At 38.4% G+C, this 72,089-nt stretch overlaps 1 protein-coding gene and 2 long non-coding RNA genes across 4 annotated transcripts; 2 read left to right on the forward strand and 1 right to left on the reverse strand.

The window, feature by feature from the left end:
* The first annotated feature begins 1,326 nt into the window (after nt 1-1,326).
* LOC113317807 lies at nt 1,327-5,538 on the forward strand. Of its 2 annotated transcripts, none has more exons than XR_003344030.1 (6): nt 1,327-1,856; nt 2,327-2,366; nt 2,454-2,517; nt 2,872-2,957; nt 3,911-4,385; nt 5,265-5,538. It is a non-coding gene; the product is annotated as an uncharacterized LOC113317807 (long non-coding RNA). The 2 variants fall into 2 exon arrangements; XR_003344031.1 differs by having other exon boundaries at nt 1,327-1,752.
* Nucleotides 5,539-6,389: 851 nt separating this feature from the next.
* LOC113317193 (pentatricopeptide repeat-containing protein At1g03540-like) lies at nt 6,390-9,071 on the reverse strand. Its single transcript, XM_026565327.1, has one exon. The coding sequence runs from the start codon at nt 8,949-8,951 to the stop codon at nt 7,065-7,067; it is 1,887 nt and encodes a 628-aa protein (XP_026421112.1). The 5' UTR covers nt 8,952-9,071; the 3' UTR covers nt 6,390-7,064.
* A 40,211-nt stretch (nt 9,072-49,282) lies between these two features.
* Nucleotides 49,283-52,666, forward strand: LOC113318626. The gene is made up of 3 exons (XR_003344716.1): nt 49,283-50,754; nt 51,366-51,450; nt 52,445-52,666. It is a non-coding gene; the product is annotated as an uncharacterized LOC113318626 (long non-coding RNA).
* The last annotated feature ends 19,423 nt before the right edge of the window (nt 52,667-72,089 follow it).

Genomic DNA, 72,089 nt, shown 5'->3' on the forward strand with positions numbered 1-72,089 from the left:
AACCTGATAAATAGGTGGTTCAGTCTTCACATACCTTTTGTTGATGAAGTTCTCCAAAAGCTTCGGTTGATCTTCACCTTCAAACGGTAGAACGCAATGATGACTGCCGTGATCCACTGTTTCTCAACTACATTTCTATCCTAGTCGGAGACTTAACTAATTGTAGACTAGAAATCAAGATATAGTTTTGACAATTAAATTTGACAACAAGCTTGAGATAACAACACTTGTGAGTTCGACCGAGCAATGCTCTAAAACAAACTAAATAGGAGGTTTGGGTTTTCGAGGTATGCACAATTAGGTTATCTGTTTTGGTTATCTTTGATATCTTTGTTGCTTATATTACAATATCTTTAATGAAAATCGTGACTATTAGTGGGATTAATGGATCCTGTTATAACATTGTCATATGTGTTACAATACTAATGAAAACCGTTGGAAAATGGTTGGATCTTTGGATCCTTCCAATTCTACCATATGTAGATTTGTTAATTGGTTTGGAAGCAACCTTAGTCCAAACTAGTCCATTTATACATATCATGTTACTTAACGCTAGGAAATAGTTAGAGTTGTCCTCAAATCATATTGTGTAAATGTGGTTTTAGTCCAGCATCTGAAAATTCATATTGTTTGGTTCAGTATTCTGAGTTTACTAAAACATACCGACTCAGTATTGTATCCTGCAACAACATTCTTTTTTGAAAATAATTTGTATTAATATACGATGTTTGCCTCCACTGCGGAAAAAAAAGTAGAAAAAAAAATGCGTGACTAAACATTTTTACCACCGCACTTTGATTTAATACTACTAGTACTCGTGAAATTTAGGAAGCAATTCAAGATGAAGCTTTAATTTAGTCAATAATATTCTGGATTGATTTGTTAGGGAGAATCCGACTTACAGCTGCAATTAAATGAATTAGATTAGATGCCTCTTTTGGTTGGAAACCGGATCAGTATCTGAATTAATCAATATATCAAGGAAAGCAATTGAAAGCAATCGCCATTACACACAAGGAATCTAAAGTTGCTTAATGTTTACTGTATGTTTATGCATAATAAAAGCCTAATAGACACGTGATTTTGATACTAACAAGGAGAGTGAGTGAGCTTTTTCATCAATTATTGTGGTTATTAGGTTACCTTGAGTCTTTAACATACTAGCATTTTCGGTTGTTTCTCTCATGTAACGAGTATGATTTGGCTCAATCTTGATGAAGAAGCTCTACTATATCTTATCTATTCAATCATATTCGTCACCTAATTCTGCATTTCTTTTGTATTAAAAACTCGTCGTTTTATGAGTTAATGAGCTGTACGGCAGGTTTAAATTGACGAGTCTTAGTGGGAAGAGAATGATTACACATCATTATGATAATCGGCGCAAAGACCACATGGGCGAGAAAGACAATGGCAATTGCCAATTTGCCATACTTTATTCAAAAGAACAAACGTCAATAGCTTTATCTTCCACATATATAAACTCGAGAAAACTCGCCTTTTCTTCATCCGCAACAACAACAGAAGCAGCAGCAACACCAACTGTCTACTCAATCCATAAAACCATAAAACAAAAGCTTCATAATTTTGATCAGCTTGAAAGCCTTTGAAGAAGTAACAAAAGCAATTTCAAAGAAGAAGATATGGCAGGAGGAAGGAGATCATTGTCACTGATGAGCAGTGTTGACTCAACAAGATTCTCTAGCCGTCCCATACCTAAGAGAGGACAAGTTAAAGCTTGGATTGTAATTGGTATAGCTCACTCTTTCTCTTCTCTCTTCTCCACCAGTGCTCGACGTTCCGCCAATCATTTTACCCGTCAGCACAGTTAAACACCAGTTTTGATTTTTCGACATGTAAGTTAGACTTGTTTGTGGCCATACATGATGAAATCCGAATTAGCCACTAATTAAAGTAACGAGCTTGAGTTTATTGTACAGTATGAGTAGGGGTGCACATATCCTATCCATACCCGCCAATCCTACCCTACCCGTCAGTGTTGTAACCTTATCCTATCCTACCCATTATTTGGCGGGTAGGGTGCCGGGTAGAGATTTTTTTACCCGCCGTTAAATGGGTAGGATGACGGGTAAAGCACGAAATTACCCTACCCTACCCGCCTACCCGTCTAATACTGAAAAGACAAAGTAACCCTTGTATTGTTTTCTCCTCCTGCCTATTTTTTTGTTATTTTAAAACATATTAGGGGTAAAAGACAAAGTAACCCTTGAATGGATTTTACTTTCTATCGAACCATTTCATCTATTTTTCATTCGAACCATTTCTCTCTTTTCATTCGAACCATTTCATATCCTCGTCTCTGCAGTAGCGAAATGAAGTCTGGGTTTCGATCTGAAGCTGAAGATGTAAGTGATTTGTGTGTTCGATTTGTGTATCGTTATGTGTTTGAATCTATTTTTTGCTCATCTCAATCCACTTTCTTATCTCTGCAGAAGAGAATTTAGGGTTTCAGGCTGCAAGTGCAGTTTGAGGTTTTGTGGGTTTCGATCTGAAGATGTAAGTGTTTAAAGCTTTCAATTTGTGTTTTGATTTGGGTTTCGATTTGTTCTTTCGGATTAGGCTTTCATTAAGGTGTTGATGTGTTAATTATATTTTCTATTTTATATTAGTAACTGATTTTGAAATTTTTATGAAAAACCCTATACTACTGAAATAGAACGTGGGAATTAGGATTTCTCTGTATTCTTTTGCTTGGGTTTGTTTGCTTTGTTATATAAAACCCTCTTTGCTTCATCTATTTGATTATACTTGGTTTTCCATAATGTAAGTGTTTTGAATTAGATTGCTATGTGGCTGCCCTGATTTATTGTGTATTAACTCTTTGCTTCATCTATTTGATTATGCATACAGATATTTCTTAAGAGAAACGATGCTGGTGACCATTTTCCCTCACTTGCAATCTGCTTAGGCTTTGAACTGTTAAGTACCGTTATCAGGTTTGGTTCCCTCCCTTATAGACACATTTCTTGGTTTGTATCTTTGATAATTTTAGATGAATTTTCGTGTCTTTGCTTCTAGTTGTCCGTTGTTTAACATGTATGATATATGGTCAACTGTTGTTCAAGTAAATCAACTGACTTAAGTGTAGCTTATGGAACCTTTTGTCTTATAAAACAATTCTTAACATAGCTCAATAAATGAATTTAGAGAACAAAAAGTAGGTTTGTTCTATTACAGATTGTTTCAGGGAGCAGAGCTTATACCTTGTTACAAAACCTATACATCCCACATATGATGAGCATGATTAGACACTCATACCCCTTAAGAGTTCTTATTCTCATCCAGGGAGAGATGAGAGTCAACGAAAGAGATTACTGCTTGTGACATGTCCTTCCACATTGTGGAGAATCTGGTGGTTTTTTGAAAACATATATGTTTTTTAAAGAACCTTTTCCATGTATAGATTTTCTACTTTGTGAATCCAAATTTTTAGAGAAGCAATATGAAGTAGATACCTTTGTATTTCGCAATTAATGACTGCATTGGTAGGAACTGCATTGGTTGATAACTTTCACCTTAGGTGTTGTTGATATACTGGTGTTACTGTCAGTTAGTATTTTCCAGTTTGGGTGTAGTTATCATGAATGAACTCAAATGGATTAAGTTTTGTGTTGAAGTTTGCTAGTAGAAAGTATTGCGAGCGTAAAGAGTACTTTTATGTAGTCTTTGAAGGTTATGTTAAGAGTGATGTTTCTATTTCATTGTTGGAATGTGGAGATCTTTGTTATGTTATATTAGTGTGGTTAGAAGCCATAGTGTATCAAGCACCCTGTGTAAAAAGCTAAAAATCCCAATATAGACATCAAATATTTCTCATGTACAAAGTAGTATGTTATAGTTAGCAACTGGTACTTATACCTGACTTAGCTCCTTTGTGACTGTTTTACAGGGACTGTCGTAAAGCTTTATCACCCTGATTGTGTTGGAAAGGTTCCTCAATTTGCGAGACTGTGGAGCCCTGGATTTGTAGTAAGCATATCACCACCTCTCTTTTGTTATGTTTTTGTTCATGTTTTGTACATACACATACAGATATGTAGCATGGTACTTACAGATTTACTCACCAACAAAAGACAACAAAAATGGTTCGAAGTTTGATATACTCACTTGGTGGAAAAGCAATGCTGCAAGATTTGATATTCTATCACTTATAGCAAGAGATATACTTGTTATTCCCGTCTCTTCAGTTGCAAGTGAATCTGCTTTCAGTACTGGAAAGCGAATACTTGGTCATTTCCGAAGTTCTTTAAAACCCCGAACTGTGGAAGCATTGATTCTCCTACAAAACTGGTTAAGGACACCAATTGATATGGATTCATCTACATTTGGAGCTGAAGAGAAGGAGGATGACGTCTTAGAGTCAGGTATACAACTTTCCTACATTGATTCTCCTACATTTGTCAAGTCTCTGCTGTTTTCAGTTTCTTACAATATAGTATAACCATATGTATATTTCCATCAGTAAGTATACTGAGACCTCTTAATCAACATTTGTTGGTTCTCCTTCGGTGCAAGGATTTCTATTTTATCATGTTGTTGTAATCAAGTACCATGTAGCTTGAAGTCAGAATTGCTTTACAGTTCGCAGTGCCTAAATCAGATCTTTTGATGACTGTAAAGGATGATTCAAGCATATAAATGCATTGTATTGTATTAGGTGTTGTAGAACTACCTGGCATGTATCTCATTAGGAAACCGTGAAGTTGCAGATATAGCTTTGGTGTCTTTTTATTGATGTAGTGGTGATATATGCAAAGAGATGTGAACTCAGAAAACAAAAAATACGCAAAGGATGACGGGTACTTGAACATGATTAGAGTTAGGTCTCTGTCGTTATTCCTGTGTATGCTTGCACATGGTTTTGTTTGGCCATAATATGTTAAGGTTATAAGATAATGTCCTGCTTATTCAGCACTTGTAGATTTAGGATAACATTATTTCATGTCTGGGTTTCTGCCTTTTCTGAAATATACTGCCTTTTCTGAATACAGTGCTCTGAGTTGCATGTTAGTTCTAAACCTATCAAAGGAGCAGTTTCTTCTTCTTATTTTTCTGTACTTTTTTTGAAGTATAGTTACTATCTCGAACTCATAGAATTTAGCAATTTCCTAGCCTCTTATTTTGTCTTTCAAACATTAACAGATACAGAACTTGTTGTGATATTACTTGATGTTGGTATTATGAGACTTTATCAAATCATTCACTATTATGACTGAATCTAACAAGAGATAACTTGTATGCAGATTTATTTGGTGATCTTAGTACTTATTCCATCATCGTAGATGATGATTGAAGAAGAAGGTCAATATGAAGAGCTTTTGGTGATGATACTGTTATATGAAGAACAAGGTCACGTGAAGAACATGGAATTGGGCTGGGATTCATCGTCTATTTCAAAAAGAATACAACTCTTTTCTTGAGAATACTTTTGTTTGTACATTTTTTATGGTTATGCTTTTGTTTCTAAATTCATTGTTGGTCTACTAGCACAACATGCACGGTCCCTTTTCTTGTTCAGAGTCTGAAATTCAAACTTCAGAAAGTCATGGAGAAGGGGGGAAAAACGGTTATACCCGCCACCCTACCCTACCCGACCCGCCAGAGAATGGGTTGGGTAGAATCTTACCCGTTTAATGGCGGGTAGGGTGGCGGGTAAAAAATTTCTTAACCGCCAGTAAACAGGTAGGGTGACGGGTATAGGCCATGTCCTACCCATCCTACCCGTTGTGCAGCCCTAAGTACGAGTGAGCGAGTGAATGAATGAATGATTGATGCAGAAATTAATCATAGACATATCTTATTAGCATTCGATCAGTCCCATTTTGTCTATTCTTTTTTGGTTTCTACTCGAGGACTTCGCAATATGACTCAATAATTTGCTAATTTAATCTTGAGGAAACTAGAGCTAGCACAAATAAAACTTTGAGAACCGACTGGCCAAATGCATACCTAGAAAAGAAAGAGAATATGATGTTCAAAATTTCCTTCAGCATCGGTACAAAAAGGATCCAAAATTAACATTTTTCAGAATATAGCTTGCTTGAATTTCCTCAGTCCAGATTGCAAACAAAATCTGAAAACCCTGAGACTAGCTCGAAATACGTAGTTCTGAGTTTCGCATCAGCTTTTCCTTTCGAACCCGAACCTCTATTTCCGGTGGATATAACAGATAAGCATCTCATTTTTCAATCCTACCCTTCTTGGATCAGTACCTCATCGGACACTTTACATAAAAGTCTGAGATAACAAATGCAATCAAGGCTAAATGAGAGCTCTGCGTTATGTAATTGTTCTTTGCACAGAGTCAATACATCAGTTTCTTTAACCCTGTCTCTATATTCTATGCAATGTTATACTAGAACATGATATTTGGTAGAATAACTTCCACAATCTGTGGAGATAGCCGTCTTATTTATACTAAAAAGATTCTGCAGAACAGTTACAGATTTGTTACACAGTTTGAATAGATTCAAAAGACTGACTAACAACTCTTAAACAGAAGGGTAAATATAGCCTAAAGACTAGCTATTTACTTGCTCTGTTGACTGACTGACTGACTTAGTTGAGAGTCTCTAGGAACGATAATTGTGTTATCCTTAACAGTTATGTTGTGACTGTGAGGTCTCTTAACCTTTCTTGAGTTTCTTGCTCATGTTCTTCACGTAACATTCAAACCGACACTATTTCCAAATAGTACACGGGCATGTAGCACAGGAGAGATCTTTGTCTTTCCAGAGGAGTAGAATTATCTACCGAGCTTTCAATTTTCCTCTGACAGCCAAATGAAACGAACTAGTAACCAGGTTTCTTGCCTTTCAGTATGTAATGGGTGAATCCAGCTCCTCATATGGTACATTGGTGAATCTGCAAAAATTCACCACTAACGTTCTCTTCGGTGGGTCGTGCTTGAAACCACGACTGGAAAAGATAACAACTGGGAAGCAAACATGAAAATTTTACTCAAGATTATTGTTAGCCAAATTCACTGTTTTTGCAGTTGACCCCAATAAATCTCGTCATCTCAAAGCTTACGTTCCCATTTTCTAGAAAAATTCCTTTTGTTGTAAACCAGCATTAGCTAGATTTGTAGGATTAAGAACCTGACTCCTACTGATCTCAATCCAACTCTTACCAGGCATTTTCTTTACACCTCGTTCCTTCATCAAGCTCCTAAGTTTTGTAGCATCGTCCCACTTGCCAGCCGCTCTATACACATTTCCTAATAGGATGTAGCTCAAATGGTAATCTGGTTTAAGTTCAATCATTTTCTTCGCAACACGTGTAGCCATAACCAAATCTGATTGGGCTGTGCAAGCACCAAGAAGAGTTTCCCAAACAGACATATCACTTTCGAAAACTGACTTTACAATCAAGTCTTCAGCTTCTTCAAGTAATCCAGCTCGACCAAGAAGATCAACCATACAATTATAATGCTCTACGCCAGGATCGATTTTGTACTCTTCATTCATCAATTTGAAATATTTTCGTCCCTGTTCAACCAAACCTGTATGGCTAAAACCAAAAAGTACCCCAATGAAACTAATATAGTCAGGCTTGATCCCTTCGTTAATCATCTCATTAAACATCCTAAGAGCTTCTTCAACTTTACCATTTTGAGCATACCCACAAATCATCGAATTCCAAGTTATCGAATTTCTAACAGGAACCTCTTTAAATACTCTGTGAGCATAATCGATTAACCCACATTTAGCGTAAAGATCAACAAGAGCAGATTCCACAACAACATCCCTCCATCCCCTTTTCTTCAAGTATTGACAGTGGACTTCTTTCCCTTGTCTCACAACTGCTAAACCTGCGCAAGCACGAAGAACAGTCCCAAAACTGTATAAATCGTCCGTCTTTTCCATCTCTCTGAATATCCCAATAACGGATCCAAAGTCACCATTTTGACAATAAGCCCCTAGAAGTGCACACCAAGAAACTGAATTTTTCTTGGGCATTCTATCAAAAACTTGACGAGAACAACTCACTAATCCACATTTTCCATACATATCTACAAGGCTACTCTCAACAATGACATTCCCACAAATTCCAGCAGTAACAACCTTGGCATGAACTTCTTTACCTTGTTTTACTCTGCCTAGATTTCCACAAGCTGTCAAAACAGTTCCAACCGTAAATTCATCTGCAAATGAATTATACTTACTTTGCATTAAATAATAAAATTCTAAAGCCTTTTCATACCGATCATTCCTCGTAAATGCTGAAATCACCGTAGTCCAACAAACAAAATCTGGTTCAGTCATTTCTTCGAATACTCCATGAGCGTCATCCGGGGAAGCATTTTTCCCATACATATCAATTAAGGCACTAGAAATTACATGATTCTTATCGAAACCTCTCACAAAAACGACAGCATGAAAGCAAATTCCGAGCCTTAGATCACCAAGGCCCGAACAAGCTTTAATCATTGCAGAGAGTGTGAATGCATTAGATTCAATCCCAACCTCCAACATTTTACAATAAATTTCCAGTGATTGCTTGGGTTTTCCAGCACGCACATAACCTGATACCATTGATGTCCAGGAGATTACATCTTTTACAAGTAAGTTGTTAAACACCTTTTCACTTTCAGAAAAATCAGAGCAAAGTTTGAAATAAAGAGAGAGTAAACTGTTTCCGACAAAGCGATCAGCTTCGAGGCCGGATTTAATAATGTGGGATTGAATTTGAAGTCCATGGTTGAACGAATTTGCTTTGACAGATGTTTGTAAGAGAGAAGCATAAATAACTGGTTTGGTATAGATTTCTTTAGGATCTGTTAAATTAAGGAGATTGATAGCGTCTAAAAGATATCCTGATTTGCAGAGATTAAGGATTTCTGGGACCCGCGATTGTGTATGACGGTTTAGATTAAGATTGAGAGGGAATCTGGAGTAGCTGTAATGGCGTTTGCAAAACAGCTTCATCAACCTAAGAATTGTACAGAGACGAAGAGACAGTTGGAACCTGAAACCTAACGGCAAGAACTGAGTTCCGTGGATACCGGACAAGTTTGCTCACCTAAAGAACTCGGATTGCTATCAAACGAATCGGTGAAGTTTACTCCCCTAAAAAACTCGTATCATTATTGTCCAAAATTTAGGTAAAAGAATTATTATAATACACCATTCGTTTGACAAGGTCATTTCATAAAACACATGAGAATAGAAAGAAAGATGACTTTGTAATTGTGAAGACAAGATCTGATATTTCAAAGTGGAGAAAGGATGTTTGCAAAGTATTCAAATGGGAAATGATCCTAATGGTATGAAGGAGAAAACCGCTCCGGCGAAACCATCTGCCAGTGACTCACACAACTTCTATCCATTTTATATTTTGCAAAGTTATAACTCAACCATTTTTGTCCACGTTTTTTACGAAAATCAATGCAAGATGAGGATCGATTACTAGTTGAAAATGCGAAGAGAGGATTTTTCAGGATGCTAGGTAGCCTTGATTGCATGAATTGGGTGTGTCATGTATGTCTTTATTATTGGCAAGGCAGTATAAGGGCCACTACTCAAGGCCAATTGTTGTTATGGAAGCGGTAGGTTCTTATCATTGTTGGATATAACGTGCTTTTTTGGACTCCTGGTTCAAATAATGACACCAATCCTTTTCAGAATTCGCATTTGTTTGAAGAACTGAAGTATGAAAATGCTCCAGCTGTAAATTTCACCGTGAACCGCAATAACTATAAGATGGGGTATGTTTTGCCAGATGGAATTTAACCAGTATGGTCAACTTTGGTTCAAGCTTACAGTGAGTTACCTGAAGTCGAGGATCACCGTGCTAGGAGACATTTTTACCCAAAACAGATGGCTTGTAGGAAAAATTTTGAACGAACATTTGAAATTTTGAAAAGAAAGTTCCATATAATTTGTGGACCGTATCGCTCATTTAAACCAATAAAAATGAATAAGGTTATGTTCACATGCATCATTTTGCATAATATGGTAATTGAAAAAACTCGGCGGAGTTAAATCATCTCCAATGAGAGATTTGTACCCTTATTTAGGGAAAATACCATCTCTTATGGGGATGAGAATTCCCTGAAACCTTTATTCTCTACCCCATATATAAGGAATTTGACAAGGGATTATGGGTGAGGAAAGTAGGGTGAGATGTTCACCGATAGCTGAATCGTAGGACAAGTAAACTTCGAACGGTAAAATGTTTACCGATTTCAACTGTCGTCACTATATTGTTCACCGACCGATATTAGGTTCAATGATGGAGTGGACAATTGAACTATTCTGAACCATTAAACGTTTAAGTTAAATGCCTAGACTCACTACAAAACAGATAGTATTGTAAGATAATGGGATAGAATAATTGTATAAAACAAAAGTTACAAGAAAACGTGAGTTAAATAGAAGGATGCTTGTCTACTAACAAATCACCGATCGGTGAACATTGCGCTTTGCAGAAACTGAGTATTAGTAAATTTATTTGTGTGACCTTTTTTCGTTTACACTCTCACACCCGATCTTAACCATTCATCATTCACAATGACTATATATTCTCCATCGTAGGATATCAACGGTCATTTTTCCAAAAAATCTCTATAAATCACTCTAAACCAATTGATTTCTTATTTCTATTCTTCTTACTATATTTCTTTGATTTTTATCTTTATCTTCTACTACTCAAGTTCGTATATTTTTGTTTGATTCGGAATGGTTAATAATTTTGTACAACGGGAAGAAATTGATCTTACTACTGCATATATTTATGTGAATTGTGATGAATTTATGGGTGCGCAACAAAAACATATTTGTTTTGGATTCGCATTTACCAAATTTTCGTCGAACGCAACGGCAATCCTGATGGAAGGGATTGGGGTGCCTTAAAAACCAAGATGAAGGAAATAAAAAAAAAAGATGTGAGAGAGTTTGTGTCGATTCTTAACGCTATATATCAGCAAACTAAAAGCGTTGCGTCACATGAAGATTTGGTAAGTTCTGTTAGAGCACTGCTCGGTCAAACTCGCATGCGTTGCTATCTTAAGCATGTTTGTCAATGTTAGTGATCAAAACGATATGTCTTGATTTCTAGTCTACTTATAGATGTCTCGGACTAGGATACAGATTGTGTACTTGAGCATTAGACTTCACGACGTTCATCATTTGAAGACGAAGAACTACTAAGGAGAGCTTGTGGAACTTCATCAACAAAAGGTATGTGGAAACTGAAACTCATATATCACTTGGAAATTCTATTTCTACTCTATCTCCTATATTGATACATAAGTCGTAGTGTTGTATAGTTTTCTACTATGCACATTTGATATTTCGAGCTGAGTTTAACTCGCTTACATATTTCTTGAAATATGTGTTGGTAAGCTTTTGCTTCGATCAAGTTCATCTTATATTCTTATAGATGAGGCAAAACGAGTTGTTGGTTTTTACGGGATTGAGGAGACGACCGTGCAGAGGAAACTCCTTGAACCGAGCGAACTGTCAAACCTCACACAGATGCACTGCAAGAAGGGAGTGCTTTGAATTCGAGAGATCAATCCGTAAGACTCCGGCCTAAACCAAGACAATGTCCATTCCAAAGTCAATTCAGTCACAAGAGAGGATGGGTCGATCTGTAGGAGGGAAGCTGACAAATATGTGAGATCAATGGTGATCGAAGATTGTTGGTGTGTTGTGTATTCTACGTGAAGAAATAATATAAGCTCCGATTGATTGAATTTGCTATGTTGAAAGTAATTGCTCAGACATTGAGTTGTTAATCTCTTGTTGTCTGTTTGACGTAAGATTGTCCTGTCTTCATTCATGATTCAGAGGCTTATTTATATTGCTGGAATTGTAAACACCATGATCCCATGAAGTGTGAAAGTTACTGGAGTCCAAGAGTGGAGAAGTGGAAATCATGTCAAAACCAGTTGCTCATTGTGCGGAGACTTGGTCGATTTTCCATCCACTACTTCGCTAACTCCTCCAACTGATTGCACGACTTGTTCACATTCTCATCGTGTGTATGAACACACGTGCCGTAGACCTCCAAACTAAAACCCTAGTTAATATCCCCCTATGTAACACGATTGATGTCTCGTGATTGTGGAGTCTGCAAGGCAGACGTGTATTTAGTTAGTCAGTTGCTGACTTTATGGGACGATGATTCCTTGTATTGCTGAGTCAAACGTGATTTGAAAATGTTCTAAGACTCATGAATTGAACGTGTCTGTTGAGACAGAGTATAATTCTCAAGTAAGTGTTGATAGTTAAGGCGAGCAAATATTGCTCATTCGATGAATTGTTGAATATTTATAGTTGAACCAATATTCCTTGGTTTGAGCAAATATTGCTCGTCATATGAATTATCGGTAGCATGACCGAGATTAAAATACTGGCAACTGAACCGAGTATAATTAATAAAAATGTTTATCACGGGATCAACGTAAAATTAATAGCGTTTGAATATGGAATTATGAACCTTGAATTCGAAAACCCTAATTTCGATCAATTGCTGATCAATTGATGATTTATTGAAAATCAACCACGGAGTGAAGGAGGGACCGGCTTTATGGGATGATGACTCTACCATGAAGCTCCCAGATGCTCAAGTGAGCAAATACCAGAGTCTCTTGAAGTCCAGTTGATGAAAGGATGATTAAATGTTGGTTTAATCATTTTTCAAAATAATGCTCGTCTGAGCGTTAGGTAATAAAACCTAATTATGAAGAGATGAGGGACCGACAAAGGGATCATGAAAACCGGCCCTGGTTGGTCACGAGATCGATTGACGATCATTTTATGAAAATTCCAAGTCGTTTGAAAGAGTTCTGGACCTAATACGTGTAATTGCGCAAATTAGGTCAAATTGTGAAAATGCATGGGACCAGCTCCTTGCAAGCCAAAGAGACAACCTTGGTCAGTCAAGGTAACATGCTCACATCGCCGAAGTGTCTGTGTCTCAGTCCTGAGAATTTTGATATTTTCTGATGTGCGTTTGAGCAACATTTTGAGAAAATATGAAGAAATCAAGGATTTTGCTGAAACTGAGGAAACTTCATAAGATGAAGGAAATAATAATAATAATAATAAAATGAAGGAATCATGAAGTGTGGGACCCGCTATGGACAAGGCATGTCCGGCCGGCCAAAGAGCCCGGTCCCATGGCACTTTTCCTAATTTTATATTATTTTCATGATTTTAGGGAAATGTCATGAAATCAAGGAGTTTGTTGAAATCAAGGAGTTTCCTTGAAGTGAAGAAGTTTCCATGAGATGAGGGAAAGAAATAATAATAATAAAATAAGGGCATGTGGGACCGGCTTGGACATGGTCGGCCGGCTAGGGCCCGTTCCCACGAGTTTCCCTAATTTTATGCCTTTTCCTTGATGTGAAGGAAATATCATGAAATCAAGGAATTTCATGGGATGAAGGAAATAATAAAATAATAAGGAGCGCAAGGTGTAGGACCGGCCACAACTAGGGCATGACCGGCCGGCTAGTAGGCTTGGTACCATGACACATTTCCTAATTATTTATTACTTACGGAGGAAACACCATGAAACTGAGGAGTTTTCTGAAAATGAAAGATATTTGTTCAAATGAAGGGATTTTCATGAGATCAAGGAAAATAATAAAAATATGATAAAATATAGAATTGGGCATGGGACTGGCCACGACGTGACTGCCGGCCGGTGGGCCCAGTCCCCTAGCGTCGTGGCTAATATTTTATTATTTATTATTTTCTTCCTATTTTGCATAGGTTCATCGTTCCTTCGTATTTTGGAATGCTCGTTCGTGCATTCAGGGTCTCGTTAGTGTGTTATTGCTGAATACACTTGCACCATTTTGGTCGGGGCTTACTCGATAGCGGCTCCGATGCCCGTACGTTGAATATTTATCACTAACCCATGGGATTCTGCTGGGAAGAACCACGAATTGAAGTAATGAAATATTATGAAGAATGTAGAATATTTTTGAATATTCATTTAATGAATTTAAGGATTAAAGATAATTAATTGATGGCTGTATAGTAGAAGACATGATGTCTAGGAGCATTAATTATCTGAGAGTCGAGTAATATGAGCTTGTAAAAGTGTCATATTTCTTTTATATAGTCAGGGAAAACATTGTTACATCCTGAAGACGTTATTGCTCTATACTAGCAGGCAAGCTGTGTAGGAGCCGTCCAATCGCTCGATTTTATATAGAAGTAATTACTGAAATTGCTCAGTATTCATGAGATATGTCGTTGCCTCAGCTGAGAGACTACACATCTACATATACTCTGAGAGACAGTATTCTCAGTCAGAGGTTCTTGTGGCATGAGATTTCATGCTTCAATGAGAGACATGAGCCTCAATATTCGTCTGATTGATGGATCCGGAATATGTATTATTATGGTTTTACGATTTTAGCCTTTGTCGAAAATCCACCATCTACATTAAGTCCCATGTTTAGTGAGGGACAGTCATGTTCCTCGGTCAGCACTGGATGTTGATTTTTTAGACGAAATAAGTAATTGAACTTAGTCGTAAGATAGAATGTTACCGGATTTTCGATTGTACGAGCGAACCTGGCTTGAACAAAGATCCCAGTAGCATGATAGAGCATTGTCTAACGAGCGTACACTGGTGTAACGCCGCTTCTTTTTTTTTTTCTTTTCAGAAGTTGATAACTTGTTCATGATTTGTTCATGTTAAAAGTATATATATACATATGCATATATATGCGTGAGTTTTGTAGAAAACCCTTGTTTTAGGAACGGACTTTCGTTCGATCGTTAATTTAAGAAACTAACAATAATCCCTAACGCATGAGAGATTATTTTTTTTTTGAAATAGACCTGTGCCCAGTGATAAAATTTTGTCTATGAGCTTTCATGAAAACCAAAACTTTATCTTAAAAGGTGTGAATTTTCACAAAATCGAAATAAACCCTCGTTTCAAAGACGGACGATCGTACGAGGGAATTTTTTTTTAATACGTGAATATTCACGAAAAATATATCATATATATATTTTTTATTTACGTGAGTTTGCTCACGTTTAAAATTTTTTTTGAAAATTTTACGTGAGTAATTCACGTTTTATTATTTTGTTAGAACCAAAAATTGATTTTGAGTAATCTTTAAAAGTAGACAATTATTTGTGATAAAATATTGTGTTGGTGTGAGTTTTTTCATAACTCAGTGATGAATGTTCACACCGTGGAAATTGTGCTCATGATTTTATGAAAAATCAGGTTTCGATTTTGAAAATCAAAGTTTTGCTCATTTTTTTGCAGGTTTCAAAGAAGCGAGCAAGTTTTGAAGTGTTAACTCTTTTATCACAATCACTACTGTTAATGGAATCATAAAGAAGTAAGAGTTAAGAATTACCATTTTTGATGCGCGTTGTTACCATGTGTTTGACTCCACACTTTTCGTAACAGATAATGGTAGCCCTTGATTATAGCCGTGTCTCTGCTTCTTCTGGGAAACAATCTGGAAACACCAAGCCAAAGATGGCGCTTTTGCAGATGTTCATGTCAAGGTGAATCGTCCTGATACGAGGGAGTTGATTCGTGGTACGTCTCTCGACCCGCTGAGGAAGAAGAGAGCCGAAGATGAAAAGATGGATGCTTATCGACAGAAACAACGTCTGACTCAGGGATCAAGACTAGCAGCTGAGGACGAGCCATGATCATTCGTCGATGGTGTAGATCCTATTCGGATGAAGTAGAACCTGCCTAGGAATCCATTAGTCGTAGAGTTGAGCCTTATCCACCCGGTATGGAGGTTGAACGTTTATTCAAGATCGATTTCCAGAATGTAAGGAAAGTGATCATTTGGATGCAGTCTATGATGATCCTGAATTTCATCTCGAATAGATTTCTGAGGAAAACTCTGAATATGATGAGCTTGAAGAAGATTCTGATCGCGAGGATGATGACGAATCTGATGATCAATTACTGTAGTAGTTGAACATCCTTTTGATTTTTGTAGGTGTAGATGTTCCCTTGATTATTTCAGAATTTTTTCTTCATGAATATCAGAAACCTTTCTTGTCTCTTTGACTCTAATTGAATGAAGTGGACGAACGTCCATATGCGTGGAAGATCACGATTCTGCTTCAGAATATTTTAGTTGGTTCATCCAATTACTGTGAATTTTGGATATGTTGTAATGGACATCTGTATGGAGAGAATGACCTGCCTTTAGATTCTTCATCAATTGCTCCAAGATGCCGCTTTGCGCAAGACAATGTAAAATTTCAATAGACGAGCTTGCCGCAAAAAATCCATTTGCTTGCGTCTTCGAATCTTATGGAGCCATCATGGAGGGACGTGTAGTATTATAGTAGCAGACTATCAGTCCCCAGTATTGGTGGGATCTTCTCTTTATTATTTCTTATTTATATAAAGGTGGAGCTATCGAGGTTTAAAGACTTTATGGAAATACCTAGGGGGACACTCGACTGTGAGTGTTATGAATCCCGTCTAGAAATTTCTGCTTGCATGTCATCCGCTCTGGAAGTTGCTGAAACTTCATACGATATCGGAATTTGATGATTGACCCCAACTTTCGAAGCTAAGAGACTGAGGAATCATATGAAAAAAGAATCCTTCAGTTTGGAGATGTCTAGAGCATTCAACGGCGCGTGCACATTCATAACTTGTAATCCTGTGCAAATATTCAAATTTCATAAACCTGAGTGTGGAAGCCATATCTTTATGCTCGTATGTCTGATTGATGCGCCCTTTTGGTATGTTGTAGTAGAGACATAGAAGAACATCTTTTTTCAAGGAAGTATTATCTCATTCCTCACTCACTGGTACGTTTTTGTAAACCCATGGCCTGAAGTGTGTTGTATCTCATTTGCAGAGGTGATGAGAACATCTTGTAGAAGACTTTGGCTTGTGTCCGTCCGTCCGTCGTGCAAGCTTTGGGAAGACTTTGATGTTAACATGTTTTCATGTCTAGACGTATTGATATGAGTGACTAATGCTTTGAGAAGTATGATCTACCGAGTAACACTTCCATACTTAGGTTGTAGAGAACGAACAGTTGATGGAGCGGAATGTTGCTCGTAAGACTGTTGTAAATGCTGAGATCAGAATGATTACGCTCCAGAGATCCTTGTTGATGCTGAGACCATGGATGGAGTTCCTCTAGAGATCAGTCTTGATGTTGATACCATGGTTAAAGTTGCTCAAGAGACCGAAAAGTTAGAACCATGATTATCCTCCATCCGGTGAGCCTTTGAAATCACGAACTGGTGAGTTGAGCATTCCTAGGATAAAGGTGTACTAAGAGTTCAACCCAAATTCTCTTGAACAATATGACTTTTCTGTGAAGTGGATTTGTCAGGGAATTGATGTTGTTGCGGCAGATATCAATGGTATTATCCACTGTGGATGTGATTGGGAGAAGAAGTTCCTTAGTCGTGCAAGGTTTGTGATGTAGAGATCCGTTGACGACGTTTCATGGCATCACATCAGGTTACAATAACTTGTTATATGGAACACATTTATTGAATGATCTGAATTGATCTTTTCAACAAGATCAAGTCCCCAAGTGCATCCCAAAGGTGTTCACACTTTGACCGTTTGACATTGAATCATCGTGTCATCGTCGAGATATTTGTGTCGAAACTAGAGGCGCTTATTATCGAAGGTGTACTCTTTGATTGGGAGTACAATTTGAAGGCTTCTTAGATGCTTGTTCGTTGAAGCGTCACATCCCTTAAGCATCGAATGTCTTTCACCTGATCGTCTTGGCCCTGAGTATCTTCTGTTGGTTCAGAACTCCTCGTGCGGTTTTGGGATTCAACACTTGTGCAGACATCAGAGCTTTTTTATTTTTTGGCACACATGGACACTCCTTCAAGGCTATGGAGAATCGCTCAAAGTGTTCTTTGCCATGCTTGGACATCATCTCAGTAATGAACGTCTCGGTGAAATGCTCGATTCAGAGAGGTGTCAGATTTAGCCACTTGGTAGAATATTAATGTGATGAATATACCCACTCATAAGGTCTTGCAGAGTTGCTGAGTCCGAAACCTCTTGACGAATGTCTATGCATCTTTTGCAGGTTCTTGTTTCAACTTCATCAAAGTTCGAAATTCCACCAAGTGCTCTGATAATGGAATGTCCGCTAAATCTTCTGGATCATAACTTTCTCCGTTGGAGAGATGTGTAACCAAAGGCGCTTTGTCAGTAGTCATCTTTTCAGCGTGGATCCACGCTCGTCTGAAGAACATTCCATATTCGGGATCTTCCTGATTATGTGAAACTTGGTTTCTATCCTTGAACTTATGTTCACTCTGAGAGTGATGTAGCCATAAGTATTTCCGAGCTTTCCTTCAAGGTTTCTGATTGAGATGGGATCACGAGTAGCTTCTTGTCCCTGCGGCTTTGAGGGTTTTCAATGTTGATGGCGGTGTCAGCATCGATCGACATTATTCCGAATTAATTTACTCTGAGATGGACTGTGGTAAGCAGTCCCCAGTCGTGCATTTCCTCGTCTTATTGGGAGAGGATTCTTGGGTACTCCTTCAGTCCCCAGTTGAAGTTACTGTGGATCAACCTTCTTTTTGAAGATGTGCTTCAAAATATTGCAGTTACTTGTTGGATGATTGATGAATCTATGAAGGTGACGGTACCTGGGATTCTCCATTTGTTCTTCAGTTAGCTCTCTCCTAATGAACGACAATTTGATTGCACCATCTTGAACCCAAACTTCCAGTAACTCGATCACTCCTTCATGAGAAGAGAGAAGTTTGAGTCTGTCTGATCATTTCCCCGTTCGTTGATGCCGGGTCGAGTTTTGTGCATTTCAGGATTGGTTATCTTTTCTTTGCGCCTTCAGAGGATCCTGGGATATTGGATAAGCGCTCTGATGTTGTGTCTCTACTTTTCGTTTGCTTCCTTCTGTAACAAAATTTGTGGAAGGTTGGAGGTTGTACTGTTTGTTAATTAAACGTATGCTACCACGAGTTTCTCATGGTTCTTCAGCCTTTGTAGTCTTATCTTTCTCCAATAAAGCAGGTGCAGTAGATGCTGATCTCTTAGCCGCTTCATGAAGTTCTGAGAAAGTCTGGAACCTGAGTAAAGGCGGATTTTCTCTGATTTCTTCAGGAGATCGACCAAATAGTGGATTGTTGATGGCGCTAGTGCCGTCACTTGCAGGGGTGATCACCGGAGCACCAGTGTTTGGAGGAGTAGCAGTGGCATGTTGCGCCGGAGGAGTGGTAGTGGCAGGTTGTGCCGAAGGAGTGGTGTTGGCAGTACCACTAGAGCTTGCGATATTAGGGTCGGGTGTTGAACTCGAATTAGTAACTAACCCAGACCTAAGACCAGCCATCTTTCGGAAAATTTGAGACTGCAACCGAGAGAATGATCTCCCACTGTGGTCGCCAATCTGTAGATGGGGCAAAACGAGTTGCTGGTTTTTACGGGATTGAGGAGACGACCGTGCGGAGGAAACTCCTTGAACCGAGCGAACTGTCAAACCTCACACAGATGCACTGCAAGAAGGGAGTGCTTTGAATTCGAGAGATCAATCCGTAGGACTCCGGCTTAAACCAAGACAATGTCCGTTCCAAAGTCAATTCGGTCACAAGAGAGGATGGGTCGATCTGTAGGAGGGAAGCTGACAAATGTGTGAGATCAATGGTGATCAAATATAGTTGGTGTGTTGTGTATTCTGCGTGAAGAAATAAGTTAAGATCTGATTGATTGAATTTTCTCTGTTGAAAGTAATTGCTCAGACGTTGAGTTGTTAATCTCTTGTTGTTTGTTTGGTGTAAGATTGTCCTGTCTTCAATCATGATTCAGAGACTTATTTATATTGATGGAATTGTAAACACCATGATCCCATGAAATGTGACAGTTACTGGAGTCCAAGAGTGGAGAAGTGGAAATCATGTTAAAACCAGTTGCTCATCGTGCGGAGACTTGATCGATTTTCCATCAACTAATTCGCTAACTCCTCCAACTGATTGCACGAATTTCTCACATTCTCATCGTGTGTATGAACACACGTGATGTAGACCGCCAGACTTAATATCCCCCCATGTAACACGATTGATGTCTCGTGATTGTGGAGTCTGCAAGGTAGATGTGTATTTAGTTAGTCAGTTGTTGACTTTATGGGACGATGAGTCCTTGTATTGCTGAGTCGAACGTGATTTGCAAATGTTCTAAGACTCATGAATTGAACGTGTCTGTTGAGACAGAGTATAATTCTCAAGTAAGTGTTGATAGTTAAGGCGAGAAAATATTGCTCATTCGATGAATTGTTGAATATTTATAGTTGAACCAATATTCCTTGGTTTGAGCAAATATTGCTCGTCTGATGAATTATCGGTAGCATGACCGAAATTAAAATACTGGAAACTGACCCGAGTATAATTAATAAAAATGTTGATCACGGGATCAACGTAAAATTAGTAGCGTTTGAATCTGGAATTATGAACCTTGAATTCGAAAACCCTAATTTCGATCAATTGCTGATCAATTGATGATTTATTGAAAATCAACCACGGAGTGAAGGAGGGACCATCTTTATGGGATGATGACTCGACCATGAAGCTCCCAGATGCTCAAGTGAGCAAATACCAGAGTCTCTTGAAGGCCAGTTGATGAAAGGATGATTAAATGTTGGTTTAATCATTTTTCAAAATAATGCTCGTCAGAGTGTTAGGTAATAAAACCTAATTATGAAGAGATGAGGGATCGACCAAGGGATCATGAAAACCGGCCCTGGTTGGTCACGGGATTTACTGGCGATCATTTTATGAAAATTCCAAGTCGTTTGGAAGAGTTCTGGACCTAATACGTGCAATTGCGCAAATTAGGTCAAATTGTGAAAATGCGTGGGACCGACTCCTTGCAAGCCAAAGAGCCAACCTTGGTTGGTCAAGGTAACATGCTCACGTCACCAAAGTGTCCGTGTCTCATTCCTGAGAATTTTGATATTTTCTGATGTGCGTTTGAGCAACATTTTGAGAAAATATGAAGAAATCAAGGATTTTGCTGAAACTGAGGAAACTTCATAAGATGAAGGAAATAATAATAATAAAATGAAGGAATCATGAAGTGTGGGACCGTCTATGGCCAAGGCATGGCCGAACGGCAAATGAGCCAGGTCCTATGGCATTTTCCTAATTTTATATTAATTTCATGATTTTAGGGAAATATCATGAAATCAACGAGTTTATTGAAACCAAGGAGTTTGTTTAAATCAAGGAGTTTCCTTGAAGTGAAAGAGTTTCCATGAGATGAGGGAAACAAATAATAATAATAAAATAAAGGCGTGTGGGACCGGCTTGGGCATGGTCGGCCGACTAGGGCCCGGTCCCACGAGTTTCCCTAATTTTATGTCTTTTCCTTGATGTGAAGGAAATATCATGAAATCAAGGAATTTCATGGGATGAATGAAATAATAAAACAATAAGGTGTGCAAGGTGTGGGACCGGCCACAACTAGGGCATGACCGGACGGCTAGTAGGCTTGGTCCCACGACACCTTTCCTAATTATTTATTACTTCTTTGATACGGAGGAAACACCATGAAACTGAGGAGTTTCCTAAAAATGAAAGATATTTGTTCAAATGAAGGGATTTTCATGAGATCAAGGAAAATAATAAAAATATGATAAAATATAGAATTGGGCGTGGGACTGGCCACGATGTGATTTCCGTCCGGTGGGACCAGTCCCCTAGCGCCTTAGCTGATATTTTTTTATTTATTATTTTCTTCCTATTTTGCATAGGTTCATCGTTCCTTCGTATTTTGAAATGCTCGTTCGTGCATTCAGGTGCTTGTTAGTGTGTTATTGCTGAATACACTTGCACCATTTTGGTCGGGGCTTACTCGATAGCGGCTCTGATGCCCGTACGTTGAATATTTATCACTAACCCATAGAATTCTGCTGGGAAGAACCACGAATTTAAGTAATTAAATATTATGAAGAACGTAGAATATTTCCAAATATTCAGTTAATGAATTTAAGGATTAGAGATAATTAATTGATGGCTCTATAGTAGCAGGCATGCTGTCTAGGAGCATTAATTATCTGAGAGTCGAGTAACATGAGCTTGTTGAAGCGTCATATTTCTTTTATATTGTAGGATCCAAATATCGCAGAATAATAAGATCTCGCGAGAATGTAGGGAAGCTTGCGAGAGAACGTAGCATGTGTGCAAATTAAGATCCAATGTGAGCCTGCGAGAACATCGCACGGTGATTCCGAAATTAGGGAAAATGTTAGATGTATCCCACCACATATGAGTTGTCATCCACTATGTAAATATCTATATAAAGAGAAAGGTAGGAGAGAGAAAAGGGACTGGTATTATTATTATTATCTTCTTATTCTTCCCCAAAAACCAGAGAGAGAGCTCCAAATACTCATTAATGGAGTTTCAATGTAATTCATATGTAATTCAATGATCATAATGAAACCTAACCCCGTGGATGTAGATCAAATTGATCGAACCACGTAAATCTTGTATCTTATTTTCTATTTTCATTATCTTTATCTTTATTTTCATATCAAATAAGTTTAGATCTAGAAATCATAGTCATGATAATACAAGGTGTGTGTTGTAGGATTTCCTGTAACTACATAATGGCGCTAGAAACAGGGACGAGTAAAGGATTTATCCTTCCTGTAAGTTGTTGATTTAAGAAATTTTCATGAAGCTTAGCTATTGTTCATATTTTTCTAGATATACAAAATTTAGGTTCAAAAATGGAAATTTTATGGAAGAAATCACATTTTCAGGGAGTAAACATCATCAACAATTCAAAGACATGAAAAGAGTGAGAGAAAAAATTAGTTGTTGTGGTGAAATTTGAGGAGAAAATGGAAGTTTTAGTGGAAGATTTCCATGTTCAGGAGAAGAAGGCAAATGTGAAAGAAGTTAAGGAAGGACGAAGAAAAGATAAGAGGCAGATGTTGCAATTTCTATCACAAACATAAATTCGCACAGATGGTTTGAGCTGAAGCGAGTAAGCGATATGTCACGGGTTCGAATTTCGCAGAGACACATATTTTTCATTTTCTTCTCATTTTCATGGGAGAATAATTGAATAAGAGAAAAGTATTGTGCGTTTATTTCGCAAAGAGATTCTTGAACAGTTGGTCAAGAGAACAATATGTACGTTCGTGGTCGCAAGTTCGAACTTCCCTGCGAGCATAGTTTTCTTCTTTTTACAGATAGCGAAAAAATGAATAATTTCACAATATTGTTTCATTAGTTCGCAAACAAGAGGTAGCACATTTTTGAAATCCTAAAGGCGAAGAAATGGAATAAAGTATAGTATTGTGTGTTTCTTTCGCAAGCAACAAGTAGCGCAGATGGTCAGAGAAGGAGTATGCAAACTAGAGGACATGGGTTCGATTCTCCCTTCAACCAAATGATTTTTGATTCTCAAATGTTCATTTCGCAGAGTTGATATTTGATTACTTCGCACAGTCTTTGATTATTTCGCAAGAGAGGGTTAGCACAGTTGGTCAGGAGGCATGAATGCAAGCAGCAGGTCGCGGGATCAATTCTTGCTTCTCGCATGTTTATTTTTATTATGCGAAATTTATACAGAATTGCCTCTTACACAGTTGGAATTTGATTACTTCGCAAGAACTTTGATTATTTCGCAAAAGAGGCTTAGCACAGTTGGTATGGTGCGAGAAAATCTAAGAAGCAGATCAAGGGTTCAAGTTTCACTTCTCACACTTCTTTTTGCTGCGCGAAATTCATACATTTCAAGGCATTTATTCACTTCTTTGACAACAACAGCGACTCACATGAAAGATAAGTACCACTTCCTTGAACATTTTACTTTATACTAAGAACGAATAAAAAGATTTTTGATTTGATTTACAAAAAAGCGATTCAATCGCACGATTACAAAGATTTCAAGATTTCAAAGATTATAAAGATTACTAAGATTTCAAGATTACAAAGACTTCAAAATTACAAAGATTGCGAGATTTCAAAATTACAGAAAACTGAGAAAATTTAATTTATATGTTTCTCTAGAATATTTCTTTTACAGAGAATAAAAAGATTTTTGATTTGATTTACAAAATGCGAAACAATCGCAGAATTACAAAGATTTCACAATTACAAAGATTTCAGAATTATAATGTATTAGAATTTCTCTTGAATATTTACTTTGCTTAAAATGATATGATATTATGAGAATGAAAGAATGGATGAAAGAAATGACAGAAATGAAAGAATGAATGAAAGAGTAAAGAAACGCGAACATTTTGCAGAAACAAAAAGACGCGAAAATTTCGCAGAAACGCGAATAAAATTTCGCAGATAGGGGCGAACCTTTATGGCGTACACCCTAGTTCGCGAATAAAATTTCGCAAGAGGAAAATGTAAGACCTAAAGTACGTCATATAAGGGGGTACCTGTTGCATAGCTCAGGGAAAGGTTACACCTCCCCCGGAACCTGAGTCATGGAGATTTGGGGTCAATAAAGCCCATCCGGGAGAGGCACCTTGGATTCTCAGCTTAAGCATATGACTTAGGTTGGGAGACTAAGGTAATAAGGACTCTCCCAAGGAGTGCAGAATCTGATCAAGGCGCCGAGGTACACGGTTGAGTCAAGAGTTCCAGGAGCGTTTGAAGCGTCCTTGCCATTCTTGACAAGTCTTGGCTTATACTGCACTCGGCCTGAAGAAAACCCCACTTAGGGTTAGTCTCGTAACCATAATCCCTATAGGTAAAAGAGATAAGAGGCTGCGAAAACAACTGGTTGTTGTTAAGACCGGATGGGAGGAGCTAACCTTGTATATTATAATTACGCCTCCATGAAGGGGCAACCAGGATGTTGGAGTTGCTGTTACAGAGGAGGATTCTGAATGGAACGTTTGTTGTCCGAAAGATTGTTGGGGAAAGTGCTTGAAAGGGATCTGACAGAGGCGTTGGCGATCCGGGCGTCTGCTTTGGATGACCAGTTTCCCTTTTTTGTCGATTCTCTTTGGCGTGTAGCCGCTTTGATGTTTCACAGACTCATTTTTATCTTCTTTGTATTCATGGAGAAGTTAGGGTTTTGCCAAATAACATCCCGCTTATTTAGCTTCTTTGAATAAAATTCTTTTTCCAAAGGATCCAAAACCTTCATCAAAATAAGTTGTTTGATATTCCATACCTTTCCTGTCGTCTGATGATTCCTTGTATATTCTTCCCTTCAAAGTTTCGAGTAAAGTATTGTTTGCAGGGTTTCGGATTTTCTGGTCGTGATTTGATGGGTAATGGTTACATGAAGTTTCGGGATTTATTTATTTTTTTATTTATTTCGTTTTTTTTTTTGAAATCCAGAAAACTCGTTTGAAAGGAAAAGTATGCTTCAAATAGAAATCGGAAATCTAATTAAGAATGCAAGCGGTGCATTCATCTTGGAGGGAATAAAAATATTGAGTGTAAAGGGAAATCACTGAAGAAAATACTAAAGGAAGAACTCTGGAGGAGGAAGTAGCACCGTGCTTTAGGTATTAAAGGGCTTGAGCCATCGCGAGTGAACTGTTATGCCTTCCAACTTGTCAGTGTTGATGAGTTTGCAGTAACCTCCCAAAAGAACATCTGCCACCAAATATGGCTCGTCTTCTCTTTCTTCGGGTGGATCAGTCCGAATAGCTATCTTCACCATTATATTTCCGACTTGAAATGAGGTTGCCTTGACTACCATGTCTCCAATTTGAAACTTTGGGCGTCGTGTAACCGCTTGACTCTTAGTCTCGTAATCTTCGATTGCAGCTTCCAAATTCTTTGTGAAGCGCTTGAAAGGCCCATCATCCCATTCACATCTCTTAACAATGTCCGTACTGATAATCGGACCAAGTCCCCATGACAGGCTAAGATAAGAAGTGACTGGTTGTAGAGAAGGTTGTTTGACCAGACTTACTTGTGTTTGGAATCTATGACCGAGCGCCAGTGGGCTTTCTCCGGGTGATCGAGTTCCATTGGTAAGTTGTTGATACGACAGCAGGCTGGACGGCTTGTTGGATACTCTTTCGGGTGTCGACACTGGCAGAGTGGATGCTCCCAATTTGGCTTCGTTGTCAAATACCCACGAGCGTCCCAGGATCATGTCATAACCTAGTTCTTTGACAATGTGGAATTTTCTATGTGTTATAACGTCTCCCACCTTTATCTCGAGGTTAATGTATCCGTATGCGTTCATTGCTTCTCTTTCCAAATTATTGACCATGGTTGGGGAGTGGTTAGCCTCTTGCTTCAAAATTCCTGCAGCTCTCAAAGTCTTGATGGTAACGACATTGAAATCAGAGGTCGTGTCGATCAGTGCGTTGTCGAGCTCAGCGCCTCTTAGATAGGCCGTGATCAGCAGTCCCCAGTTTTGTTTTTTGGCATCGTTCACTGAAAGAGCTTGGGGTTCTGGTGTGGCTTCCGTAACAGAAAAAAGTCGTTAGCCTGACAAAATACGATTGAGGGCTGTAAAGATATCTTGACGTTGTGCCTTGGAAAGATAGATAATTTCGCATACATGCTGCATCATGGATTGTACAGTCTCGTGTACGGATTCCCCAAAGATCTCGCAATTCCTGACTGGAAGTGGATCTCTATGTACTCCTTCGTTTCCCAACTGAAGTTCACCTGATTCGACTTTCTCCTTGAAGATATGCTTTAGTATGTTGCAGTCACTGGTCGGATGGTGAACAAACCTGTGGTAGCGGCAGTATTTGGGGTTTTCCATCTCGGCTTCGGTCGTTGGCGCCTGGGAGGTGGTAGTCTGATGACGTCATACTGGACCCATGCCTCTAAGAGTTCAATCACCTCCTCGATCGGGAACGGGAAATCCAGGACATATTCTTCAGCTTCGTGATGACGCATGGGAGATTTGGCGGCGGCCCTCCGTGGCGGAGCCGCCCGTCGTGCTGGTGTCGTGCGCTTAGGCTGTTGGTCTGCCGCTGGGGCCTTCCTCTTTCCTCCTTCGTCTACTATGCTCACAAAGGAGGGACCGGCGTTGTATTGCTTGTTGAAGATACGCATACTTCCTCGAGTTTCGTGTGCATCTTTGCCTCTGGATGGCCTGGTTCTTTCTAACAATGCTGGTGCTGTCGTGGACGATCGTTTGGCTTCATCATGGAGTTCATAGAATGTCTGGAACCGTAGGTTCTCTAGTAAGGCACGATAGATGGGAGCCATACTGTTGATGCAAGTATTCACCAATTGTTGTTCGGTCACGTTTGGGTCGTGACAGTCTAGCGCTTGAACCCTGAGTCTCTTGACAAAATCATTTGGATGTCCGTTATCTCTTTGGAACATTCTTCCTAGATCCGAGAAGGTAACTTGCTCAGACACCAAGAAGTACTTCTTGTAGAAAGCCGTAACCATGTCAACCCAGTTGGGGATGCTGTTTGGTGTCATGTTGTTGTACCACGTGTATGCTCTTCCGGTAAGTGACTTCGAAAACTCCCTCGGACGAAGAACGTGATTGTATTCATGTTCGCTTAGGGACTCTAGGAATCGAGAGATATGTTCACGTGCATTCCCTGTGTTTTCGTATAAAGTGAATTGAGGAGAAGAGTATCCTCTTGGAAGAGGAATTATTTGTATTTCAGGCGGGTAAGGGGGTTGATGCTGATGCAAGTCTATATCAACGCTTTTCACTCGAAGGAGTTGCTCCAAATCTTCTCGTGTGACAAAATTGGACGGTTGATTTCTTTCCAACGGGTTCCGGTGCGAGTCTCTTCGTCTGTAAAGGTACACCCTGCTGAGGTGTTGGCGCCAGGGTTATTGGAGGTGTGCCTCATCGACTCTGGATGACGCAACTCGTGTGGTAGCCGCTCCGTTAGGGTCTTGAGAAAGACAAGTACCTCTTTCTGAGTCGAAGCCATGTACGTCTGGGCTCTAGCAAGAACTTACTGCTCCTCCGGTTTCTCGTCCTAACGGCGGAGTATCTGTAGTCCTAGTGACGGGTGGTGTAACACCTGAAGGAGCGCTTTCCGCGTTACTGGGATTGATAGGCGGCGTAGAAGCGTTAGGGGCGACATCAGCTCTGGCCCTGGTGATTGGCGGTGTAACACCTGAAGGAGCGCTTTTCGTGCTGCTGGGATTAGTAGGTGGCGTATTAAGTCCGCTGGAAGGAGTGTTAGTAACAGGGACAGATTCCGCGTTGGTGTTGTCAGGGTTTGTTGCTGACCCGGATCTGAGCTCTACCATATTGAGTTTGGAATTGAAAGATGAAATTGAAAATTGGAAATTGATATTGCAACCAAGAGATTGATCTCCCATTGTGGTCGCCAATTGTTTTAGGGTGAAAACAGTTTCTACTGATTTTGGTAATTTCGAGTGTGTGGGTGAGAAACGAGTCTAAACCCTAAATAATGTACTGCAAGGGAGTACTTTGATTCGAGAGATAAATCTGTACAAATACGGCCTAAACCAAGAAATGGCCTTTCCAGACTTGCTTCGGTCACAAAGTGAAGGAGAAGGGTTGGTCTATGGAGGGAGGCGAAGAGAGTGTTGAGACCAGAATAGTTGATTCGGGAAGAGTAGTTGTTTGCCGACTTGTTCAGAAAGTGGAAAGCTAACAGATGGGAAAGCTAACAAGTGATTTCTGAGTGTTGTATTCTCCTGACCAAAAACTTGTTTTTTGGTGGAAATATGTGAAACCTATTTATACAAGTCGCAACAAAACGTACCCTGGCCTCGTAAGAAGCGGAAACGGTTGAGTAATGGAAGAGAATGGTAACGGGTAACGCCTGGAATTGATGTTTCCATAATGAAGGATACGTTTCACAATTATTTCATGTCATTACTAACCGCCTTACTCTTATAAAACTTAATTGCAACGGGCATATTGCAAGCTGCACGCTGTAAACCGCCAGACCAACACCCTGATGAGCATCCCCAGTTTGTGACATGTCTTTATGTCTTGAGTGTTTTCGTGGAAAACGTGTAGCGTGTTGCTAATGTTTGGCAAGTTAAAATTGAGAGGCTTTTCGGTTCGGTGGCGACCTTCGACGGCCGAGATTTTGCATCTTGAGAGGAAGGGTATCCGTGACCAAAGAGTTGGCAGCGTAGCCCAAAAGTTGCCACAAGTCGTTTGGTTTGGTGGAAAGCTTGTACGGCTGAGATCTATGTCTCAGGAGGAGGGGTAGCCGTTGATTGTTGCAACCCTCCGTTTGACAGCCAGCGGCATGGCCGGCATGGCCGGCATGGCTCGTGCATGCTCTTGACGCGGCCAAATTAGGGTTTGGCACAAGCTGCGAAATTTTGGCACAGCATCCAAGAGGTTGCCACAAATCGTTCGGTTAGGTGGCAAGCTTGTGTGGCTGAGATTTGCATCTAACAAGGAGGGGTAGCCGTTGATTGTCGCAACCCTCCGTTTGGCAGCCAGCGGCATGGAGGCATCGCCGGCATGGCTTTGGCATGTTTTAGGCGCGACTAAATTAGGTTTGGCATAAACCGTGGAATTTTGCATTGGGCCAGAAGTTGCCACGCGTTTGGTGGCGAACTTGTACGGCTGAGATATGCATCTCAAGAGGAGGGGTAGCCGTTGATTGTTGCAACCCTCCGTTTAGCAGCCAGCGGCATAAAGGCATGGCCGTGGCTTTGGAATGTTTTAGGCGCGGACAAATTAGGGTTTGGCATAAACCGTGGAATTTGGCATTGGGCAAGAAGTTTCCACGCGTTTGGTGGCGAACTTGTACAGCTGAGATCAGCATCTCAGGATGAGGGGTAGCCGTTGATTGTTGCAACCCTCCGTTTGGCAGCCAGCGGCATGGAGGCATGGCTTTGGCATGGTTTAGGCGCGGCCAAGCTAGGATTTTGGCATAGTTTTAGTCGCGGCCAAAATTAGGGTTTTGGCATAGTTTAGGCGCGGCCAAAATTAGGGCTCGGCGTTGGCCAGAAGTTGCCACGCGTTTAGTGGCGAACTTTTAAGACTGAGATCTGCATCTCAGGAGGATGGGTAGCCATTGATTGTTGCAACCCTCTGTTTGGCAGCAAGCGACATGGAGGCATGGCTTTGGCATGGTTTAGGCGCGGCTAAGCTAGGATTTTGGCATAGTTTTAGGCGCGACCAAAATTAGGGTTTTGGCATAGTTTAGGCGCGGCCAAAATTAGGGATTGGCATTGTCCAGAAGTTGCCACACGTTTGGTGGCGAACTTGTACGGCTGAGATATGCATCTCAGGAGGAGGGGTAGCCGTTGATTGTTTCAACCCTCCGTTTGGAAGCCAGCGGCATGGAGGCATGGCCGTCACGGCTTTGGTGCGGAGGTGTGGCTGGCATGGCATGCCATTGGCACTATGGTGTGGCTGGCATGGTTGGCATGCCTTTGGCGCGGAGATATGGCTGGCATGGCATGCCATTGGCACGGTGGTGCGGCTGGCATGTTTGGCATGCCTTTGGCGCGGAGATGTGGCTGGCATGGCATGCCATTGGCATGGTGGTGCGGCTGGCATGGTTGGCATGCCTTTGGCTCGTAGATACGGCTATTAGGGTTTAGCGTGTCGAAACCCTAGTTTAAAATATGGCACGCGTGATTGGCACGTTTGGCTAGCATGCGCGACTGGCATGTGCAGAGATGATTCCAATCAGTACCGAGGGCTCTTCCATGGAGCATGGCATATTAAAAAGGTACCCCGGTAATTTTACGCAGACATGTTGAATGGTTCAATAAATGTGCTAGTGGCGACATTATTACTCAAGTGTGACGTCAATGTCTGACTAAGGTTTTACAATTTTAACCCTAAGCTAAAAACCACCATCAATATTAAGTCTTCTGCTTAGCTCGGAACAGGGGTATTGTTGCGAGGTAAGCATAAGATGGTGACAGACAAGGAAAAAATTGAAATGGCAAGTCATGAAAAGATGGTCAGGAAGATCCGTCAAACCTTCTCGAGAGATAAGGAGAATTCGTGATTCTTGTTTTGGTGGCTTTGCGTAGATTCTGCTCGTGGTGCTGCTAGCTAGGCCACGGAGTGGTAGTTGTGGTTGCTGTCCGGGATGCAAAAAGTTGGCGTCAGCTTGGCTAGGCTGGGGAACGCGGAGTTGTTGGCGTTGCTGGCTTGGCTTGGCAAGCCGTTGGCATGGATCGGCTTGGGATGAGCGCTGGATTGGCACGGTGCTGGCTTGGAGTGGCGCGGGCTGTTGGCTTTGCGTGGCGCGGACTGTTGGCTCGCTTGCAGGCCCGGTTGCCTCTTTCCATGTGTGGCTCAGATAGGAAATCCTTTTCTTATTCATATCCAAAGTATCACGTCTATATGAAAGGTGTTAGCTCTCCTCCTCATGTTATACTGCCGGTTTCGCTTCCAAGTTCCGGGGCTGGCAGTAGAGCAGAAGCGCTAACGCAGGCCAGCGTGTTCCAAACACGTACTTCTACGGGTTTTTTTTAAAACTAATTGACTCGCATAGACAAATATCTTTTCCAGCCGACATCACTCCTTAATTCACGACTAGTGGATAGTTTTCCTTTTTCGGATTTCATCGCTCTGCTGAATATAAGAGGCGATCTTGAATTCTTTTTTCGTACAGATCGTCTTGAAATCACGTCTATCCTCTTTACAGGATCGTCTCGTGCTTTCTCCTGGTTCCTCACTCTGTTTTCTTGTTCATGTAGACTGCTGGTGCAAATAGGGCGAAAACTTATCCCATCTTTTGATTTTGTAGTACATAATGGGATCTTCCAGTGACAACTGTACCTCTGACTCTTCGGAGAGAAGCTTTAGGATCGACGAAAACTGGTTTTCTTCTCATGAGGAGGCATTGGAAAGAACTAATTCTCTGTTTCGTGATGCTGGCAAAATAATTCAGGACATGCCCTCCACTTATTTATGTGGAGTATGGATGCATGCTCAGGATTTCATGACTCTGGTGGACATGGAGGAAAAGAGGGGAGATTGTGAAGCATCCCAGCGCGTTGAGATATCTCAGGGAAACAAAACTTTTTCACATCCCAGTGCTAGGACTGAAAGACTCGCCTCTCGGTTGAAACGGCGGAAGACTGAGTCTGTGAAACTTCTAGGGGAGAGCCAGCTTAATTTCCTTGCCCGAGATGGTGTTATAATCCTTGATTCTGGTGCGGATGAACCGGGACATCCTCGAAAGCCCGCTGAAAAAGCTTTCGAGGAAGACGCTGTTGTGGTTGAAGAAACTGAAGTAGCTTTTGGAGGGGATGCCGAAACTGCTGTCAGGGACGTTGGGGAAGCTGTGGTGGCGTATGCTGAGACGGTTGTCGAAGTGGGTGTTGGACGGGAGGCGGAAACTATTGCTGTTGAGGCGGTTTCCGGGTGGGATGTTGGAGTTGCTGTTACGGAGGCGGCTTCTGAATGGAACGTTTGTTGTCCGAAAAATTATTGGGGAAAGTGCTTGAAAAGGCTCTGACAGAGGTGTTGGCGATCCGGGCGTCTGCTTTCGATGACCAGTTTCCCTTTTTTGCCGTTTCTCTTTGGCGTGTAGCCGCTTTGATGTTTCACATAATCATTTTTATCTTCTTTGTATTCATGGCGAAGTTAGGGTTTCGCCAAATAACATCCCGCTTATTTAGCTTCTTTGAATAAAACCTCTTTTTCGAAAGGATCCAAAACCTTCATAAAAATAAGTTGTTTGATATTCCATACCTTTCCTTTCGTCTGATGATTCCTTGGATATTCTTCCATTCAAAGTTTCGAGTAAAGTATTGTTTGCAGGGTTTCGGCTTTTCTGGTCGTGATTTGATGGGTAATGGTTTCACGATGTTTCAGGATTTATTTTTTTTTTTTTTTTTGAGATCCAGAAAATCGTTTGAAAGGAAAAGTATGCTTCAAATAGAAATCGCAAATCTAACTAAGAATGCAAGCGGTGCATTCATCTTGGAGGGAATACAAATATTGAGTGGAAAGAGAAATCGCTGAAGAAAATACTAAAGGAAGAACGCTGGAGGAGGAGTAGCACCGTGCTTTAGGTATTGAAGGGCTTGAGCCATCGCGAGTGAACTGTTATGCCTTCCAACTTGTCAGTGTTGATGAGTTTGGAGTAACCGCCCAAAAGAACATCTTCCACCAGATATGGCTCGTCTTCCTTTTCTCGGGTGGATCAGTCCGAACAGCTATCTTCACCGTTATATTTCCGACTTGAAATGAGGTTTCCTTGACTACCATGTCTCCAATTTGAAACTTTGGGCTCGTGTAACTGCTTAACTCTTGGTCTCGTCATCTTCGATTGCAGCTTCCAAATTCTAAGTGAAGCGCTTGAAAGGCCCAGCATCCCATTCACATCTCTTAACAATGTCCGTACTGATAATCGGCCCAAGTCCCCATGACGGGCTAAGATAAGAAGTGACTGGTTGTATAGAAATTTGTTTGACTAGACTTACTTGTGTTTGGAATCTATGAGCGAGCGCCAGAGGGCTTTCTCCGAGTGATCGAGTTCCATTGGTAAGTTGTTGATACGACATCAGGTTGGACGGCTTGTTGGAAACTCTTTCGGGTGTCGACACTGGCAGAGGGGATGCTCCCAATTTTTCTTCGTTGTCAAATACCCAGAGCGCCCCAGGATCATGTCATAACCTAGTTCTTTTACAATGTGGAATTTTCTATGTGTTATAACGTCTCCCACCTTAATCTCGAGGTTAATGTAGCCGTATGCGTTCATTGCTTCTCCTTCCGAATTATTGACCATGGTTGGGGAGTGGGTAGCCTCTTGCTTCAAAATTCCTGTAGCTCTCAGAGTCTTGATGGTAACGACATTGAAGTCAGACATCGTGTCGATTAGTGCATTGTCGAGCTCAGCGCCTCTTAGATAGACCGTGATCAGCAGTCCCCAGTTGTGTTTTTTGGCATCATTACCTGAAAGAGCTTGGGCTCCTGGTGTGGCTTCCGTGACAGAAAAAAGTCGTTTGCCCGACACAACACGATTAAGGGCTGTAAAGATATCTTGACGCTGTGCCCTGGAAAGGTACAGAATTTCGCATACATGCTGCATCATGGATTGTACAGTCTAGTGTACGGAGTCCCCATAGATCCCGCAATTCCTGACTGGAAGTGGATCTCTATGTACTCCTTCGTTTCCCAACTGAAGTTCCCCTGCTTCGACTTTCTCCTTGAAGATATGCTTCAGTCTGTTGCATTCACTAGTCGGATGGTGAACAAACCTGTGGTAGTGGCAGTATATTTCCAAAAGAAGCGATCGTATTTACAGATGTGGATATCTATTACCCAGGGGAGCAACTCAGACCTTTGTATCTAACCGTGCACATCAACAAGCAGCCACCAAAAAGAGCCTTTTTTGAAGGAGACGCGTCTCTGAATCTGATTTCCCAGCACACGTTTGATATCCTAGGGGTACAACGATCAACGATTAGGGCACAGACTACTACAGTAAGAGGATTCATCGGAAATTCCCAGAAAACCATAGGGATCGTTAACTTAGCCATGAGGGTCAGTCCTATCAGAACACTTACACTATTCTACGTCCTGGAAGATGACACCACTTTACACGTACTATTGGGAAGGGGGTGGCTGTTCAACCATAAGGTAGTGGATTTGACGTACCATCAGTGTGTAAAAACCAACATCAGAGGCAAGCAATACCTAATTCCCGCAACAAGCAACCATTTCGACCCATAGGAAGCGTACATGGAGGATGCAATTTTATACAATGTACACGAGGAGTCAGACGAAGTACCCGAGGTACAGCTTACCCCGCTCCCTAAATGGGAGGAAGAAGAAAAGCCAGAGCGCGCTAAGTCTGTATTCATCCCCTCCAGGATGGTATTCCCTGCAGAAAGAAAGAGGAAGCAAGAAGGGGATCCCAGATTCCAGCGCTTCTCGAAACCAGATGGAGGGCACGTATACCGATTATAACAACTAGCCGAAGGAACACTCGCAGAAACGCAGGACCACGTCGTAGCATCAGTAAGCGAAAAAGCGGAGGTTCCTTCAGAAAATACCAGTAAGGATTTGATCGAATTACCCTATAGCACGATCAACGACGAGGAGTTTCGAAACCAGCTTGCAAAGGCAACGCCCACATCCGCAGAAGAGTGAACACCAGGGGACCTCACTATGGACGATATATAAGAAGTCAACATCGGAACACAAGAAGATAAGTGCCACGTTATGATCAGCAAAAGCTTGGACGAAGAGGAGTAAGAAGCACTGATTTTGCTACTCAAAGAATACAAGGATGTCTTTGCCTTCGATTACGACGATATGCCGGGACTAGATAGCCACCTTGTAGCCCATAACCTCGGAGTATCACCCGAGTTTAAGCCTGTGAAACAAAGGAGTCGCGAATTCCACAGATATACGGCTCTCGCAATAAAAGAAGAGGTAGAGCGGCTACTGAAAGCCAAATTCATCAAGCCCACCCAACACCCGACCTGGCTGGCCAACATCGTACCCGTGGTGAAAAAAAATGGAAAAATCAGGTGTTGCGTGGACTACAGAGACCTGAATCGGGCGTGCCCAAAGGATGAATTTCCATTACCTAATATAGACCTGACACTAGATGCGACGAGGGGTAAGAACCGTTTCTCCTTCATGGATTGCTTCAGCAGGTACAACGAGATAAAGATGGTCGCGTCAGATGCAAAAAAGACGGCTTTCCAAACTCCATATGGAAACTTTTACTACGTAGTAATACTTTTCGGGTTGAAGAATGCAGGCGCCACATATCAACGCGCGATGACATCCATATTTCACGACTTGTTTATCAGTCAGTAGAGGTATACGTTGATGACATCGTGGTCAAGTCACAAACCCCTGAGAGTCACATCTCCCATTTGAAGATGGTATTCGAGAGACGTAGGAAATTTGAGCTCAAGATGAACCCCTCAAGTGCGCCTTCGGGTTAACGTCAGAAAAATTCCTGGGTTTCGTGGTAACCAACAAGGGAATCCGAATAGGCCCAAGCAAGGTCGAGGAAATCACAACGATGACACCACCAACCAATGCGAGAGAGCTACAAACGTTTGTCGGAAGGGTATCGTATATACAGCGCTTCGTCCCCGGGCTAGCCCAACTAATGGTGGCGTTCTTACCCCTACTAAAAAAAGGGATTGCTTTCATGTGGGGCGAAGAGCAGTGCGCGACGTTTGAGAAACTGAAGAAATGCCTCATCAGCCCGCAAGTCCTCAGGCCGCTAATAAGAGGGGTTCCCCTTTAGCTCTACACAACGTTCACCAGCGTGGCAATAAGAGCTGTGCTCGCGCAAGATATGGGTGGAAACGAACTGTCACCTATCTATTACGTAAGTCGAGTCTTATGAGAGGCAGAGCTGAGATACCCACATGTGGAACAAGCATCCCTAGCTCTCATATATGCAACACAGAAACTACACCCTTATCTTTTGACGCACGAAACCATAGTGATAGCCGCGGCAAACCCTAAAGCATACTTAGCATCCAAGCCTGTTCTGACGGGAAGAACTGCTCGGTGCAGTTGTTGGAATTCGAGATTAAATATCATCGACCAAATGGAGTGCGCAGGAAAGCAATAACCATGTTCCCTAGGGAATGTGACGATGAGGTGCATGAGTACATACCGGGAGAAGTAGCAGCTGCAGAGATCGACAAATCCTGGACTATGTTCTTCGACGGTTCATCATACGGTACCGGCGGAGGAGCTGGAATAGTATTCGAAGCCCCACAAGGCGACATATTGTCGTACTAATTCAAGTTAGATTTCCCGTGCAGTAATAACTTTGCTGGTATGAAGCACTAATCCTAGGGCTCAGAATGGCAAAGGAACTCAGTCTGGGAAGTATAGAGATAAAGGGTGACCCGAGGTTAGTAAAGAACCAAGTGAACGACGACTTCCATGTTAAGGAACCACACTTGGAACCCTATCCAGCAGAGGCTCAAAGCTTGATCCACCAGACTGGGTCATTTTTGGATCATACTGGCAGAAGCGGGAATCGACATGCTGACGCCCTAGCAACATTAGCGAGCAAGATGCAATTGAACGACGAATAAGAAGGCACGGTAACAGTAAAAACAAGGGAGCTACCCAGCGCCTGGAAAGAAGACCTGGCTTTCGAAGAAGCAGACGACTGGAGGAAAGTATACATCGAAGACTTAACCCGGACAGAGGATGACCGCGTAATGCCGACCGTAACCTTAAAACAATTCGTGATGATCCAAGGGGATTTGTACTACCGAGCTATCGGAGGATCCCTCACAAGGTGCATAAATAAAAGGGAGGCAGCGAAAATACTCCAGGAACTTCATGCGGAGACATGCAGGCAGACCGGCGCTGTCCACCTCTATAGGAAGCTTCAAAGGCTGGGAGTATACTGGCCGAGCATGTCAGCATAGGCAGCAGCCCTCCAAGATAGTTGCGCCGACTGCCAATCCCCGCCTCAACCCGCAGAGGTCTATACAGCCGAGGGAGTTTCATCTAGCATGGCAAACTTCCCAACGAAAGATAGACGACTCTAAAAATTCAAAAAAGACTGCACACTTTTTCATGAACGAGAATGCGCTCTACCGAAGGAGCTGTAGTGACGCGATATTACAGTGCTTATCTGACCAAGAGGCAACCGAAGTAATGACCCAATCTCACAATGCTGAACACCAAGGGATGCAGAAGTTAATCCTGCAGATTTACAAAGCCATATTCTATTGCCCGACTATCGAAAGCGATACTGCCGAACATGTCAGAAGGTGCTTAAAATGCCAAATGCATGGGACCTTGATCAGAGCGTTTCACACTCAACTACATAGTATATGGCCATTTCATAGCTGGGGACTGAATCTTATAGGACCGATCAACCCAATGTCTTCGAAGCGTCACAAGTACATTATAACTGCTACGGAATATGCATCAAAATGTGTAGAGGCAATACCCCTCAAAGATTACTCTGGAGCAACCGTGGCTGCATTCATCAAGGAATACATCATCTGCAGGTTCGGCGTGTCTATGATAATTAGGGCAGACAATTCCAAATAGTTCGTAAACAAAGACGTAATAGATCTACTCCGCCAATACAACACGAGGTTGCATACATCGACCCCCTATTATCCACAGGGGAATGGGAAAGCCGAAGCATCTAACAAAACGCTCCTCCGGATCCTGAACCGCACAATGCATGATCATCACAGGGAATGGCACGAGCAGCTAACACTCGTGGTATGGGTATATAGGATTTCGAAGCGCAGCTCCACGGGGGCATCACCCTATTCGCTAGTCTATGGAGAAGACACAATACTACCGGCATAAATAACAGTCCCGTCAGCAAGGGTGGCGATGTACAGCCATACCACGCCAGACGAAGTAAGCCGTTTCGCACACCTAGATACAATAGAAGAAAGAAGAGTGCGAGCAGCGCGGTTAGCAGAAGCTTACAGGAAGCGCACGGCTAATTATTATAACCAAAGCGTGAAGTAGAGAACCTTCAAGGTAGAAGACTTGGACCTAAAAATCACCCCCACGTACAAAGGAACGCTAGTGCAAAAAAAATTTCCGCGAATTGGGATGGTCCATTCAAGATAAGGAAGGTGGCAGAAAGTGGATATTATAAACTTAGAAGGATGGACGGCTCCAAGGTCAAATCACCCATCAACGACAAATGGCTAAAGAGTTTTCATGCATGAATCGCTCGATGTAATGACATTTTGAATAATAAAGGCTAAGTTGTCGAAATTACTGTAGGAATTCACAAAAGGCCACGAGAATGCCAAAGACGCCCGGTTGGCTGACAAATCTACAAAAGGCTACGGGAATGCCAAAGACTCCCGGTCGGCCGACAAACTTACAGAAAAATCTACGGGAATACCAAAGGCGCCTGGTCGGCTGACAAATTTACAAAAAAAAGCTACGGGAATGCCAAAGGCACCCGGTCGGCTGACAAATTTACAGAAAAAGCTACGGGAATGCCAAAGGCGCTCGGTCGGCTGACGAATTTACAGAAAAGGCTACGGGAATGCCAGAGGCGCCTAGTCGGCTGACGAATTTACAGAAAGTCCTATGGGAATGCCAGAGGCGCCTAGTCGGATGACAAATTTACAGAAAAATCTACGGGAATGCCAAAGGCGTCCGTTCGGCTGCCAAATTTACAGAAAAGGCTACGAGAATGCCAAAGGCGCCCAATCGGCTGATAAATTAACAGAAAAAGATACGGGAATGCCAAAGGCGCCCGGTCGGCTAACAAGTTTACAGAAAAGACTACGGGAATCCAAAGGCCCCAACAGATTTACAGAAAAGACTACGGAAATGCCAAAGGCGCCCGATCGGCCGATAAAGAGAGGGGGAGCAGGCGTGTTTAACAACACCCTCCCCACTCAAACGAAAAGAAAGAGGAAAGTAGACGTGTTTAACCAACGTCCTATTCATGTGAAAAAAGAAGGGGGGATTAGGCACATTTAACCAACGCCCTACACCATCCCGCCCTACCCATCTGAAAAAGAAAGAAGAGGTAGGCGCGTTTAACCAACGCCCTACACCATCCCGCCCTACCCATCTGAAAAAGAAGTGGGGGAGTAGGCGCGTTTAACCAACGCCCTACACCATCCCGCCCTACCCATATGAAAAAATAAAGAGGACGGTAGGCGCGTCTAAGCAACGCCATACACCATCCCGCGCTACTCATCCAAAAAATAAGTAGGGAGTAGGCGCGTTTAACCAATGCCCTTTTTTTGCTCAATCAATTTAAATTTTATTTAACAACGATCAATACAAAAGAGTTACAAAAAACCATTGAAGGTTATTTTACAAAAAATGAATAAACTAACAGAATCTATAGTAGGTTTGAGATGGGGTTTCTAGGTTGAAAGAATTACAATTTGTGTAATGTTTTACACTTCCCATACTCAATCCACTACCTTTTTTTGCCATTTGATCAGCAGAGAAGTTTATTTCTCTGTAACAATGTGTAAACTCTATGCTCCTGTGTTGTCACATATTGTATTCCATCTAGCAATGATAAACCATGGTAATTTATTCTGTTGAAAAGCAAGAATAACAGCTTTTGAATCAGACAGAAAAACTACCTCCATGTGATGGTTTTGCAGAGCCCATTCACCAACACAGATAATAGCCATCAGTTCTGCAAAGTAATTAGTTGCAACACCAAGGCCTCCAACAACTACAATCAAAAATTCACCTTTCCCTCAATTTCTTGCTACAAAGCCATATCCAGCTAAACCTGAATTTCCTTTACTAGCACCATCACAGCGTATACGTATTTCCTTCACTATTATATCTTCTTCATTAATCTCTTTCTATTAACATACTAAAAAGACGAGGGTACCCAAATATACCTCAATCTAAAACTTTTCCACCTATAAGTCCTTTCTCCGAAAGTGATTGTCTATAGACCGAGTCGAGACAATACAACTAACCGGTTCACACTTCGTGTGATCGTCTATGGATACGAGATCGAGTAAATACGACAACAAGATAACTTGTGTGATTGACTATGGATACAAGATCGAGACAATACAACAAAGAAGTATGTTTACTTGATAAATGGTTCAGACTTAACCAAACACAAAAGGATTACTATCAAGTAAATAGGAATTGACGTTTGTGTATTTTAATTCTAATTATAATAAAACAATTATAATTGCGGAAATAGAAAAGTAAAAGACACAACAAGATTTTGTTAACGAAGAAACCGCAAATGCAGAAAAACCGCGGGACCTTGTCCAGAATTGAATACTCTCAGGATTAAGCCGCTATACAAAATCAAACCAACTTCGTATAGTTGATACCAAGCAACTAAACCTATATTTCACCTAGTTCCGTCTGTATTCCCATGCCTCCAACTTGTAATAAGTCACGTACTTGGAACAATTCCTTTGGTTCGTATTCCAAACAGTAAAGGAACACCAAATATGTTCGGTAACAACTCTTTTCAACCAAGTGATATGAGTTCGACAAAAGGCTCTTCCGTTTATCCCAATAAACTCCTTTGTCAGGTCCTTAGATCTATCCAATAACAACTACCAAAGTAATTATCAAGATTTTGCAATCAATACTTTTAATCACAAAGAATTGTATTGATGCCAATCTACTCAACTAATCAATCAAATCTACCACAAGAATAAACCGATTATAGTTGGATCCTCTTTACCCGAAACAAGTATTGTGCACACCAAAGATTATGAACCCAAATCAGAAATCTTCTTCGTCTTCAAATCTTCTTAGATCTTCAATAAACACCGGAACACAATCAACTTGAATCTCTTGTGATCAATCACACACCAAATGGAGTCTGTTAACAATGGATTATCACAAGACATATTTAGATCTACAAACAGTCTAAAGATCCCCGTCGAAACTTCGATCTAATTTGAGTGAATCTTATATCAGAAGAAAAGATTCTCAAGCATAAACAAACTAGGTGCAATCAAAGTTTAACAACCGTTAGTCAATAAAATCAATCGAAAATACAAGATAAACCGCAATTATCTAGTTTCCCACCAACGGTACTAATAGAGATTCTCAATCCCAAAGAAGTCTTTAAACTGAGCGGTCGTAAGAGATTTCGCCTAATTAGGTTACTTTTCTCTCCGAATAGGCGGCTCCACCAGTAACAACTCAACTAGGTAGTTTTGCTGGCTCTGAGGATTAGTTTTCTCGAAATACAAACTTTGATATTTATAGACCAAGGAAGTTTGGACACCAAGGAATTTCCAAAACTGAAAATATTCTCAAGATATGCAACCAATTCCAAATTCGGTTTCCATAATTCCTGGAAATGCTTTATCCAAATATTGACTGAAATCTCTTGGAAAATCTCCAATTAGTAAATGCACATTACTAATTTTTATTTTACAAATATAAAATTAAAAACCTTAATTAAAAGATTCTCAATTTATTTTCGATCTGGGATTCTCCTTTAGCTATTAAGGAATATCCTTGAACAATAAAAGATAAGCTTTACTGCACATGTTCAAAGTCTGTCAACATCTTTACTTTGTAAGTCCTTTTTCATACTTACAATCTTGGAATCGATTTGCCACACTTCCAAACAAGTTTAGAATTGGTTCGTCTGACTTCCAAGAACTATGTGATTGACTATCCTATCAAATCACCGAACATGGGTTTCACGGTTCTACCAAAACAAGTTTCGGTTCTACCTCCATGTGGATATTAGAATTAGTCGCGCTAGTTACCAAAACTTGGTTGACTAGGTACTAGGATCGGTTCCCACATATATATGGTATCTATCTTGTATTTGTTGCACATATCCATAAGATCGGTTCCCAATATCTAAAAACGTGTTGCACATGTTCATAGGATCGGTTCCAAATAACTAGATACTTGCTGCACCTCATACAAGGATTGATTCCCCTCTTGTGATCGGTTGCACCTCTTACTAGGATCAGTTCCCCTTTGCCTAGAGTTGGTCATACCAATAACAGTAAATTGATCATACCATCTCAAGTGATTACTTAAGATTGGTTTCACTAATAAAAGTCATACCAATACAAAAGTCAGGCCTTGTGAATAGTTTTACCAAGAACATAAGCAAGTCATGAGCGGTTATACTAATCACACATATTGGTAGTTCAAAAGATATGCAATGAATAACAATACCAATAAGCCTAGCGATTTCCCTTTCGATTCACAAAACAAGTTCATGAATTTACTTCCTTTAAACTAATGTAAAACATTGTTTCCTAGGATGAAATCTTCACCTCATAGCCATACATAATCACAACAGGATTCAAACGATTATGTCGATGTCTTATATACGAAGTTCAAAAGATAAGCGTTATACTTCGTATTGTATTCCTTAATACTACGTCTAACTAGAGTATAATCATTCATAGCTTCACAGTTTTGTTTTCAATATGCGCGACTTGAAAGATACGTTAGGGAATGAAACAGTTCAAGTCAAATATTACTAACCTCAAGTGGAAGTATGATGTCAACCGAAACCTCCACTTTGATAAGTCTAACTAAGATCAGAATTAACTTAGTTTCTCTTATCCGGATCCGAATTGGACTAAACGATTCATCCCGAAAAACTCTTTTGTTAAGCCATAAACAATTCATACAAACCAAATAAATCAACTTGCATAATTATTTACCTCAACCGGAAGCAATTGAAACAACATAGACATTAAAGTACCGCAATTGCACCGAAATTTTGTAAGCCTAAACGATTGATACCAAACAATAAATCAAGATAACAATAGTTTTTCTTTACCGGAAACAATTGAATCACACACACATCCATACACAAATAATGGAATAAAACATCAATTGTACCGAAATTTTGTTAAGCCAAAGCAATAAATATATGCAATAAACTCAGGCTTTTCTTAAACAGGAAAACGATTAACTAACAAAGTCGTTACCTCAAATTTTGCATCCTCTTCTCCAATAATGTTTGCATCTTCTTTCCAGGGAGAATTGATACCGAAATATCATTATGTTGTCATCCTTATGCAAGACAAAAGAATAACAACAACCAACCTTTACCAGAGAAAGGTTGAAAACCGGTTTTAACTATTGCAAGCAAAAGTTGAAACCCCCGAAACACATATGCTTTTATGATAAACCAAACGATTCAACATATTGTGACTTTTTCACATATTGTTTCAAACAGAACCCCTCATGATCCTTTGATAAAGCCTACCAACATGGGATAAAACTTAATCCTGCTAAACCAAAAAGTCACCCAAACCATAAGGGTTCACAACAATGGGATCAAATATTAAGGTTATGAAAACCGAAATCAAAACATCCCATAACATACATAGCAATAAGATAAAGCATTCAAGCACATGCTATCTAATCAAAAACTATCACAAGAAAAACTATAAACTAATAATTTTATTCATAATAAAATATAGTTTTATTCATAATAGACCTTACATAATTATTGAAAGAAATCAAAAACTGATGTCTATTTTCTTTGATTAAGTATTACAACAAATAACTTAATCTCTAGTGGTGCTCTTGTTGTTCACTGAGGTTTCTTTGGTGCTCAAACTTTTAAAGCATGTCTCAAGAGACTTGTCTGCAACCACTTATTGTTTTTCGAGACCTGTAATTTGAAGCTTTAAGTCTCCAAGTTCACTTTTCATCTCAGTTATTTTAACTTTTAGTTCACCTCGATCTTGAACCAAAGTAAAGAGATTTCCTATGAGTTCTTCAAACTCATGCATAACTTCACGCATACCATATGTGGGAAACCACTTGGTAAGATCTGAATCATTGAGAGCAAAAATACATGACTCATCTTGAGATTGATCAGAGTTAGGATCAGAACTGATTCTTGAGACAATCTTCCTGATTCTTCGTTTTGAAACAAAACCTTGACAGTTTCTCACCTTTCGTGCTTCCCTTTTATTACTCCTTGTAACACTGCGAGTTATAGGAGACATACTTTCAAAAAGTTTTTACTAAGGGAAGGCAATATACTTAAGAGAAGTTTTTTCTTAATTTGATAAGAATATATGTATATATAGTTTTTTAGAAAAACAGGGTTTCTGAAACTTCACGACATATTTTCGAACTTCTCTTTTTATTGAAAGGAAGATATTCTCTAAATATCTCTTATTACTGAAAATAGAAGCTACACGTGCCCTTGATTTTATGTGCTTTTCTCATCCAATAATTATGAGCACGGGAGAGGATGAGAGTGCACAGTATTGATACAACTAAGTTGTATCGGGGTAAGCTTTTTCTAGATTACAGCAGGCATCATAAACATAGTTCATGTTTCTCCTTGGGAAATTCTACCCAAAATATTTTCTTCCAGAATAATGATCTTTCCTAACTCTCGAGATACGATCATGTGGAGAAGATGTACTGATGTGTGAATTTTCAGAGATGGATAAATCTCTCTTAATTCTATCAATGAGATTTTTATAAGATTTTCTTTTTCTAAGGATTTCCTTATGGTGCACATCAACATGATTATCTGAAACAATTATCGGAAATTCCTGATTGTTTCTTTTGCCATAGATTCTATCTTTCCCTTTCTTCTGGATTCGTTCTTCATCAAAAAAAGACTTGTTTCGATATGGGTGAGGACGAACCTTTTTCCAGAAGCGATTATCAACTCTTTCCTCTGATTCTTTTGAGTTGATCTTATCGGGTAGTGGCATAATCTGTCTTTCTACCGAGGAATGGTCTTTCAGTTTTTTAAGACAAGAAACTTCCTTCAATATTTTTACCACCGTATTTTGAAGAAGTATAAGTTTCATGTCAAGTGACTGAAAGTTGTATTCCTTAAGATTATGTTCACGGAACTGGTTCAAAGTTTCCTTTGGAAAAGATTTCGTCTGATCATCAGTAAATATAAAAGATTTTTCTTATCCTCTTCTGACTTGTTGTAGTTAGGAAAACTACCATGATCTTGATCTGTTTCAGATTTGACTAAACCAGTTTTATCACAATCTGTAAAAGTCGAGCAAGGACTTTTAGTTTCCTCAGCATCAGAAGAAATCACAACAACATTATTAGTCAGAGTCATAGGACGTGTCTCTTTATCTTGAGTAAGAGATTTACCAAGAGCTTCTAATTTGACAGTGAGTTCCATATTCTCTTTGGCTAGAATATTCAGTTGAATGTCTTTATCTCTAATCTCATTCTTAAGAAGATTTGACTGTCTTTAGTATCAACACTTTAGTAGACAGAGATTTTATAGGCTTTAGGAGTTTTACCAACTCTTTATCAGTATCTTCTTTTCCATCAGAGGGCGACACAGATGTTTTCGCAACTCCTGGATCATGAGTTAACGAAGTGTTAACATCTTCAACTTTTGAGTATTCATACTCTTTCATAATGTTAACTGAATCAGACATGGATTCAATTTCTTATAGGTTTGATCGCACCAAACACAGACTGTTAGATCTTTTCGTGTTTGCCTGCTGTGATACCAATTGAAAAGACGAGGGTACCCAAATATACCTCAATATAAAACTTTTCCACCTATAAGTACTTTCTCCGAAAGTGATTGTCTATAGACCGAGTCGGACAATACAACTAATCGGTTCACACTTCGTGTGATCGTCTATAAATACGAGATCGAGACAATACAACAACAAGATAACTTGTGTGATTGACTATGGATACAAGATCGAGACAATACAACAACCAAGTATGTTTACTTGATAAATGGTTCGGACTTAACCAAACACAATAGGATTACTATCAAGTAAATAGGAATTGACGTTTGTGTATTTTACTTCTAATTATAATAAAACAATTATAATTGTGGAAATAGAAAAGTAAAATACACAACAAGATTTTGTTAACGAGGAAACCGAAAATGTAGAAAAACCCCAGAACCTTGTCCAGAACTGAATACTCTCAGGATTAAGCCGCTATACAAAATCAAACCAACTTTGTATAGTTGAGACCAAGCAACTAAACCTATAGTTCACCTAGTTCCGTCTGTATTCCCATGCGTCCAACTTGTAATAAGTCACGTACTTGGAAAAATTCCTTTGGTTCGTATTCCAAACAGTAAAGGGACAACAAATCTGTTCGGTAACAACTCTTTTCAACCAAGTGATATGAGTTCGACAAAAAGATCTTTCGTTTATCCCAATAAACTCATTTGTCAGGTCCTTAGATATATCCAATAAAAACTACCAAACTAATTGTCAAGATTTTGCAATCAATACTTTTAATCAAAAAAAATTGTATTGATTTCGATCTACTCAACTAACCAATCAAATCTACTACAAGGATAAACTTATAGTTGGATTCTCTTTAACCGAAAAAAGTATTGTGCACACCAAAGATTATGAACCCAAATCAGAAATCTTCTTCGTCTTCAAATCTTCTTAGATCTTCAATAAACACCTGCACACAATCAACTTCAATCTCTTGTGATCAATCACACACAGAACGAAGTCTGTTAATAATGGATTATCACAAGACGTCTTTAGATCTACAAACAGTCTAAAGATCCCCGTCGAAACTTCGATCTAGTTTGAGTGAATCTTATATCAGAAGAGAAGATTCTCAAGCATAAACAAACTAGGTGCAATCAAAGTTCAACAACCGTTAGTTAATCAAATCAACCGAAAACACAAGATAAACCGCAATTATCTAGTTTCCCACCAACGGTACTAATAGAGCTTCTCAATCCCAAAGAAGTCTTTAAACCGAGCGGTCGTAAGAGATTTCGACTTATTAGGTTACTTTCCTCTCCGAATAGGCGGCTCCGCCAGTAACAACACAACTAGGTAGTTTTGCTGGCTCTGAGGATTAGTTTGCTCGAAATGCAAACTTTGATTATTATAGACCAAGGAAGTTTGAAGACCGAGGAATTTCCAAAATCGAAAATATTCTCAAGATATGCAATAAATTTCAAATTCGGTTTCCATAATTCCTGGAAATGCTTTGTCCAAATATTGACCGAAGCCTCTTAGAAAATCTCCAATTAGTAAATGCACATTACTAATTTTTATTTTCCGAATATAACATTAAAAACCTTAATTAAAAGATTCTCAATTTATTTTCGACCTGGGATTCTCCTTTAGCTATTAAGGAATATCTTTGAACAATAAAAGATAAGCTTTACTGCACATGTTCAAAGTATGTCGACATCTTTACTTTGTAAGTCCTTTTTCATACTTACAATCTCGGAATTGATTTTCCACACTTCCAAACAAGTTTAGAATTGGTTCGTCTGACTTCCAAGAACTATGTGATTGATTATCCTATCAAATCACCAAACATGGGTTTCACGGTTCTACCAAGTTTCGGTTTTACCTCCATGTGGGTACTATAATTAGTCACGCTAGTTACCAATGGAAAAGTGGGGGTACAACAACCACAACTAATATTTCGCTTAGCAATCTGTATGGAAAAACTCCAATAAACTTTCTAGAGAATCAACTCGACATTCAGACTCAATCTAGATAAAAAGTATATCAAATAGAAATCTGCGAGTCTTTATCAAATACTAGAGACATAACTTGGATGGTACCAAAGAATAATATCCAAGTGTCAATCAATTGAAATCAACAACCAAAAGGACGGATATTATAATTGATTGAACAACGCACAACCTATGATATTTTAATTATGTAACAAAATATAATGCGGAAAAGAAATAACACAGATACCCGAATTTCGTTAACGAGGAAACAACAAACGCAGAAAACCCCGGGACCTAGTCCAGATTGAACACACACTGTATTAAGCCGCTACAGACACTAGCCTACTCCAAATTAACTTCGGTCTGGAATGTAGTTGAACCCAAATCAATCTCACACTGATCCCAGGTACATTTATGCTCCTACGTCTCTGATCCCAGCAGGATACTACATACTTGATTCCCTTAGCTGATCTCATCCACAACTAAGAGTTGCTACGACCCAAATTCGAAGACTTTAATAAACAAATCTGTATCACACAGAAAAGTCTACGATAATAGATAAATTCGTCTCCCACGAATATACCTACGAGTTTTGTTCCGTCTTTTGATAAATCAAGGTGAACAGGAACCAATTGATAAACCAGACTTATATTCCCGAAGAACAACCTAGTATTATCAATCACCTCATAATAATCCTAATCGACGCAGTGAAAAAATATTGTGGAATCACAAACGATGAGACGAAGTGTTTGTGATTACTTTTATATCTTGCCTATCGGAGATATCAATCTCAAGCCAATTATTACAATTGTACTCGTACAATAGAAACAACAAGATCAGATCACACAACTACGAGAAAGTAGTATCAATCTGGCTTCACAATCCCAATGAAGTCTTTAAGTCGTTAACCTAGTTTAGAAGAAAAAACCAAAGGTTAAAGGAGAATCGACTCTAGATTAGCACAACTAGTATCACACAGAAGGTGTGGGGATTGTTTTCCCAGTTCCTAGAGTTCTCCCTTATATAGTCTTTCAAATCAGGGTTTGCAATTAATGTTAGCTTGGTAACAAAGCATTCAATATTCACCGTTAGATGAAAACCCCATTTAGATTCGAGCTAATATCTTTCAACTGTTAGATCGAAAATTAGCTTGTTACACAAAAATGAAATGCACGTTTCTAGGCTTGTGTAACTGTAAAAACTCTCAAGCTCGTCAACGCTATTTGACTGGTCTAGATGTGAGTCAAGAGACGAATTAACCGCTAATAACTCGATTATTTATTGACGAACCTTAATTAATAGAAATTAATCTAACAACGATCTAGTTATGAAACTAGTATCACTGGATAGGTCTCGTAAATTTATGCGAGATAGACTACTCGAACGTGTCATTCGGATACCGGATGGAGAAGATTTATCATTTTGTTTTTGGAGGGTAAAATGGTAATTTTGAGATTTTACTCTTGTGGCTGCACGTGTCTAAGGGAGTTGGTGTCTCAGCAAATTGGGTCGACCTTATCCCCAGCCGAGAGGATTAACTCGTTCTCACTTCTTTTCTTCTTCTTCTTCATTCTGCATTCTTCTTTTTTATTCTCTTTCCTTTTTCCCCTGTTTTTGTTCTTCTGCGAGTGATTGAGAGTCCAATCGGGAGGTTTGTGATCGGTAGGAGGTTTAGAAGATCATGAAATATTTGATAGTGATGATGTTGTTGTCTGTTGTTGATTCAAACTCGAAGGAGAAAGTAAATTAAAAGTTAAGAGTTTCTGAAGTTAGGGTTCGTGAAGAATTGATGTTCTGAAGACTTAGAAGATGAAATTAGAGTGCCGGTGAATAATTATAGATGAGTATGACATGAAATAGGGGATACAGTGGAAGAATCATTAGAATCTGAAGTTAGGGTTTTTGAAAAGATGAACTGAATTAGGGTTCTTGAGTTGGTTGAGGGATTGTGTGAAATTGAAGATGAACTAAAGGTTCAGAAGTCTAATTGAAGATGGGTTTATTCTTAATTGATGTTTGATTGAAGTTCCAGGGATATTTGAGAATTATTTAGGGTTTCTTTGTTAATCAGGGGTGGTGGTAGATTCAAATGATCTGCCGAATCGAGTCAGGAGCAAAGAAGGATTCAATTCAATTGTGGAGTGAAACTTTATTGAGGTAATTGTTCTTCTCTGAAATCTTAGTAAGTTCTGAAGTTCATTTGTTGGATTTTTAATTTTCAATGAAGTAAGATTTGAGAACGAATATGGTGGGTATGTAATTGAGCTGTAGTCATTGTTTTGTGTGATATGAACCTAAAAAAAAGATGTTGAGTTGTTGTTGTTTTGGATTATTGGAATTGAACCTATAGAACTGGTTTTGAATATAAGTTAATGAATTAGGGGAAAGTTTAAGAAGATGGTCGTATTATTATTAGTGGTATTGAACAAATGGTGTTGATAGTGAAAGGATGGATGAGTTAGAGGTATAATTAAGAATGATGTGTACTGAGAAAGTTTAAGACGAGGATGATGCCATGGTGTTGATGATGACTGAGTTATGGTGATGTTCCTTAACTGGTAGTATTGGTTGAGATATAGGATGTACTTGGTTGAGATGTCTTAAGTGATACTGAAGAGAACTGGCTTGAAAGATGGGTTTGGTAATGAATGTATATGAGTATTATACAACTGGTGTTGCAAGTAGTGAACACATGACATGAAGGAGATTGTGGTTGTGGTGATATGAGCTGAGTAGAAGAGGTGGAGTTATTATGTTGCAGGTGCAAGTAAAGTGCAAATGGAATCTTAGTGTTATGGTATAACTAAGTTAGTAACATTGTGGGGTGAGTGAAACTTGGATTGAGTCTCAAGAGCTAAGAGTGCAAGGATGTGAAGTTAGAGGTGGTGTTGGTACAAAGATGGGATGCATGTGAAGTTATTAATGGGATTAGGTCAAGAAGAAGGCTAGAAAGGTGATTTACAGTTGTAGGATTATAGTTAAGCAATTGATGTGAAAGCTTGCAACCTCTGCTGTTGCAGGTAGGCTGTGTTATCTTTGTAATTCATTTTTGAGTTATATTATGATTGAATAAATAGATGCAATAAGTAGTTTGAAGTTGATCTTGAGTAGAGTTTTATAGTTAGAGTTGCAGCTGTGTGAGAAGAACCCTTGACCTGTCTGACTGAGCTTATTCAGTTGTGTTTAGCTGACTTAGTATAATTGACTGAGCTAACTCAGTAACCAGACCTGACTCGGTGAACCTTGACCGATTTGACTAATTGACCCTGGACTTTGACTTGACGTGGACTGTTAGTTGACCTTTGACCGTTAGTTGACTCTATTAGACTGGGCCTTTTGTAATGGGCTTGTTATTGGACTTGGGCTTAGTACTGGTTATCTTATGATGAGGATTTGGACCCCTTATGGTCCGAACTAGCCTTTGATTTCTTCTATAAAATTATAGATGTTCTTAAGACTTAACTATCAGACTATAGAACCAACCAATTCAATTAGTAAACCTTAGCTATGTTAAAGATAGATAAATAAAAGATGTAGAACCTTAAATGGGCTTGGAACCATTAGATAGACTTGTATGATTCTTGTATGGGTTATTTTGAATAGATTCTTAGAGTTCTTGTGTGATTAGCAGTTAGTCTGTATTAACAACGATCTATTCAAAGGATGAACCAGTGGATCGTGGATCTCGAGGTAGGCGTGGCTTGTCATCAAAAGAGGTGGGAATCGATAACGAACTCTCTTGTATTCATTATTGTTTTATAAATCTATCTTTTGTGAAATTCATGCATATCTTTGTTACTATATGATAGTGTATGTATGTATTATTTGTGTGTAATACAAATTAGTTTTCTTTTACATTTTGGGATGGGATTGGTTCTTTAGAAGCAAATAATATATGTGTTTTGGGAGTATTTACTTATTTTCCAAAATGTGATTCTTTCCATCGACTGGAAAGTGGTTACAATCTTTATTTGTTGTTAGCATGAAAGGGAGAAGATTTCTTTTTGATTGGTGTGAGATATGTGCTCCCAAATGTAATATATATTTATTTCAAACCTAGATAGGCCTCGTTGGGCTGAATATTATATAGTTCTGGTTTTAATTTGGCCATTATACTTTCCCTATTTCTGTATGGGGGCAACGCATGTCTCATACGTGAATGTTTACTGTTTATTTTAAATTACTTTCAAAAGCTATTTTATTATGTTTTGGTGTTTAGAGAGAATGATGTTGAGAATATTATATAAGATTGTTGGATTTACACGTGGGCGGATTGTGGGCTCTCCACTGTGTAAGAACTTTGGTTGGATATAATGTTGTTACCATTTATTTTCTTTAGATACTTGATATGTAGAGTGCGCGTAGAATAAGGTACTGGTAAGGTACATATCGTTTATGACTTGAGGACAGAAACCTCATGGGCGCTTTAATGATCATTGAAGAATCCGCAACAGTCATGCCTTGCTACTCCGAAGGAAGACGTCGCTCAACTATTATTTATGTTGTGAATGTGTGCCAGTTTATTGGTTGGTAAAACTTTATATTTTAAGTACTAGTATTATTTTAATATGCTTTTACTGTATTTCCGTGTTTTATCGGTTTTTGACAAAACCTGCATTGTTTACAAATCATTCTAGTGATTACTTGAAAGTTAGTTGTTATTTCTACGGGGTACCTAGGGATGATGTGCTCACCCATTCCCACTTTCAGTTTCAGAGACAAATCAAGTTGTGCACGTGGTGATGAAATCTTTGAGGAGTTGGTTAGCTTCCGCTATGTTTATTTTGTGTTTATATTCTATTTGTAAATCAACTCACTATTAAATATGTAACACTTGAGAGGAGTTCTTGTATTTATTTCAGAGAGGGTTTAGATTCGGGTTAATCTTTGTTTAGAACTTCTTTCTTAATGTTTAAATAGATGTTTTAGATCGTTAGTGCCTCATTTTATAGCTAATCTCTTGGATTAGTCAGCTGCTAGCTTAGGGGGCGCTACAGTAACCGTACCCAAACTTGTACATTTGTTGGTTCAATAATAATCAACCAAATGGTTAGCCATATGATCACTTTCATATCAACCATATTCTTCTTCACCATAACTAGTTCAAGTGACTCAAACGAACTAGTTAGAGAGTTGTTCAATTGCAAGGAAATCTTATGTAACTACACAAGACACAATCGAAGCAAAAAAGATTTGATTCACTCGAATCGGTTCATGAACTATATAGCCACAGTTTGTAATTTGCATTCCTTACTTTATATAAGAATAAGTTCACAAACATCGTTTTTAGGTATAACCTACTCAAGTTCGCGGACTTAAGTTCCCGGACGGAGTTCACAAACTCCAGCAGAAATTCTCGCGATGAGAACTTCTACCAGTTCGCGGACTTGGCTCACGCCACCATGCCGGTTTCTTGATTAACAAAGTTCGCAAACTTCGGTTCAAGTAATAAGGACTTATACATATATGTGTTTCCACAACAATGTTTATATCCTCCAATGGTTATATAATCTAAACTCTCATTTCAATCATTGAAACATTCATAGAGGACGTTGATATTCTATAGTTGTTATTCACAAACTATTTTCGTCAAAGTAAGCAATTTTCAAAGTGATTGAAACTTGTAATGACTTCCGTCACTAGGTAAAGATGAAATTGGTTAAAGCGAAAGCTTACCAACACATATTTCGAGAAATAGATAGGTGAGATAAACTCGGCTCAAAATAACAAATGTGTATAATCTAAGTCTATATAGCAAAACGACTTTTGTCTCAAGATAGGAGATAAATAGACTTTTGAGTGATAGATAAGTTCAAGTCTCCACATATCTTTTAGTCGATGAAGATCCACTGGTTCCTTGAGTAGTCCTTCGTCTTGTATGATGATTGCCATGGAGTTCTTGATCTCAACTACACTTTCTATCTTAGTACGTGACCTTAGCTATAGTAGACTAGAAACTAAGACTTATAGTTTTGATCACTAACACTGACAAACATGCTTGAGATAGCAACGCATGCGAGTTCGACCGAGCAATGCTCTAACAACCAAAACTTGGTTGACTAGGTACTAGGATCGGTTCCCACATGTATATGGTATCTAACTTGTATTTGTTGCACATGTCCATATGATCGGTTACCAATATATAAAAACGTGTTGCACATGTCCATATGATCGGTTCACAATAACTAGAAACTTGCTTCTCCTCATACAAGGATCGATTCCCCTCTTGTGATCGGTTGCACCTATTACTAGGATAGGTTCCCCTTTGCCTAGATTTTGTCATACCAATAACACTAAATCAATCATACCATCTCAGGTGATTACTTAAGACTGGTTTCACTAATAAAAATCATACCAATACAAAAGTCAAGTCTTGTGAATAGTCTTACCAAGAACATAAGCAAGTCATGAGAGGTTATACTAATCATACATATTGGTAGTTGAAAAGATATGCAATGAATAACAATACCAATAAGCCTAGCGATTTCCCTTTCGATTCACAAAACAAGTTCATGAATTTACTTCCTTTAAACGAATGTAAAACATTGTTTCCTAGGATGAAATCTTCACCTCATAACCATACATAATCACAATAGCATTCAAACGATTATGTCGATGTCTTATATATGAAGTTCAAAAGATAAGCATTATACTTCGTATTGTATTCCTTAATACTACGTCTAACTAGAATATAGTCATTCATAGCTTCGCAATTTTGTTTTCAATATGCATGACTTGAAAGATACATTAGTGAATGAAACAGTTCAAGTCAAATATTATTAACCTTAAGTGGAAAGATAATGTCGTCGTTGTAGCTCCTTACTTCTTCACATTTTTTAAGTCTTCACGTAATACTTGTAATGTCTCATATCTTGATACTTTTAAGCTAACCTATACGAAGCTGACTCTAGTATATAATCAAGCGACTCTTTAAATGAGTTTTAGTTCACTAAAATATGACAACCAAAATTGACATACCTACGCTTGGTGGGTTCAACCGAGCTATGCTCTAACACATACCATTAAAACTAAAAACTACAAACCCTAAATTAGGATTCTTATTAGAGCAAGGGCTATGGAATGAGTGTTTTTAACACTCATTCACTGCTTAAACCAGTGAGTGGCTAGCTGAATGAGGGGGTTTGCGACTGTGGTGAGCAAATTTCATGGTCTAAGAGGCTGATGTTCAGCCATTTCTTTTCTTTTCTATTATTAAAAGAAATACAAGCGGCTAAATATTAGCCGTTTTACCTTTTTCTTAGGTTATTTAATATTAAAACTTGTAGAGGGCCCACCTTAAAGAGTTTTAAATTAATAAAACTCTAAAATTATCCCTAGTGCCGCTAAAGATTTTTTTTCCCGCAAACAGTGAGTTTCAGCTGCTTAGTGAAGACTTTCGACCACTCACTGGTTCCAGTGAGTGTGTGAGTGATTTTGGGAGAAAGTGGGGAGGTTCACTACCCATAGTGACACCTAATTTGCTCAATCCAGTGAGACTCATTCACATTGAATGAGAACTCTCACTCCATAGCCCTTGCTCTTAGGGAAAATTATTGTTTGGTCCTATTTATGTAGTCCCAAGTTAGTTTAGTCCACCAACAAAAAGGGAAATTATGTTTGATCCTTATTTATTCAAAAATATTAAAGTATCTAAATTACCCCTTCTCTTTCTTATTTTCTTTCTTCCTCACGTGATTTTCTTTTTTCGTTTTCTCTCTTATTTATTTTTTCTCTACTAATTTCTCCTTCTTCCTAACATTAATAGATAAAAAAAACTTAAAAATGAAGTATCTCTCAAAATATAAGTCGAAAATTAATAAATTTTATATATTCGGAAAGCTTTCGACGAGATCTACAAAATGAGTACTCATTATACTATGTTTCCGATTTTTTTTGGTATAATAGTAGTTCATATCCGTGAATGAACACTATTTTAGAACATGGTAGTTCATTCTAGTTCTAGCAGTTCATTTCGAAGAATGAAATCGTATATACTAGAAATTTGTGTTGTAGAATAAACTCATAATATTTTTTTATTTTACCAACGCCTCTCAGGCCCTAGTGGTACATGTACATGGTTGACTTTCTTACTCCATACCTAAGGGTCATGGGTTCAAGGCTTGGTACCAAGAAGAAAAAAGAATAAACTCATAATAGTAGTTCATTTTGAAGAATGAAATCGCAATGATAGTTCTTTATTATAGTTCATATTGTAGAATGAACTCGTGATAGATGTTCTTATTTTCGAATGAACTCACAATGGTTGTTCATATTGTAGGATTGATAATTCATGTTGTAAAATGAACTCGTAATGATAATTAAGAATGGTCGTTCATATCGTAGAATGAACTAGTAATAGTTGTTCATTATTGTATTCATATTATAAAATGAAGTCGTAAATGGTAGTTCATATTATAGAATGAACCCGTGATCGGTGTTCCTATTGTAGAATGAACTCGTAAAAATAGTTTATTATACCAATTCATTTTGTAGAATGAACTCGTATGTTATTTAATCCTAAGAGTTCACTTTTTAGAATGAACTAGCTAGTATGATAGTTCGCTAAACGAAAATGATTTGTGACTCCCAAAATCTCTACTCCCATTGCTCCCAACATTAGGTTGCATACACGTTGGATTTCTTTTCAGTTGATCTGTAACAATATCTCATAAATATATCAGCCAATAATACCTGAGGTTAGAGAATTTATCGTTAAGTTTCTGTTCACTCTTTGAGCCATTGATTAGATTTAAAGGCTAAGATACAGCATTTGCTTTTAATTTACCGATAGGGGAAAAAAAGATACAACATTTGCCAGGATCGCTTTTAGTATATGCCAAATGCAACTCCTCTAATCCGATTCAAACAAAGGCGAATTCTAGTTTCTATCCCCTTCATTGTGACGCTCTTAGTACGAACACGAGTACTTACTCTGCGTGGTCAAAGAGCCAATTGTTATGGAGTTCTTTCCCTACAGCTTTTTTAAATGCATTAGAGTTCTACTTCACGAATTAGACCAAACAATGATGCAACTAATTATTTTATTGCCTGAAAAGGAAAGAACAAACAAAACAGTCCATACCTGGACTACAAGCAGATTACAAGTTCTCAACAGTTGTATCCTTTTTGCACTTGTACTAAACTCACAACTTCCCTCACTTGGGATGATGGGTTTGTTTGATTTTGCATTAACAGGAGCATGGCACTGTGACTTAGATCTCTCTGACGGATACACATTACTTGAAGTGCATAAGACAGGGAGAGGCGAGCAAAAATGAGTTTCTCGTTTGATATTCAACCTCTCTAACAACCGGAATTATTGATGCTCTCCTACTCTAAATGCAAATAGAGATGAAGTTCAAATGCAGGAGAAGAGAAGAGTTGTATTAAAATGAAAGCATTGGTTCGAATTCATAAAAAGCTTCAAGTCTACTTGTGAATGAAGGTAGAAACAACTGTAGCGTGACAAGAAAGTTTCAGTAATACTCAAAACTAAGAAGAATTGTAAAACTTGAAGGAAAAATATATGATTTGTGACTCCCAAAATCTCTGCGGAAATCCTTTTTGTCTTGCAGACAAGCTAATACTGTCTTTCTGAACATAACATCGTCCTTGAAGAGTCGATTGGCATAAAACGGAACATCTAACATCTTGCAAAAGCTAAGTGAAACTTCATTAACTATACTAGATCCCATGGTTTAAGATTCGACTCCTATTCAGTGGAAAAAATACATAATAATGAATAAAGGCTGTATAGTGAAGGTTTTCAATAAAAAAAACACAAGGTTTGAGTAAAAAGAAAATGATACTTTACCAGCAATTCCGAGAATGAAACATGGTTTGTATTATTTGTTGGTGTACTGCCAAATTCTTGTGATGTGACCATTGTTAGCTAGATAAGAACCAAAATAACACTACATAAGAGTCTCAATAAAAAACTTTCTTTCAAAAATTTCCATAGACAATTTGCATATACTACTTACCATAGGAGTTCCATATGGGACTACAGGATGTTCAGTGTAAGGCACAAAAGTACTGCCATATGGAACGGTACGGCTCATATGCATTACATGAGGAGAACTCATATATTGCTCGTGGGGATGGCTCATATACGAACCACCTAGATGGGGCGTGTAGGTGCCACGAGGGTCATTCATATGTGTTCCTCTTCCTCCTCTTGTGCCTCGTCCACCTCGTATTCCCCTTCCTCCTCTTGTTCCTCTACCTCTTTGAGATGCCCCTTGTACTTGTCGTTGTTGTTGTTGTATGTACCGTGGTGCCTGGGATATCACAACATTCTCTTGAATCATTGGCTCATTAATAATAATATCCTACAACCAATGTTAAGCAATCAGTTGAACACAACTCTTTAACACATAATAATTAGCATTCATATACCTTGTACAATGTAGAATGTACAATACTAACAGCATATCCATTAAATATAGCTTACATGAATGAAAATTTAAAAGATTATCAATTTATACAAGGTGCTAGAGTTATCTGTATAAAAGACCAAAGGAAAAGTTAGAACCCTTACCTGGTCTTTCCTGGCTGATGATTTTTTCGTTGCACGTTTCTTCTTACTCCTCTTAACTCTCAGTCTAGTAGATCTAGGGCTCCCTGGACGTTTCTTACTTGATGGATCTTTAACATCGATCACCGGTACAACCTTTTTAGCCTCAACCATCTTAGCCTTTTCAGCTTCCCCTACCTTAACAATGAGCTCATCGATCTTACTGTCCAACCACTCATTAACATCTTTACATTGTTCATCGCTTCCTGAAGCCAAATCTGCAACCTCGCTGAACTTTCTACACATCTGATTATAATGCAAGCTTGCTTCACTATTCTCCCAAAAAGTAAAATTCACAATAACCTTTGTATGCGATCTCTTTACATCTTTTCTCCACCTCCTTAAGATGTGTTTGTCAGATATTGATCGGATCTCATTAAATATTAGTACCTTGATCGTATGCCTACAAAGGATTCCTTTATTCTTAAACCTTTGGCAACTACAATGAACATTAAAATCAAATATTGTTTTCCTTTTCTTCTTCTTTCCGCCTTCACCAAAATCACTATCGTCAGAACTAGAATCAGACTCACTCTCAGAGTACGTATCCTCTGAAGACGTGTCATCATCAACTGGAATTTCTTTTTCTGCATCCTTCTCCATTTCATTCTCAAAAGTTTCGATTTTTTTAAATGTTACGATAAACTTCAGCTTTTTGCAAAATTGATCAGTTACCCAAATATCCTCTCGAATAACATATTCAGATACCTCGTGACTATCATCTATGCTAAGTATATTGCAACTAACAGATTTCCTTATTTCATTTGAGAACTCCATGTATTTATCGTTAGTGTACAGCCGTTGAAGTTGTTGCTCAAATGGATTTTTTGTAAAAGTCTTAATATACTTCACTGACTCGGCATTTGCAACCAACTCTTTTTCCACTTTTTTTCTCAGTGCTTGTTCAAACTGCTCAACAAATTGTTTCAAAGATGTTTTCGGCTGGAGAAAACCATCGAAAAAAGCGTTCATGCCTTCACTCCATTGGGTCGACGACATACCTACCCAAAATGTGTTTTCCACAAAACATGGTATCCATCTTTCTTTCTCATCATATAGATCACTTAACCATTTGTTTTCCTCCAAGGAATACTTTTGCAACATCTTCTGCCAACGTGTTTCAAACTCATCTGGAGTTTGTGTATCATATATCAATTCTTGGAGAGTAAATATTATTTTCTCCCTTTTGGAGTACATGCCAAACTTCTATGGCGCTTTACTCATAATGTGCCATATACACCATCTATGTCTGGCAGCATGAAAAATAATTTTTATCGCATTTCGCATTGTCTTAGCTTGGTCAGTGATGATTGCTCGATGAGGACACCCAGACATGCATTTCAGCCATTCATTAAATAACCATACAAAAGTTTCCTCTCGTTCATGTGATAGCAATCCACAACCAAGTAATATAGACTGTCCGTGATGATTCACGCCGACAAAAGGAACGAAAGGAATGCTATATTTGTTGGTCAAGTAAGTAGTATCAAAACTAACAACATCACCAAATTCTTTATACGCTTCTCTACACCAACTATCAACCCAAAACACGTTCTTCAAATGTTTATTTCATCCACATCGATAGCATAATAGAAATTTGAGTGCTCGTTTGATTTTTGTCTTACCTTGTTCATAAAATATCTTATTATACCGGTGGCATCTCTTTCTCCTAGCCTCAACGCTCTTAGCTCTTTTATGATATTTCTACAATCCTTTTCTGTACAAGTCATATTATTGTATCTTCCGTGATCGTTAACTATTGAAATATAACTTTTGTGCATCTTAATTCCTGACTGGTCATTAGCATCGAGATGGTGTTTAACATTTGGAAGAACCTCTCGATAGCAAGGCATCATCCAGGTTTTGCTGGGACTAACAACTAAATGATTGCGCATGGCATGGAAGGTCGAAACCTCCCATTTATCACCTTGTATCAGACGTGTAGTTAATCCAGATTTACACCCACACCTGTTTGTTTTATTTTGTTTAGTGAGGTTTTTGTTCTCGCTGGGTTTTCCTTGTCGATTACAACAGTAAGACACACTTCTAATAAACCCTGCTTCATTCTTGCGATGGGTTTTTTTCCTGACCGCAAATCCTACTCTTTGTCCATATCTTTTATACGTTAACTCTATTTCACGAATAGTAGTTAAAATCTTACCAACATGTATTTCATTGTCTATGGATTCATCATCATCACCTTCCTCGGCTTCTTCAATTTCCTCACTGCCGCTAAACTCGAAATCCTCATCGTTCTCATCCACATCCTCATTATCAGTAATATAGTTGAGGTTTCACCATCCACGTCCATCTACAACAACATACAAAGAACTTGAGAATACTAAGGTAAATAAAACGTAGAGGGTGATTCTCAAAGAAGAAGACTCTCGATACTTTGTTTGATATTAGAGAGAAGATCCAGATTTTATATCCAAGGAATTAACAAAAAAAAAAAAACAGTAAACTTCTCTGACTTGCTGTTTAATCCGATAACGTATATTTAGGAGATATTTTCACAATCAATTGAAACTCTATCCTAGGTTTACGCCACATAATGTTGGGATAATGGGAGTAGGGATTCTGGGAGTCACAAATCATTTTCGTTCATTAAAGTAGCTCATTTTGTAGAATGAACTCGTATAATAGTTCATTTTATAACTAAAAAATAAGGTAAAAAATAAAAGCCTGAAATATAGCAACAATGGTACTCTTTGGAAAGCTCTCGTCGAGGACTTTCCGAAGATATATAATTTATCAGTTTTGGACATATGGTTCAAAAGATATTTTAGTTTTAAGTTTTTTTTTTGCAATTTATTTTTATTAAGAGAGAGAAAAAAGAGAAAAAAAATGGTATTTCTGGCACTATTAAAGGAATATGACATCATTGATGACATCATCCTGCGTGAGTATTGTCCACCCTAGGATCAAACAATAATATGTAGGACCAAACAATAATATATATTTAATAAAAGGACCAAATAGATAGTTGACTAAGTCAAAAGGACCAAATGAGCTCTAATATATTATTCTTAGAACTAAATGGTATTTCCTACTTCTTGTTAATTAATTATAATACACCAAAACCCTTTACAGTATAATCCCTATAAAATAATAGCATCAGGATCGGCAAAATTTATCAATTTATCGCAATATTAAATAATCTCATAAATTAATAATTATTAATTATTAAATCTGCAATTTTTCTATTTTTATTCTTTTTTTTAACAAAGGAATTCACACTTAGTTGTTAGAAAGGGTAGGGAGCCTAGCAACAATCTGCGCTCCAACACCTTTTTGAATAACTAAACCTATCCTATGAAAGAGAGAATTTCCCACCTTATAATTTGCATCATAGTTGGCCAAGCAATTCCTCAATCTGTTTAACAATACTATAAAATCATCACCCAACTCTCCTAATGTCGAGAAGGCAAGAACTGTAAAATTATCCCCATGAGATAAGCATCTATTATACATTTTATAATAAAAATAATATTTTTTACAAAATTACAAATCGTTAGTGGGTAACCTAGCAACAAGCTGAGCACCAACACCTTTCTGAATAACAACGCCTAAACGATGAAATAGAGAAACACCTACCTTAGGATTTGTGTCATGACTAACTAGGCAATATCTCAAACGCTTCACGAAAAGAATCATATCATCACCAAGAACGTCGAGAGTTGAAAATGCCAAAAAGCCAAAACCGTAACCATGGGTAGTACATATGTCTAGATATTTGTGGCATTTGCGCGTGACTGCAGCTCTAATGGCATGACATGGTGGGATGTTGCGAGTGCTGGCACTAGTAAAAGGCGAGACACCTGTGAGTCTGTGACGTCAAAGCAAACGTCTTTCCCATCCTCCCAATTGTAAACAAGGATGTCAGCGGGTTTAAAGGAAATAGCGTTTGCAAGAAACCCCAGAGAAACTTTTTTCCGTGCAGCGACACCATATTTATAACATATATCGGCTAAGACGTCCCTAACTAAATCATGTCGGAATTAATTATATATTAATTAATAATTAATTAATTTATCAAAATATTGTTTAATTCTAAAAACAAATAATCAGCAAAATGAACCAATACACCTTATTCCATTGCAAATTATTTTCAGCATTGTAAGATCGTTCAATGGATGACACCACATCAGAAAATCCAAGTGAAGCATTAGATAATGAAGGAATTAGATAATTGTAAAATTTAAGTGGAATGGATGTTGAATTTCTTCTAAACTACCCTCAAAAAGATATTATTTCAAATTTGTTGACTGACGAAGAAATAATTGAAAGTGTCATGGGAAAAGACGAAAGTGATGATATGAAACTCAACGTGACATCAATTTAAAAAAAAAACTTAGTCACAATTGAATCATTCTTTTACCAATAAATGTAAAACTAAATTTATGTAAATCAGAGAGTTATTAATTTATATATTCGAAGGGACCTATAGAAAGATAAAAAAAAAAAATTCTTTTATAAATTTAGCGAATTATTAATTTAGCACGTTGGTCCCGACTCGGGACCGACAAAATTTATTAAGTGAAAAATACTAGAACCCCCTTAATATATGGGTTCAATATATAGAAGCCCCACAAAGTGGATCATTCGTCAACTCCATACTTTAGGAAAATGATATTACTAGGCCAAAAAAATCAAATTTTTTTCAGATCTGGCCCATAATTAATTATTATGAATTTTAATATTGACAAAACTACCCTTTACCATAAATACAAGAGGAATAACAAAAGATATTTTCGTTTTTCCATTTTCTTTCTCTCTCAGTTGCAGAGAAAAAAAATCTAGGGTTTTTCTGAGATTCATTTTCATCTTCTTCTTTTAGATCTTCTACTGCAACAACGATGAAGAAGTTTTAGGGTTTTCTTTCACAGTTTCACATCTTCTCAATCGACTCCTCTGTAATCTCAGTTGTTACGAAGATCATTCGCATCTGATAAAGAGAGATCATATGGAAGATGAAGAAGATTTATTTGATCTGATTGTTAACCAAAGAAGATCAACTGCATCCGAAGGTTCATCCACATAATCAAATCGACCTGCAAATAAGATTTGTCTAGATTTATTTTTCTTTCACTGATTTCATTTTTCATCTGCTCTTCTACATCTGGAAAAACGATGTTAAATTATCTTGGTTTTGATGTGGTTTTTTAGAGATTTGAATCAATTTGATTCAATAGATTTAATTGTTGAGCATCAAATAATATATGAATTTGAATCAATCAAATACTGTTTCGATTTTGATTTTGAATCTGAAATTAAAGCTTGTGAATCTTAAATTAAGGCTTCGTCAACTCTTCTCACTCTCTATTCAACTCAGAAGTCTTCTTCAATTAGTTATTATTTCATCAATTTCATCTCCTTTAAGTTCTCTTTAGTTGGGATTTCTTGTTCTTTTTGCTGTTTCTCATGTGTGTATTGATGTTTTAAACCGTAAGATTTACTTGTTGTGCAGGTTCAGTATGTTTGTGTTAGCAACTCAGTTGGATTGAGAAAGTGTTTAATGGTGATGTCCGTGAAGGATCTGTGGTTCAAGTGATCTATTACACCTGTAATACTATTCAGACTCAGAACTAAGTTTTTCTGAATTCTGATCCAATTTTTTGTTTGATTTAAATTTTTTTTAGTGTTACAAACCTTTGAAATGATGCTCGTTTCAGTTTATAAAGATGAGGTATCATACAGTTGAATCTAAGCAACTTCAACAACTATTTCAATAGAAAATCAGTGAAATAAGATAAGTTTCTTTGAGTTTTCTTATGGTTTGAATGTATCATATTGAAATTGTATATACTTTATGATTTGAGTTTACTGTTCTTTTGTTCAAAATTTGATTAATATTTCAATGTGATTGAGTTTCTCATTTTGATGATTATGCATAACATGTGTAACTTTCGTCTACACATCCAAATTGCATGTGTAACTTGCGTCTACACATCCGAATTGCATGTGTAACTCTCAGTTACACTATTCATATACATGTGTAACTCCTATTTACACTAGTCATATACATGTGTAACTCCTATTTACACAAGTCAAGTGCATGTAAAACTGGTTATACATTGTTGTGTGTATTGTTCTTTTTAATCTCATAAAAGCTTATTGCTTTTTGTTTTCTTCAGGTTGCCAATAACTCAATAAAATTGACTGCTTATTTGTGGTATTTTTGTAGGATGGTCTTCCTGAAATTGGAGTTGGCGCTGAATTGATGAAATGAGGACTAGGAAGTGGAATTTATAATTAAGTAATTATGGAATTTCAGAATGGAACTGAGGACCAAGTGAAGAAGATTGTTGGCACACTAACGGTGCTTAAATTGCATCCATAGGGTGAGTGGATGCAGTTACTGCAGTACAAATATTAAAGGTAAAAACTGAACTCCAAGAACTTTGAGTGTCTTATCAACAATAACTATTCATGTCGCTATATGCTAATTGCTATAGAATTATAGGAAAAGTATGTAACCTTCTGTTGGTAGGAACCTATATTTGATGAAATTTGTGTTGCTATAATCATGTGTATCTACTAGTTACACATGATTTCTAGCATGTGTATTTGCTAGTTACACATGCTTTTAGGAGATGTAATTGATGGTTACACTTGCATTTTGGATGTGAAATTGCATATTACACATGCATTTAGGAGTTGTATATCTGCCATGCATAAATGATTTTTCTCTTAAACTATATATTTCAAAAGGAAATAATGTAAATTTGCTTACTTTGGGTTTTGTGTTTTGCAATTGATGTCCTTATCAACAGCCTAGCGTTGATTAGATGATTTACCATCAAGACTTAACATATGCATACACTAGATTTTATTTAGCCTCATTGTTTTTCAGTTTTCTTTTGGTTGATGTGAATTATTCGTAAATAATATAGATCTGCTTACTTTGCGTTTTGTATTCAACTATTGATGTGCTTATTGACTGTCTAGTGAAGGTCAGTGACTATCCGAGTAAACAGAATGAGAAGAAGTCAAGTGGTGCTGTTAACCAAGAAAACAATGGAGACACCAACGGTTCACATAGGTCCTGTGATGCTATAGACCTAGCTCAATGGTTGTGTAGGCGTGGTATTCCGCAATGGGTTTTGAAGTTGAACAATGAGCTCACAATCAAGATTTTACAGTTCAACGGATTATCAATGAGCTCACAGTCAAGGTACGTCCTTACTCTAAAGAGTTCAAATTGTTGTGACAATTCCAGTTTATTCTTTTAGATTCTAGGTTATGTTCTCATGCACCTGTTGATATTTCTGATACTCCGCATCATAAATTTATCATGATTTAAAACCAGAAATAATCAACATTACTTGTTTCAAAGAGCAAATTTCTTAGATGTAGAGCCCTTTCCAGAATGTGTATGGTTCCCTATTTTCACGCCATGTTTCTTGTGGTTCCAGGTATATGAAACCCATGGCCGTTTAGCTCTAGAAGCTGGGGACTTGCCGGAGTTTAATCATGTTGGCTATTGATTCATTTGTAAGTTATCTAACTTTTTTTAGTTGTGTAACTATTTGTTACACATGCTAATTAGATGTGTAACTTCTAGGTACACAAGCTAAATGGATGTGTAGCTACCGGTTACACATGCTAATTAGATGTGTAACTTATAGATACATGTTCTAATTGAATTACTAGTTAGTTAGATGTGTAACTACTAGTTTCTGAAGTTGTCATCTAGTATTGTTCCTGCATTTATTATTCAATATTTAGGTTCATGGTTGCTCACTGATTGATTATGTCTCTCGATAATGAATTCTTCAGATTCCATTTTGTGGGTCTATATGGTCATATTCTTCAGACTGAGTAATGAGATTTTCATCCTTTTCAGTTCTTTCATTTTGCCGCAACCATCATTTGCTTCAGGTAAATTTTTCCTTTAATTACCTTCAGATGTTTGTCCTCCATATAAACTATAGATGAAATAACATTGAATGTCAGTTCGTCGGTATCTTTAATCTTGCTTTCATTCGGTGCTACTACCATATATTGTTATCTTAAGATGAGTTTTTCACATTGTCAGTCATGAAATCATGTTTGGAACCTTAGATTTTAATCATAGGAATTTCTCCTTACACAACTCAGTTGCATGTGTAACTTTTCCTTACACATTTCTATATGCATGTGTAACTTCTCCTAACACTAGACAAATGCATGTGTAACTAGAAGTTACACAAGTTAGATGCTTGTGTTGCTCCTTGTTACACATGCTAAAATAAAAATAACTCCTCCTCCTTACACTAGGCTTCAGAGATAAGTTATCATGTGCCTTTTATGTGATCTTTGTTCTATAATTTCTCCTTGCAATTATTCTATAATTTTGTTTCTTTTTGTCTATCCAACCTAATTCCATGGATGTTTATTCTTGTTTGCAGATGTGCAAATATATTGAAATCGAGAAAGACAAAAAAGGAAGGAAACATTTCTATTATAGGATATAGTGGATTTTTTCTAGGATTTCGCTTTCCATATCTCGTGTTTTAATTCGTTTATTGTGTTCAAACAACCAATTACTATAATTGTAGTAATTTATGAACAGACAAATTATTGTGAAGGAAAATTAAAGTAATACATATATTTTATGATGAATAACTTGTAGATAACCTTACATATAGCATGTAAGGTTACACATGCATATGGATCTGTAACTTGTAGATACACAAGGCATACGAATGTGTAACTTCTGTGTACACATGTGTAACTACAGAGTACACAACTATGTACAAGTTTAACTTTGGATTACACATTTTATATGAATGTGTAACTTCTGGATACACATGTCATATGCATGTGTAACTTCTGTGTACATATCCATATGTTGGTGGTGGTCGGCAGTGCTGGCGGGAGGTGATTGGCGGTGGCGGCATTTATCGGTCGGCGATGGTGGTGGCTGGCGGTGGTGGTCGGAGGTGGTTTGATTGGCGGTGGTGGTTTGACGGTGGTGGTCGGAGGTGGTTGGTGGTCGGAGGTGGTTGGTGGCGGTGGTGGTCGGAGGTGGTTGGAACATCATCACATAATATTTTAATAATTGTGGACTAAATTTAAATTTTATTTAATTATGGGCTTGACAAGATGCATAAAGGTATCAAGGTCTTTTAATATTTCGGGCTAGATTTAAATTTTTTTTAATTAAGGACCTGATATTATGGGTTATCTTCCCATTTATTATGGATTATCTTCCCATTTATTAATGTATCGTGATTAGGGCTGCACATGGGTCGGGTTGGGTCGGGTTTGGCCTCACCCACCACCCGACCCATTGCTGGTGGGTAATTGAATTTTTCACCCGTAACCGACCCACCATAACAATGGATCGCTTTTCACCCGACCCACAATAAGGCGGGTTGGGTCGGGTCGGGTGGTGGGTTACCCGTCATATTTTATATCTTGCGGGAAATTGAAATTAATTTCAAATGAATCCGTAAATTTATTTAGAAATTCAAGAACAATCAACAATACATAGAGTTCAACTAGTTGGGAACAAGTTTTAAGTTGATCCATACCTTCAGTTCACTAATCAAGATTCAAGAACAACGAATTGACGAAGGAAGAAGAGTCTCCGTGACTCTGTCTCTGAGAAGGAGAGAAGAAGAGGCCGAAGTGATAGGTGTGGGCTGCGAGTGCGATGCTTAGTTAGGGTTAGGTATTTTATTTTTTCAATCCAATGGCTGAGATTCATTCTAGGATAGAAAATCTAAGGGGTAGCATGCTAGGGAATATTGGGCGGGTTGGTGGGTCGGGTCGGGTGAAGGAAGTTCCTACCCGCAACCGACCCAACATACGGTGGGTTTTCACGTGCCTCACCCATAGTCGACCCATACCTAGGTGGGTCGGTTCGGGTACGGGTATTTTTCGTCGGGTGTGGGTCGGGTCGGCGGGTCGAGTCGGTTATGTGCAGCCCTAATCGTGATTAATTTATAGGGGTTCTAGTGTACTTCTTTATGTTTAATCATTTAATTCGTGAACGAATTAATCAGAGATTAATCCATTATAATCAAGACTCGAGAGTAAAAATATGTAGTCGTTTGGACTATGACTTCCAGGAGCCATCGTGGTCGTCCAGAAAGGGAATCGTGGCGACCACAATTTGTTTCCATAACAACAGAATATTTTTCTTTGTTTTGCAGTCCATATTTTCCAGACGACTATATGTCGTAGTAGCCGTCCAGACACTAAGACTAAAGCTGGTCGTCCAGACTGACGACTATCTATTTTCAACCTTACCATCAGCCATTTTTCTTCTGAATTTTAGTAGTCGCTACTTGATAGACTACAACAAACAATTGTAATCAATACAGGGGACTTGGAACCGTTGTAAAATATTCTTAAGAACAGTTACCGCAACCATTCTGAGTATAATTAAGAACAATTAACAAAAAAAGAGTAATTGTTCGACTGATTAAAGAAAATTGAAAACCGAACTAATCCACAAACCGTGATCAACTATATCTATTTGGTACTTTTTTCCCTCTTATAAACAAGTGATGCATCTCTTTGAATTGGTTTATGTGGTGTTGTGGATCTTTGAACTCCCCTTTGTTCGATATCTTCGCTTTCAGCAACATGTTGGCTATTCTCGTCTTGATTCGTTAGAGATTGAGATGGTTCTTGACTGATCTCCCCAAATTCGGCCAACAACTCATTTCCATGGTAATTCTCAAGCTTCATGCTACTTCTTTATTATTTATATCAACGACTGATTATAAATAATGCGTTGCGCCTGTAAATTAAGGGAATGATGAGCTAGACGGAGTAGAGGAGTCACATTTTCACTCCTAAAATAAGAAGACATAAGAATATCAGCTTAATCTAGAAACTTTGACAAAGAAAAAACACAAGAAAGATGGACGATGAATTATGTCGAAACACTATACAGAGTGGAAAGACATAAGGGACAAGAAAGATGATAAATACAATTGGTGTAACCTATTTTAGTCCATATTTTCCACCATGCAAAGTGCAATTGATGGAAAACAGTTACATTCATCAAATTAGGACGACGACAACCGTGATTAGTTTTTCACTCACATGCTCGACATACAGTGTTGCTGAACCCAAGTGTTTTACTGAAATTTGTCTTTTAACTTATTCTGGAACTGCTTCCATAGCTCGCGATTCAGCGTTCCTTTTCTTATGGTTCTTCTGAAAACGCTAAACTGGATCATTTTACCTGAACTCTAAAACTGGGTCTCGAACGAAATGCACCATACACACACACTACAGAGAGAACAAAATTAATCCAACCAACCTAAATAGTACATGACATGGTTACCACTCTGCTTCACCAACTGTGCCATTTAACCATAAGTTTTGATTCATTTGTAAATGAATCTTCCTCTCTGAGAACAACAAGAATAAGTTTACTGATAGCCCCTCTGGCCTTTCACTCATTTTGAACAACAATGTTAACTACAAACTATTTTAGGACAATTCGACTACAATAAGTAAGCAATTGACTAAACCAACAGTAATCCTATTAAATCATCTAAATTCATGAACCATTAATTTCTTAATTTAATTTAGTTCCCTGTACTAATAACAGTCAATATGTAAATAGTACATGCCCAATTCATACTAACGCAATATGACTAACTACAATCTCTAGCTTAATTAACATCTCATTAATCAATCAAGTTCATATGATAACACAAAAACACTTGCAGTCGTTAATATTCCGATAAATCAATGTAAAACAGGTCGACCCAATGTTGATTACTAGTTCTTCATCACAATAAAAACAGTCAAACCGAATTTGAACACAACAATCACACATGCAAAATTCCAGAAATTTTAGGTTTAGTTTTTACCTCTTTTTTGGCTTTAATTTATCTTCAAAAATCCCTTGTTTCTTTGGTTCCATATTAAACAAGATCAAGACAATAGATAAGAAAAAAGAGGTGATTGAAGGTGGTGGCGGGTTGGTGGAGACAGAGCAGAGAAGGTGCTGCTCGGCGGGTGGAAATGATGAAGAAGACGAATTGGATTTTGGAACTAAAATTATTTAGGTATTTAGTTTATGGGTGGTTATAACTTTTTTTTTTCCTAGAATTTCTGCTAGATTTATGAATTTTTTGGTGTTGGTTTTATGACATGTGTTGTAGCCTTTTAATCGTTGCCTCCTTAGCGATGTAGTCTGCTGCATTGTTGTTTTTTCTCTTTATAAATTTCACTGTAGTTTGAGTTAAGTCGTCCAAAATTATCCTTATTTCCTGCAAGGTATTTTCTGCCGACCAAAGATTCTGTAGTAACCCTGTTTAAGTTGTCTGCCAAAGCCTTGCAGTCAGTTGCAATGACCACACTTGATAAAATATTCTCCTTTAACCACGTAATTGCTTTTAGCAATGCTTTTGCTTCTGCGTGGAAAGCTGACGTTGCCCACTCCTAACTCGCAGAAAGGTGCATGAAAGTCTCTTCATCAGCAGAGTATAGGATGAAAGCGTATCCCATCGATGAATCCTCTTTCTTATAAGAAGCATCAATGGATATTATCCAATCTGAATTTAGATAGTCGGTGTAAATAAAAAGTCAATGCATAGTAATTAGGATATCTTAGAATTTAAATGGGTGGTAAATAGGATAATTAAGAGTGGTAATTAAGATGGATGAAGAAAAGGGAAAGTGTGAGTGGTAAATAGATAAAACCAAAAATAACAATATTTCGTAATGGAAGAATCCAAAATGCATAGGGATTAGGGATGCTTTTGGGATTCTCCCTCCTTACAGGTAATAGACTACCTAAAATAATAAAAAACAATGCAACTTGACTCAGGGCCACCACCACACAAAATACAGTTAATGGACTTCCATTTGGTGGTTTGTAATAAGATTCTTTCATAATAGAGGAACCAGAATGCTTAGGGATGCTTTTATGATTCTCCCTCCTTAAGAATAAGACTATTTCGTAATGGGTCGTGCTATCACGCACGGTAGCATGGGTTATGAGCTAGCAACTTAGGAACCGTTAGATCGGGTGAAATCACATTATTTTGATTTTTGTTTTATTGTTACAGCTGACGCCAAATGTGAAAAACATATATAATTTTTGGCACATCCTCAAACTGAATTTATATTTATTAAGTAATCCATTTGTAGAATATAAATGAATTTGGCATAGATTCCCTTCCACTTGTTCCCAACTGATGAGATGGAAAATCAACTTAACTAAGATACTTCTTCAATAACAAATTCTCCTCGTTAGTTAATTTTGATCAAACAGACTATCTTTAATATCGAGTGCAGGTAGTGATAGACAACATAAAGATGAGTTTCGAGAAAAGGATTATAAGACGAGTTTTGTTGTATTTGTGGTTGTAAGCTTACCACCTGTTTTTGTTTACAACATGTTAAGTGAAACAAGTTTCGGTAGGTAGACGGAGACACAAAATCAGGATGAGTAATTAAGTTGTGCTTAGAGTACCATTACATGTGATGTTATACGTCGTAGTAGTACAAGGTTCTGAATATGCAAATTAGACGAATACAAATGTATTTCATAAAATAAACCAAAATGCTTGTCAACTAATTTAGATAAGACATAAACTTTCTCAATGTTCCCGATTAGTTTGAGTAGATTCAGTTCTTATCAATGGAAATATTTAATCTAAAAAAATAAACTGTTCATTGCTCATTTCCCATTTAAAGTTATTTTTGCGACTAACTCAGAGACCTGCTTGTTGTCGTTGCACATTGATGTTTCCACTTGTTGAACGGCCTTGTTGGACTGTTCGGACATAAGAAAATAAAATCTACAGTAAGAGTTTT

Source organism: Papaver somniferum, chromosome 10, assembly GCF_003573695.1.
Source record: "Papaver somniferum cultivar HN1 chromosome 10, ASM357369v1, whole genome shotgun sequence".
In the NCBI taxonomy this organism is placed as follows: domain Eukaryota; kingdom Viridiplantae; phylum Streptophyta; class Magnoliopsida; order Ranunculales; family Papaveraceae; genus Papaver; species Papaver somniferum.

Bases quoted from the DNA above. Each gene is read 5' to 3' on its own strand.
- LOC113317193 (XM_026565327.1), bottom strand. From the start codon at position 8,951: ATGAAGCTGTTTTGCAAACGCCATTACAGCTACTCCAGATTCCCTCTC.